The 59,800-nt window shown below is 54.6% G+C and overlaps 1 protein-coding gene and 1 long non-coding RNA gene across 2 annotated transcripts; one reads left to right on the top strand and one right to left on the bottom strand.

Annotated features, from left to right (window-relative positions):
- Positions 1-36,478: 36,478 nt before the first annotated feature.
- Positions 36,479-38,068, bottom strand: LOC112271078. Its single transcript, XR_002963887.1, has 4 exons — positions 37,555-38,068; positions 37,349-37,456; positions 36,921-37,270; positions 36,479-36,838 (listed from the first exon to the last, which is right to left on the bottom strand). It is a non-coding gene; the product is annotated as an uncharacterized LOC112271078 (long non-coding RNA).
- Positions 38,069-39,702: 1,634 nt separating this feature from the next.
- Positions 39,703-44,636, top strand: LOC100832141 (uncharacterized protein At5g19025). Its single transcript, XM_003568479.4, has 2 exons — positions 39,703-40,606; positions 44,323-44,636. The coding sequence occupies exons 1-2, from the start codon at positions 39,876-39,878 to the stop codon at positions 44,360-44,362; spliced, it is 771 nt and encodes a 256-aa protein (XP_003568527.1). The 5' UTR covers positions 39,703-39,875; the 3' UTR covers positions 44,363-44,636.
- Positions 44,637-59,800: the final 15,164 nt, after the last annotated feature.

Below are 59,800 nucleotides of genomic sequence, written 5' to 3'. Positions count from 1 at the left end.
ACGCCCGAGGCAGGGGCACGCGCCCGGGAACCCCCAGTCCCAGCAAGTCGACCCCGGGAAGCACCCGGGCCCAACGCCCCCGGGAACCCCCCCCCCCCAGGAAGCAGCTTCCCCGGAGGTGCCCAGGCGGGAATATTCCTCGAAGCCCCGCTAGCCCCTTTCGGGCTGGTAGTTTGCCGGGGAGCTCATAGACGCTCCCTGGGATGAGACCTTCCCGGGAACCCGGAAAAGGGGCCCGCGCGTCGTGCAGCGATGGTACCCCGGGTGCCACGGGTGCGACACCTTGGGGTTGGCGATCCCGTTGTACGTACCGAGCGCGGGCGCTCGGAACTTACGGGGCCACGTCACCCGTCGCAACTCGCGTGTGAACGCGGTGCAACCGTCCTCGGGGCCCATGGGAGCGTCTTCCTGCTCCTGTGGGCGCTGGCGCTCTACCTCGCGCCTGCGCCGGCACTCCAAGCGCGGGCGCAAATCCTCTTGCTGGCGGGCATTCAAGATGCCGTGCGCATCGGCCCCCGGAACGGTGGGCGACGAGTTCGAGGACCCCTCCGGGCCCCCGTCTCCTTGGCCTCCCTGTGGAGGGGGAGGATTCTCCCCCTGTCGCGAGGCGGGTGGCGCGTCCCCGTGCTCCGGTTTCTGCCCGTCGCCGGAGCCTACCGGGGCGCCCTTGCCTTGCGGCTACTTGGCGGTCAGGGCGAGAAGCGCTTCTAACTCCTCGCCCCATGTCTCGTGCGCCAGCGTGCCTTGCTGCGGTTCGTACCGCACCATGACGCGCGCGGCGATGATGGCTTCCACCGGGGTTCGTGCGCGCGATTGGCCCTGGCACTGGGGGCGGCCGGTCCCCTCGGCCGATTGTCGGCAGACGGCCGAGGAGGCTGGGGAGGCAGCTGTCTTTGCTGCACCCTCGAGGGCTCGGGGTTCTCCTGAGCCCCCAACTCAGGTCGCATGTCATGCGACCGCGTGTGCACCGCTGGGGCATCACGCGGGTCTATACGAGAATCACCAGCCCGCTCGGGGGGCTCGTTGGCGAAGAAGGTGAGGCTGACGTCGATTCAAACGGTGCTGCCGGCAACCACCGGCAGGCTCTCCTCCCGCGCCCTCTACCTGGCGCGCCCGTTGTCGTCACACAGTGCTCCGACACCGGGGGCGTGCGGTCATGGCCCCCTTTTAGGTTCGGTACGGGCGTCGGGGTTCGCCCCGGCAATCGCCGGTGAGGCCGGTGAGGCCCTGCGGGGCCGGCGAAATGATGTACTAAAGGTGCGCGCTAATCAAGGAACAAATACACGCACGTTTTTACCCAAGTTTGGGCCACCCGGAGGTGTAAAACCCTACGTCCTGCTTGTCTGAGCTGATATTGGTAGTGAATCGAGTGTTTACAAGTTGCCGGGTAAGTTCCCGAGTTCTCTCTTCCTCTGGCTAGGTACTCCTTGCTGTTCTCTGCTAATGCTAAGAGCTAACTGTCTACCGTCTACTAGAACCAACTGAAATTCCCATGGAATGAACCCTTTGACCGCTGGCAGGGGTCCTCCTTTTATACTCAAGGGGATGCCACAGGTGCCACGTTGCATGGGCTACAAGTGTCGAGCGGGGAGGCATACAACTCCCCCCCGGTGAGCTGGTGGCGCGCATGGATGCCACCTCCGCCGCTAGGGGTCTAAAACCCTAGAGTAGGATTGGACAACCACTGTTCACCTAATCGGACGGGTAACGCCTCATCGGTCGACTCATTTAATGAGCCGTGCGCCTTACTCCTTGCCCCGGTGGGGCCGCACACCCCACGCACGCCACGCGTCCGCGTGGCGCTATTGATCTGCCTACTGGACCCCACGCTTGCGGCGGGGGCATGCGCCCGGGCACCCCCTGTCCCGGCAAGTCGCTCCCCGAGAAGCGCCCGGGCCCAACGCACCCGGAACCTCCCCGCGGGAAGCGGCTCCCCGGGAGGTGCCAAGCGGGAATATTCCCCGAAGCCCCGCTACCCCTTCCGGGCTGCTCGTAGACGCTGTCCGGGATGAAACCTTCCCGAGAACTCGGGGACAGGGCCCACGCGTCGCGCAGCGGTGGTACCCCGAGTGCCACTGGTGCGACACAGTGGTGCCGGGGTCGGCAGCGCTGCCGGCGTCCGCACGCACCTTCTTGCTCAGCGCGTCGGGCGGGGAGTCGCTCCTCCCCCTCTTGCCAGCGCCTACCGGCTAGTCGGTCCGTGGGTGCCCATGGGGTTGCCGTGACCCGGGGCGTCGCGGGAGTTGGCGACGAGGCGGCCGCAGCGCCGGTGGCTACCCCCGGTGTAGGTGCCGCCGCGGTCCCGGCTGCTGCTGCTAAGGCAGCCGCCGCCGGGCCGCGGGCGGTCACCGCCGTGGCCCCGGAAACCACCGCGGTTGCGGTCGCCGCTGAGCTGCCGGCGGACGTCCCTGGGGCGGTCGCCGCTGGGGTGGATGTCACCGCTGGGGAATATACCGCCGCGGCCGCTGCGTACGCCCTTGATCTCCGTACGATCAGGGGCGCGTCATCACTGTCCTTATCGTCGTCGTCCACAGGGATGACTTCCTGGGACGCCGCAGGCTGGCCCGCCTCGTCGTCCAGAGACTGGAGGGAGGGCCAGCTGATTTCCGACTCGCCCCTGCTCTCCTCAAGCACCTGCTTCCCGCGGGGTGCCGGCAGGGGAGCGCGCGACGCCCGAGTGGGGGTATCATCCATCAATCCCCACTCGTTGCAGGGCGGGAAGGCGGCGACGATGTCGTTGAGCCCCGTGACGCCGGCGTGGAGGGAGATGACCCCCGGCGGGAACCCCGTTGCGGGGAGGTTCTCGCCGGAGATGCCCCTCACCCACACCTTGAGGGATTCCAAGTCCACGCCTTCGCAGTGGAGGCGTGTCCTGTCCTCTACACCCGTGTACATCCACGCGCGTCGGGAGCGCAGTTGGAGCGGCGCGATGCGCCGGGTGATGAAGGTGCGCGCCACGTCCACGTCGAAGAGCCCCGCCAGCCGCAACGCCTTGATCTTCTCCACGATGGGGAGGAGATCGACATCGCGGTGGTACCTGTCCTGCCATCCGCTGTGGGGTTGCGGCAGCTCCGTGGGCGAGAGGATGAACTCCTGGGGGTCTTCTACCCGGACCCAGCACCAGTCTCCCCGCCACTCCTTCTCGATCTTCTTCCCTGACCGAACGATGAACTCGGACTTCATCTGGTCGCGGGCTCGGAACACCACCCCCGACGACATCGCTTTAGCGTTATCGATCCGGGGGTAGAAGTAGTGGCAGAAGAGCGCCATCGACAGCATCACCCCTACGAATGCTTCGCAGAGGAATTGGAAGGGTGCGAGGAGGAAGAGCGACGTGGGGTCGAGCTGCGCCACCCGCAGCTGGTACGACTCCATCAGCGCGTGGAGGAAAAGCGAGAACGGCGGCACCAGCCCGGTGAGGAGCAAGCGCCCGAACACCCGGAAGTCTTTGTCCTGGTGATCGGCGCCCGCGGGGAAGATCAGGGTCTCCCCGTGCTTGTTGAACTTGGAGGCGACGGTGTGCCGGATCTTGTCCAGCGCCTCGCCATTGTAGCCGGGCCTGTAACATCCCAAAATTTCAAATCCTTTCATATGCATTGCATCCATGAGCATCATGCCACAATTGCACATTTGAATTCAAATTTGAATCTCAAAAGGTTTTGAAAAGATTTTATTTCAATTTAAACCCTAGGGTTTACACCCATTTGAGCTTTGGATCTTCAAACCAATAAGGTTTATTTATAAAAGGGGTTTATTGCATAAATAAGCTATCCCATAATTTTTGGACAATTATTTCGAGTTGAAAAACTATTTTATTTAAATAGTTATATAGCCCTAAAGGCATTTATAGGGCAAATGTATTTTTCTATATTTTATTTTGAGGGGAAATTGCTCCAAAAAGATGAGTCATGATAAAACATGAATTTACAAATTTTCTGGAATTTATGTGGACCAATTTGGAGTTCAAAATCAAAAGATATCAAAGAAATAAGAAAAACAGAAAAAGAAAAGGCTAAAAGAAAAAAAAAAGAACGGACCGACCCACTGGGCCGGCCCGCTAAGCCCGACCAACCGAGCCGGTCCGCCGCGCACGCTGAGTCGATGACAGGTGGGGCCCACCTGTCAGGCTCACCTTCCTCGTTTGGAAAGCGCCAGCCGTCACGCGCGTCGTGTCCGCGCCGGACTCCACGCCGCCATCGCTGTTCCCTCTAACTCCGGCCTTCCCGAAGTGCCCCGCCCACGTCGTTATAAAGCTCTCCCCCTCCTTTTCTTTTTCCCTCTTCTCGCCGCCTCAATTACGCGCCCACGCCGCCCCGATTCTTCGCCGAAGAGCTCCGCCGCCCCCGCCGTTCTCACGCCGCGCCCGACCTCGCCGGTGAGCCATTCCGCCCGCGGTTTCAAATTTCCGGAGCCCCTTGCGCTTGCGCATGTTTTGACGTGCTCGCTTTGTTGCTTGGTGCACCGTAGCGCCGCCCCCGACGTCGCCGAAGCTCGTCCCCGTCCTAGGCGTGGCCTTCGACCGCCCCGAGCCGCGCCAACCGCGTCCCCGACCTCGCCGTGCCGCGCCGCGTCGCCCCGCACCTCCCCGCGCCGCCCGCTTCACCGGAGAAGTCGCCCGCCCGTGCCCGCGCCGCCGTCTCCCTCGTCTCCGGCGACCGCCGCCGGTGAAACCCTAGCCCGCCCCGACCGTCCGATCGTGATCAAACGGTCAAGATTAGATCCCTGTTTTCTTTTTAATCGAACAGGTACGCACCTATGAGGGGCTGACATGTGGCACGGTAAAATAAAAATAAAAATCTAATTTTAATCCCCTGGTTTAAATTAAATGGCAGTTTTGCAGAAAAGCCCCTGTAACTTCAAATGATCATATCTTTTAATCTGTTTGGCCAAATTTAATGATCCACACCTTTTTGGAATCCTTAGGAAATGTAGAATCTTTTGGGATTTTCCAGTTTCAAATTTGAATTTTTGAATCACATTCAACTTACAGAATAGGTTTTAATACCATTTAATTCATAACTAATTATTTAGAAGTTCGTTTTAAATGAAACCAATGCCCAAAAATTTGTTTTGTTATCCTCTGTCCATTGGGATAGAGAAATAAATATTTTGAATTAATTTGTTTGGCTGATGCCAATAAAACCTCATTTTAGGGTTTCAACCCCAACCTTTGCTTTTTGTTTAAAACCCAAATTACTTGTGCCTGATTATCAATGCTTTGGACCAGTAGATCACCCAAATAAAATCAACCCACTCATGACACATGTTTTGCATCGCATCATAGCATACATTCTTTTGTCATGTTTGAATTGTGTGTTTATGTGTGTGTGTATTGTTTGTATTTGAATAGTTTTCTCGGAGAGCGAACCTTGTGATTGTGACGAGTGTTTGAACTCCAACTGCTACCAAGGCAAGTTCAATTTGACCATATCCTATTACTGTTTGTTTTTAAAATACTTATGAATTAGAGTTGTTTGTAGAAATGCATTGATAGGACTATTACTCGTACTTATGCTACCTATGATTGACCTACTAGCTATAGGGTTACCTTTGCCATGAATCCTCCACCAATAGCCATCGTGATTAGTATTGCTTAGCCATGCTATGTTAGTAAACGTGGGAGGGAATCTCAATCACTGTGAAATGAAGATGTGGAGTATTTTGGAAACTTGGCAAAAACAACCCTAATGAACCATCCTGGGTGGACTGCTTTGAGTATTCGAGATGTTATGCAACGTCAGGTCCATTTCTATGGGTCCCTCTGAGTCGAGTCTCCGTGGATTCGAAGATGGATCGTCCATGGACGTCTCTTCCGTGGATTCGGGGAGCGCTTGCGTCGCAAATGTGGAATGCCACCCGGGGTATCAGAGACTGGACTAGTTTCCTGTTTAGTAGCTTCCAGTACAACCACATGGTAATATGGGCTCCGCCTGGATGGAGTAAGAAATGTTTACCCAGATCCGAGGGGTTGTACTGAGGTAGTTGTGTAGGTGGGAGCGCGGGTCCCTCAGGTGGTCTGGGTGAACATGTTTTGAAAATTCTTGAAGTCGATGCCGTTGCTACTCCACCTGGAGAACAGCAAGGGATTAACACGTCGAATTCTTGTGGGGAATGTGTACAACCTCTCGAGAGTGTCAAACTAAGTACTTAGCTGTGTCCCCGGTTACGGACAAACATGAGCAACTAGATATTGGGGCTGTAAGGAAAGTCTCACTCATTCCAACTTCTTAAATAAAATGAATGGTTTGAACAGGGTAGGGGCACTTGATGTTTCTACTCAATGTGCTCTAGGTTAATAGGAGCATGGGTGTTTCTACGCCGTGTCCATTAGTTAACAATATTGTAACACTCACTTGTAGTAAGATAAACTATGTGTTGCTACCACGCCATAAAGCCTGAACCCCACTATACCTCAATTGCATATAGTTGCTACGATCTGTTATAACTTCCAGGTGAGCTTGCCAATACATTCAATGTATTGACCACATAGTGGCTGCAATTAATAATGCAGGTGAATCAGATGAAGAGTGAGGTTTCGTCGATGTTCTTTGGGTCATGTGCTTACATTCCAACATGCTCTCTCCTCTGGGCGTAGATGAGGCCCATTTGCTCTACCTTTCCGCTGCAGTTTTATGATACAATTTTATCATGGTTTTGAAACAATATTTGTTTATGCTGGCCTAAGAGGTCATGTGAATTTGTAAGTACAATTAAGTTCTGGATGATACGATGTAATAAAGTACATTTTGACTATTGTATCTTGGTATTACATCTTGAACTATGTGTGCTGGTGAGTCGATCTAGGGACTAGCACAAATAAGCACAAAGATCGAACCCTAGTAAGTGGGCAGTCGCTTCAGATGGTATCAGAGCAATGTGTTGCCTGTAGGAACGTGACCCTAGTTTGGATTAGGATAAGACAGACCACAAGACCAAACCTTAGGATTATTTCTTATCCCTATCTGATCTATATATATATATACATATAATTTATTCCTTATCCCTATTCATCTAAACCTTTGCATTTATACCTCACTTATGCATGACATATTTATTGTTTTGTTCCACACATACACCAAATACTATGCTTTATACCACATATGCATGATTATTATCTTATACCACAGATGCATACTTATTTTTATTACACCATATACCGCTATAATCCTGTTTAAGGGGGAGCTTATGGCGGAAATCACGCACCCACTACTCCGTCTGTAATGGCGGGGTGTTAGGGGCAGCAAAGGGACGCGGGCCCGAGGCGAATCGGGGCCCACGCGTCAGTTGGGGCGCAGCCCGGCAACCGACCTGGGGAAAGCACGTCCAGGAACAGGTGTTGCCGGCCCACGCCCGGGGGCTACTGACGCACCAGTGGCACCCGGGGTACCACCGTTACACGATGCGTGGGCCTTGTCGCCGAGTTCCCGAGAGGATCTCATCTCGGGCGGCAACTACAAGCAGCCCGGTAAGCTACCAGCCTGGAAGGGCTAGCGGGGCTTCTGGGAATATTCCAGCCTGGACACCTCATGGGTGGCCGCTTGCCGGGATGGGAGTTCCTGGGTGCGGTCAGGCGTGGGCGCCTCCCGGGAAGTCACTTGCCGGGAGGAGGGGTTCCCGGGCACAGGCTTCTGCCACGAGGGTGGGGCCGAGCAGGCAGAGCAGCGATGCCACGTGGGCACGCGTTGGGCGCCCAGTGTGCAGTCTCACCAGGGCAAGGAGTGAGCCGCACGGTGCATTAAATGAGCCGACAAGAGGGGAGTTACCCGTCTAGTTAGGTAAACAGTGGCTGTCCAATCCTACTTGTAGGGCTCTAGAGCCCTAGCAGAGGAGTTGGCATTCATGCATGCCCACCAACGCACCGAGGGGGAGTTGCCATATCTCCCTGCTCACCACTTGTAATGCATGCACCGTGGCACCTGTGGTATCCCCTTGGCTATAAAAGGAGGACCCCCGCCGATGGTCAATGGGTTTGAGTCCCGGTTGGCTCCAATAGGCTGTTCGTTGGGTTCGGCTCGATCGACTCAGAGTTAGCCTCTAGCCTTAGCAAAGAAGGGTAAGGAACACTTAGCCAAAAAGGAGAGAGTACTCGGGAACTCACCCGGCAACCTGTAAACACTTGGTTTTGTGGTAATACGAGCTCAGACAAGCAGGACGTAGGGTTTTACACCTCCGGGTGGCCCGAAGCTGGGTAAAAACGTGTGTGCATGTATCCCTAGTTTGCATGCATTCTTGGTGCACCTCTTCGAAGGTTATATACGCCATCGGCCGCGCCGGCGATCGCCGGAGCGATCCCCGACGCCCCTGCCGAACCTAAAAGGGGGTGTGTCAGCACGCCCCCGGTGTCGGAGCCCCGTGCAACCGGCGCCGAATGCACGACCACAATGCCTCCGCAGCAGCCGTCACCCCGGAGCCGCTCGCTAGAGGAGACGTGGCAAGGGCACGGCGGCAATGCACCCGTCGGCGCGGAGCTCGGATGGCATGCACTACCACCGTGTCTCTGCGACGCCCCTCGGAGTGGGCTCGATCCGGCGATGCAGCAAGCGCGCGATGGCAGTGCACCCGTCGGTGCTAGGCGCCGATGGTATGCACCACCATCGCGCCTCCGCGGCACCTCCCGCCTTAACAGCCTCTTCCTTGGCTTCGCTCTGAGCCGTTCCATGGCTAGGGAGCACCTTTTATAGGCGCGGGGGAAGGGCTTGCCATCGTGCGCGACGGATCAGCACAGCACTCGTGGCACCCCTCCCCTTGAAGTGCGGTACAGTCTTCGCCACTCCGCACGCCAAGTTGCTGTGGCACACGTGGCGGTCCCCTCCTGAGTCAAGAGCCTCGGAGTGTGGTGAGTCCCTCGTAGCGGTCGCTCCGCACCACAAGGCGCTGCTGCATGCCGCGACCCGTGGGCGGCCCACGGGTATTACCGTGCGCAAGATTCCACTTTTCCCTGCAGATTAGATTCTTACCAGGCCCGAGGTGCTGCAAATATTTTTCGAAATTCATGAAAAGACAGAAAGCAACACGGGTAATCTCCTGCCTCCCAGCCCTCGGGCATGGAAGGGTTGACACCAAACTTGGATGTGAGCATTTTATTTCCCAGACGCAGCAACTGCGTGGTGCACGTTGCGGGGAGCACAGCAACTACACGCCCTGTGATGCATGTTGCGGGAAACTCGACAACTGCATATCCCGTGATGCACGATGCGGGAAACCCGGCAATGGCATGCCCTGTGATCCATGTTGCGGGAAACCTGGCAAAGGCATGCCCTGTGATGCATGCTGCGGGAAACCCGTCAACTGCATGTCCCGTGCCGGAGCGATCCGGCAACGGGTTTTCGTTTTCGAGGCTCCAGTAGCCCCCTGCTCACAACCAAGTATGGAAAGACACTTCCGTGCACCCAAAGTAGAAGCCAGAAGAAGGGGGAACACGCAAATAAACGAGACAACTTTGAAATCCAGGAAAGAAACACTTATCTTTATTCACAATATTTAGTGGTTTACACACGGGGCCTGCCCGGCTACACTAGTTCGAGAGGTATGCACCGGCGGCATCACCTGAGGGTCGGGCTCCGCCGCTTCTGAACTTGCGCAAGTGCTCAATATTCCAACTATTTTGCACCGGCAAGCCATCTTCAGTTTCCAGCCGGACAGCCCCCGGTCTGGTCACCTGCACTACCAGGAAGGGGCCCTCCCATTTCGGAGTCAACTTGTTCCCGGCCTTCGTACCTTGTATCGAGCCGCTGGGGACGGACTCACCTGTCATGGTAACGACGGAGTCACTGCTGGTAGCGCGCGGCTCGCACAGCAGCCCGGCATCGAAGCTCTTTGATGAAGTTTAGATCGTCCGCCCTTTGCTCGTGTTGGCTGGTGTTGCTGTACGCGTGTACTCGGGGAGATCCGTGCTTGAGCTCGAGGGGCAGCACCGCTTCTACCCCGTAGACAAGGGCGAAAGGAGTTTCGCCCGTTGCCCGACGAGGTGTGGTCCTGATTGACCATAGCACGGGCTGGAGTTCTTCAACCCAGTGTTTCCCTTGGCCTTTGAGCTTGTCAAAGGTTCCCGTCTTGAGCCCCCGCAGCACTTCTGCGTTGGCTCGCTCCGCCTGCCCGTTCCTCCTCGGATGAGTAACGGACACGAAGTGTAACTTGGTGCCCATGTCCTTGCAGTAAGCCTGGAACACTGCGCTCGTGAACTGCATGCCGTTGTCGGTGATGATGTCGTTAGGCACACCAAACCGGCACACAATGCTCTTGAAAAATTTGATGGCCGCCCGGGCGGTTACCTTCCGCACGGGTTCCACTTCCACCCACTTGGAGAACTTGTCTTCACCAGCAGCTCCGCGTCGGCCAGGGCCGTGGGCCAGTAAAAACCATGCTGAAACGCCTTGCCTGCCAGCGCCCGGGAGGCCACATGGTGGGAGCACGTGCCTCGATGTACCTCTTCCAACAGTGCGCGCCCTTCATCTTGCAGCACGCAGATGAGCTTGACCCCATTTGCACTCCTGCGGTAGAGGTTCCCGTCCACCACGGCGTACATCTTGGCTTGCCGGGCCACTCGCTCTGCGGCGACGTCGTCTTCCGGGAGAACCCCCTCCTTCAGGTAGCGGGCGATTTCCACCGGCTAGGGAGGGGTCTCCCTGCCTACGCATGCCGCTATGTCGGCGGCATGGACCCCTGCCATTGCGGGGGTTCCTTCGGTTGCCGGAGGGGCGTCCCCGGCAACCGGCTTGGGGGCGACTGAAGGAGCCGCTTGCTTCTGGCAGAACACCCCAGCCGGGGGCTTCCGGCGCTCTGCTGCCATCTTGGACAGCTCGTCAGCCGCGAAGTTGTCCTTCCGCTTGATGTGCTCGAACCGCAAACCCTTGAACTTGCGTTCTAGCTTGTGGACTTCCTCCACGTACGGCGTTGTCTGCGGGCAGTCGTAGTCCTTGTTTACCTGGTTGATCACGAGCTGGGAGTCCCCGCGAACGACCAGGCGCTTGATGTCGAGTGCAATTGCCGCCCGTAACCCGGCGAGCAAACCCTCGTACTCCGCCGTGTTGTTTGTGGAGTTCGGGAAATCGAGTTGAACAACGAACCTCAGCTGGTCCCCTGTTGGTGACTCGATGACGACCCCGGCGCCAACTCCTTGGAGACTGAACGCGCCGTCGAAGTAGAGGACCAAGTGGCCTTCGTCCAGCTTGCCGGGCAGGATGGTCTCCGGCTCATCCTCCTCCACGCTCGTCGACGTCCATTCTGCAACGAAGTCCGCCAGAGCCGCACTCTTGATGCTCTTGGAGTTAGTGAAGTGCAGATCGAATTCTGACAGCTCCATCCTCCATTCGGCCACCATCCCCCGGTGGCTTCACGGTTGGTGAGGGCTCGCTCAAGGCAAAACCCCGAGACCACCGTGACGCGGTGCGCCTGGAAGTAGTGGCGCAGCTTGCGGGACGCAAGGAGAATCGCCAAGAAGAGCTTCTGCACTTGCGGGTACCTCGTTCGCGCGTCGCGCAGCACCGTGCTGACGACGTACACCGGGTGCTGCACTAGCCGCTTGCGCGGTGCTGGAGCTGCCGGCTCGGGGGTGGTCCCCGGGTCCGAGGCGGTTGCTGGGGGCCGTTCAGCCCCCTGCCCCGCAGCTAGCTGTGGCGGTGGGTGACGAGTCCGAGGACCCCTCCGGGTCCCCATCTCCCGGGGACGCGACAGGGCTCGCGCTGAGGAGCAGCGCGAGTTCGACTGCACTCGCGGCAACAAGCCGGGCTTCCAGGAGCCTCGCGTCGTCGGCTGCATCCATGGGGGAGCCTATGCTCTCCCGTCCCATGCCGTGGTGAAGCGCCTCACCCGGGATGTGCGCGCGCTGTTATCGGACGCGGAGCCGCAGCAGCCACTGCGGTGGTCGCACGTGCCGATCACCTTCAGCGCCAATGATCACCCAGCACAGCAACTAGGTTCTGGGGTCATACCCTTTGTCGTCTGACCGATCATCAGCAACATGACGGTGACCAAGGTGTTGGTGGACAACGGAGCGGGGCTCAACCTCCTGTTCGCCAGGCTGGTGGAGAAACTCCAGCTGCCCGTGGAAAAGATAAGCCCACCGAGCCGTTCCGGGGAGTAAACCCCGGGATCGTGCGCCCCCTGGAGCGCATCACGATGCCCGTGACCTTCGGGTCCCGGGAAGCGTTTCGGACCGAGCACATAGTGTTCGATGTGGCGCACACCCCGTTACCCTACAACGGGATCCTTGGTCGGCCTGCGCTGATCAAGTTCATGGCGACTACGCATTCCGCCTACGGCGTAATGAAGATGCCATTCGTGTATGGAGTTCTCTCCATCAGGTGCGACCTCAAGGACGCTGCCTGGTGCATTGGCGAGGTCGTCAAGGCCGCCGCCGCAGCCGACGTCGGTGACGAAGATGTTGCCGTGGACGAAGGCTCGCCAGGCAACGGCCCGGCAACGAAAAAGGCCCGCGCTGCCACGCAAGAACTTGACGGGGGAAGTGAAGGCTCGAGCTCGTGCCCCGGCAAGGGCCAGAATCTCCGGGAGGAGGCCACCAAGGTGAAGAAGCTGCCCCTCCAAGCCATCAACAGGGAACGCACCGTCACCGTCGGTGCGAACCTTACGGCCGAATAGGAAAGCGCCCTCATCACTTTCCTCCAGGAGAATGCCGACGTGTTCGCTTGGGAGCCGTCGGATCTTCACGGAGTCCCCAGGGAGGTGATTGAGCATCGGCTCGCGGTGCGTCCGGACGCCTGCCCCGTCAAGCAGAAGATTCGGCAGCAAGCACAGGAGTGCAAAGATTTCATCAAGCAAGAGGTGGACAAGCTCAAGGCTGCCGGGGCTGTTAGGGAAGTTCTGTACCCCACTTGGTTAGCTAACCCTGTAGTACTGCCTAAAGCAGGGAATAAGCTTCGAATGTGAGGAGAAAACAACGTTCATCACCCCGGTTGGCTGCTACTGTTACACATGCATGCTCTTCGGGTTGAAGAACGCGGGCTCAACATTCCAACGCGCGCTGCGCGAATGTTTGGGACTCCAGCTAGGCCGAAACGTGGATGCTTACATGGACGACATCGTCATCAAGTTGAAGCGTGGGGACTCGCTGATTGATGACCTGCGGGAGACGTTTGAGAACCTCCGCAGGATCAAGCTCAAGCCGAACCCCGAGAAGTGCACCTTCGGTGTCTTGGTTTCTCACAGGGGGATACAAGCCAACCCAAGCAAAATAGAAGCTATCGAGAAGATGGAGGCTCCCCGCAAGGTGAAGGATGTCCGGCACCTCAACGGCTGTGTTGCCGCGTTGGGCCGCTTCATCTCAAGGCTGGGCGAACGCGCCCTGTCTTTCTTCAAGGTGATGAAGAAGAAGGGTCCGGTTGACTGGACCCCTGAGGCCGAAGCGGCGTTCCGGAAACTCAAACAGTACCTGAGGTCGCCGCCCGTCCTCGTCGCCCCCAAGCCGGGCGAGCCGCTGCTACTCTACCTAGCAGCGACTGACCAGGTGGTCAGCTCGGTGCTGGTTGCCGAGAGGGTGGAAGACGTTCCGGGGACTGAGGCTGCGGGGCAGGGGGCTGAACGGCCCCCAGCAACCGCCTCGGACCCGGGGACCACCCCCGAGCCGGCAGCTCCATCACCGCGCAAGCGGCTAGTGCAACACCCGGTGTACTTCGTCAGCACGGTGCTGCGCGACGCGCGAACGAGGTACCCGCAAGTGCAGAAGCTCCTCTTGGGGATTCTCCTTGCGTCCCGCAAGCTGCGCGACTACTTCCAGGCGCACCGCGTCACGGTGGTCTCGAGGTTTTGCCTTGAGCAAGCCCTCACCAACCGTGAAACCACCAGGGAAGGGTGGCCGAATGGAGGATGGAGCTGTCAGAATTCGATCTGCACTTCACCAACTCCAAGAGCATCAAGAGTGCGGCTCTGGCGGACTTCGTTGCAGAATGGACGTCGACGAGCGTGGAGGAGCTGGCGTCGGGGTCGTCATCGAGTCACCAACAGGGGACCAGCTGAGGTTCGTTGTTCAACTCGATTTCCCGAACTCCACCAACAACACGGCGGAGTACGAGGGTTTGCTTGCCGGGTTACGGGCGGCAATTGCACTGCACATCAAGCGCCTGGTCGTTCGCGGAGACTCCCAGCTCGTGATCAACCAGGTAAACAAGGACTACGACTGCCCGCAGATGGCGCCGTACGTGGAGGAAGTCCGCAAGCTAGAACGCAAGTTCAAGGGTTTGCGGTTCGAGCACGTCAAGCGGAAGGACAATTTCGCGGCTGACGAGCTGTCCAAGATGGCAGCAGAGCGCCGGAAGCCCCCGGCGGGGGTTTTCTGCCAGAAGCAAGCGGCTCCTTCAGTCGCCCCCTAGCCGGTTGCCGGGGACGCCCCTCCGGAACCGAAGGAACCCCCGCAACGGCGGGGGTCCATGCCGCCGACATAGCGGCATGCGTAGGCAGGGAGACCCCTCCCTGGGCGATGGAAATCGCCCGCTACCTGAAGGAGGGGGTTCTCCCGGAAGACGACGTCGCCGCAGAGCGAGTGGCCTGGCAAGCCAAGATGTACGCCGTGGTGGACGGGAACCTCTACCGCAGGCGTGCAAATGGGGTCAACCTCATCTGCGTGCCGCAAGACGAAGGACGCGCACTGTTGGAAGAGGTACATCGAGGCACGTGCTCCCACCATGTGGCCTCCCGGGCGCTGGCAGGCAAGGCGTTTCAGCATGGTTTTTACTGGCCCACGGGCCCTGGCCGACGCGGAGCTGCTGGTGAAGACATGCGGAGCGTGACAGTTCCACTCAAAGAAGAGCGACCAGCCAGCGCAGGCCCTGCATGTCATCCCCTCCTCGTGGCCGTTCGCGGTCTGAGGGCTGGACATTGTCGGCAAGCTACCGAGAGCAGTTGGCGGTTACGAGTATTTGTTCATGGCCATCGACAAATTCTCCAAGTGGGTGGAAGTGGAACCCGTGCGGAAGGTGACCGCCCAAGCGGCCGTAAAGTTTTTCAAGAGCATTGTGTGCCGGTTTGGTGTGCCTAACGGCATCATCACCGGCAATGTCACGCAATTCACGAGCGCGGTGTTCCAGGCCTACTGCGAAGGCATGGGCACCAAATTGCACTTCGCGTCCATTGCTCATCCGAGGAGTAAGGGGCAGGTGGAGTGAACCAACGCAGAAGTGCTGCGGGGGCTCAAGATGAGAACCTTTGACAAGCTCAAAGGCCACGGGAAACACTGGGTTGAAGAACTCCGGCCCGTGATGTGGTCAATCAGGATCACACCTAGTCGGGCAACGGGCGAAACTCCTTTCGCCCTTGTCTATAGGGCAGAAGTGGTGCTGCCCCTCGAGCTCAAGCACGGACCTCCCCGAGTACGCGCGTACGGCAACACCAGCCAACACGAGCAAAGGGTGGACGATCTAAACTTCATCAAAGAGCTTCGATGCCGGGCTGCTGTGCGAGCCGCGCGCTACAACCAGGCACTCCGTCGTTACCACGACAAGCGAGTCCGTCCCCGGGGGCTCGAGAACGAAGACCTTGTCCTGCGCTGGATACAAGGTACGAAGGCCGGGAACAAGTTGACTCCGAAATGGGAGAGCCCCTTCCTGGTAGTGCAGGTGACCAGACCGGGGGCTGTCCGGCTGGAAACCGAAGATGGCTTGCCGATGCAAAATAGTTGGAATATTGAGCACTTGCGCAAGTTCTACCCGTGAAGCGGCGGAGCCTGACCCTCAGGTGATGCCGCCGGTGCATACCTCTCAAACTAGTGTAGCCGGGCAGCCCCCGTGTGTAAACCACTAGTTATTGTGAATAAAGATAAGTGTTTCTTTCCTGGATTTCAAAGTTGCCTCGTTTATTTGCATGTTCCCCCTTCTTCTGTCTCCTGCTTTGGGTGCACGGAAGTGTCTTTCCATACTTGGTTGTGAGCAGGGGGCTGCTGGAGCCTCGAAAACAAAAACCCGTTGCCGGATCGCTCCGGCACGGGACATGCAGTTGCCGGGTTTCCCGCAACATGCATCACAGGGCATGCCGTTGCCGGGTTAAGCCCGGCAACTGCATCTCCCGTGATGCATGCTGCGGGACCCGGCAACGCCAGCCTGCTTGGGAGGCATGGTGGTTGGCTCCGTCGCCGAGGAGGACGAGGCCAATGTTGGTGTAGACGCTACCGCCGGCAGTCACCGGCGAGCTCTCCTCACGCGCCCCCTACCTGGCACGCCAGATGTCGTCGCACGGGGCTCCGACACCGGGGATGCGCGGGCACCCCCTTTTTAGGTTCTGCAGTGGGCTACGGGGATCGCTCCGGCGATCGCCGACGGGGCCAATGCGAGGCGTAGGAACCTACCAAGAACGCATGCACACACACCTTTTACCCAGGTTCAGGCCACCTTGCGGTGTAAAACCCTACGTCCTGCTTGCCTAAGCTTGTATTACTGTGATATCGGCTGTTTTACAGGTTGCCGGGGAGAGCCCCCGGGTGGTCTCTTTTTGGCTAAGTGTTCTTTTCTACTTCGGGTTACCGCTAGTGTTGCACTACGAGTTGGCTCAACAATCGAACCAACGAACCAATCAAGAAAAATCCAACCAGAAAACGAACCCTTTGACCGTTGGTGGGGGTTCTCCTTTTATAGCCAAGGGGATACCACAGGTGCCACGGCGCATGGTTTACAAGTGGCGAGCAAGGAGCTTGGGCAACTCCTCCTCGGTGCGCTGGCATGCATGCATGAGCGCCAACCCCGCGGCTAGGGGTCTAGGGCCTAAAAAATAGGACTGGATAGCCACTGTTCGCCCGACTAGACGGATAACGCCCCTTCTGTCGGCTCATGAAATGCGTCGTGCGCTTCACTCCTTGCCCCGGTGAAACTGCACACTGGGCGCCTGGCACGCGCCCACGTGGCCCCGCAGCTCTGCTCGCTCGGCCCCGCCCTCACGGCGGGAACCTGCGCCCGGGAACACCTCCTCCCGGTAAGTGCCTTCCCGGGAGGTGCCCAGGCAGGATTCTTCCCCGAAGCCCCGCTACCCTGCCGGGCTGGTAGCTTGCCGGCCAGCCTGCACGTTGCTGCCCAAGGTGAGATCCTCCCGGGAACTCAGCGATGCGACCCACGCGTCGTGCAACGGTGGTACCCCGGGTGCCACTGGTGCGACAATGTCGCACTACATCTTCATGAAACTGCTTATCATTGCACTTTGGTATGAACTTGGAAGTTGATGTGTTTATTGAAACCTTTGTCTTAAACTTCTGATTGTTAATCATTGCACTTTGGACATAGGCTTGGCATGGTGTTTTAAATATAGGCTTGACAAGGTTGAATTGACTTGGCATATAAATTCAATGAAAATAAATATTATGCTATTATAAAGTGTTATGTTTTAATGTAATGTGCTGCAAGTGATTTTGTATCCAAGTATTGATGCAGTTGACAGGGGAGACCATGTCTTGCAATAAATCGTAAAAATACTTGATTTTTAGTCATGTGTAGATTACATCATACTTATATACATGTCGAGTACAACTACTTTTTACATGACTTGGATGCACAAATATCATGTTCATAATATTTCATAATGCTCATTACAACAACAACAACAACAACAACAACAACAACAACAACAACAACAAAATAAACAAAAAAATCCCTTCTAGTTTAAAGAATCATTTTTTAAAGTGGGACATATTTTTGTGTGGTTTTGATGAAATTCATTGTCAAAGGGGGAGAGATTTCAACACATATACATACCATATTTTACATTTATTGTTGTTTCTCCAACATTTTGATGTTTTTCATTTTCTTTTCAAAATCTTAAAAATCTGAGAGTTAAGTGAATGTGTATGCCAATCAATATTCAATGTCTAGTATCAAGGACATGTTGCCCATATTTTCATCAATGGGGAGATTGTGAAATCATAGGTGACATGTAACATTGGCAATTGTTTTAGATGAAACATTGATGTGGATACTTTGGATAATATAGATACTTATGTGACGACATGTATCTTGTGTTGGAACTTACCCTGAGTCAAGTCGTGGACTTGTGCTTGTACTGGTTATTTGTGTGTTCGCTTTCAGGTGTTGCCGGAGCTAGAGGAACGTAGTCGATGACGGGATAGAGGGACGAAGCTAGGGAGAAGCTGAGGTCGAGGGATCAAGGTCATGCGGGATATTCGTGCGAAGGAACAATGAAAGTGAAGGTTACGATGATCCGGGAGGGCACCGGTTTGTCGTACGTTGTTTATACCAGACATTTATGGTATTGGAGATATTCGATACGTGATGGTCGAGTTTTGAAGACGTCACAAGAAGAGTTGATGTCATGGAGTGGCATCGACTGGCATCAACGTGAAGACATGTAGGTCCATCCGTGGCTGGATGAGAGCTGTTTAAAGATTAAACAGTAACGTCATCAAGATGGCGTCTGATGGAAAAATGGTCCACATGAAAGTTGTGCGCATCGTCGAGACAAACAACTTTTATTTTGGACTCATCTCAATACAAGGTCGTATGCGGTCCCCACGGGGTGAACTCAGAGCTTTGGATCTAGATCAATCCTTGGAGAGTTCTTCGATGCATGGTTGCATCTTTTGTAATCGATCGACACCGTTGCAATAAAGAGATTTGTTGTCGGTGTCATCTCTGTTCTTCTCGGATCTTCGTGAATTCTTCGTGCTAGATCTTTCTAACACTTGCTGCAGGTTTATCACAAGTTGATAATACTTTGCTGCAGGCTTCTCATGAGATCAAGGAAAGATCGCGATTACTTCATCTTTCTTGTTATTCCTCGAAATCGATTATAGATTAATTCTCGTAAATTTCTGTCAGCTGTTACAGTTTTAATCATATCTTTTGATTGGTAAGTCCAATTGAGCTGATTCTTGTTCTGTTGGTTAGATAATTGCAATACCTTTCTTTTGCATACTCATACGTATTTTGTGGTTCATCCAATCAAAAGTTATGACTGTTTTATTATCACGGTCAAAAAGGTGATTTTGGATTTGAACTTTCGGGAAAAGTTTTAATTTGCCTCCGCGCAATCATTCACCCCCCCCCCTCTCTGATTGCCTATCTCGATCTCACAATTATTCCCTCTTATTAACATTTAAATAAATGTTGGAAATCATTTCTAATCGATTCAAATATTCGAACGATGCTCTCAAATGGTCATGACACCCAAATTGGAATCTTAGCCTGTTACTAAATACTTCAAAAACAAAAGTAGGATTTACAAAGATAAAAAGAATAATCTAGATAAAATCATACTTTGGACTTATATAAATCTCCCAACCATGTTGTATAATTTGGATAGTCATATTAATCCACTCTTTTGTTGAATATTCAAACATGGTGTGGAAAATTTTAAATAAGTCCTAAAATTTTGAAATCCTTCACATCCAAAAAATTTCCAAGGCCAATATTTTATTTAAAATAATTATTTTATTTAACATTCCAAAATGGGAAAATTCTGGGATGTTACACTTGCCTTTAGGGCTTTATAATAAATCAATTAAAGTAGTTTTTCAACTCCAACTTAAATGCCAAAAATTATGGGGTAGCTCATTTATGCAATAAACCCCTTTTATGATCAAAACTCTATTGGGTTGAAAATCAGATTTGAAATAAGGAAGGCTTTGAAAAGGGATTCGAACATTCAAAACAAAGTTTTTAAAATGGCAAAAAATGCATAGGTGGCATGATGCTTATGAATGCAAATGCATGATGAAAGGTTTGTAAAATTTGGGATGTTACAGACCTAACCCCCTTAAGATGAATCTCGTCCTTGAGATTCTGGTTGGCTAGTAAAGAGGTGCGGGTGGTCTTCTCAGAGATCTTCCTCACGTTCCCAGGTAGCTTCCTCTTAGGTGTGGTGATCCCACTCAACCTTGCAGAATTTGATAGTCTTGGAACGGGTGGGCCTCTCTGCTGTATTAAGGATTCTGATCGGTTTCTCCTCGTAGTGAGGTCACTCTGAATCTGGACTTCTTCCAGCGAAACCGTATCCCTCAACGGTGTGTCGGCCATCTCAGGGTGGCATTTCTTTAGTTGCGAAACATGGAACACGTTGTGCACGCTTTCCAAGGCTTCCGGCAACTCCAACTTGTAGGCTACTTCTCCTTGGCGAGACAAGATCTTGAAAGGTCCAATGAAGCGGGGTGCCAGTTTTCCTTTTATTCCAAATCTCTTAATTCCGCGTATCGGTGAGACTCTGAGATATGCTCTATCCTCAGCCTCGTACGTAACTTCCCTACGTTTGGAATCTGCATAGCTCTTTTGTCTTGACTGAGCTACCTTTAGTCTTTCCCGAATCAGTCTAACCTTTCCCTTGGCATCCTTTATTAGGTCAGGACCGAACAAGCTGTGGTCCCCTACTCCATCCCATAGCAATGGTGTTCTGCATTTCTTACCGTATAGTGCTTCAAACGGTGACATTCCAATGCTGGCTTTGAAACTGTTGTTCTATGAGAATTCTGCATAAGGTAGGTTGTCGTCCCAACTAGAACCATAATTTAGAGCGCAAGCTCTCAACATATCCTCAAGGATCTGATTTACTCTTTCAGTCTGTCCATCCATCTGCGGATGAAATGCCGTGCTGAATTCTAACCTCGTTCCCAGAGACTCATGTAATTGCCCCCAAAATCTTGAGGTAAATTGGGTACCTCTATCTGAAACTATCTCCTTGGGCACTCCGTGCAAACACACAATTATTGACATATAACATTTCACTAACTGAGCACTTGTATAACTGGTCTTTACCGGTATGAAATTGGCAACCTTGGTCAAATGGTCAACCACTACCCATATCGAGTTGTAACTTGATCTGGTTCTCGGTAAACCGGTGATGAAGTCCATGCCTATCTTGTCCCATTTCTAGTCTGGTATAGGCAATGGTTGTAACAGTCCAGCTGGCTTCCGGTGTTCAGCTTTAACTTTGTTGCATACATCGCAACAAGCAATATATTCAGCGATGTCACGTTTTAATCCAAACCACCAGAATGTTTCCTTCAAATCCATGTCCATCTTTGTGTTCCCCGGATGGATCGAGTATGGCGAGTCGTGAGCTTCTTGAAAACTCAATTTTCTGATCTCCGGATCCTGGGGTACACATATACGTTTCTCAAACCATATAATTCCCTGGTCATCCTCACAAAAGCCTTTTGCCTTCCCGGCAATCATGTTCTGTCATAGCACGGGGCTCAGACACCGGGGATGCGTGAGCACCCCCTTTTAGGTTCGGCAGTGGGCGACGGGGATCGCTCCGGCGATCGCCGGCGGGGCCGATGTAAAGCGTAGGGACACGATGAACACGAGAACGCTTTTACCCAGATTCGGGCCACCCTGAGGTGTAAAACCCTACGTACTGCTTCCGAGTTTGTTATTAGCCAGTGAACTAGGGTTTACGGGTTGCCGGGGAGAGTCCCCGGGTGCTCTCTCTTTCTGGCTAAGTGCTACTTGCCACTTCTGGCTATTACTAGTAGTGAACTGAAGACCCAATCCTACAACTGAACTGGACCGAACCCTTTGACCGTTGGCGGGGGTCCTCCTTTTATACCGAAGGGGATACCACAGGTGCCTCAGTGCATGGGTGACAAATGGCAAACAAAGAGCTAGGGCAGCTCGGCCCCGCTGCGCTGGCTTGCATGCAGGTTGGGTAGCCCTGCAACTAGGGCCCTAGGTGTCTAAAATTTACACCAGGCCAGTCACTGTAGGCTGACTGGACGGGGAATCCCCTTTCTGTTGGGGCATTTAATGCTTGAGTGTGCTTCACTCCTTGTCCTAACGAATCCTGCGCACGGGGAGCCCGCCGTGCGGCCACGTGGCGTCGATGTCCTGCCCACTTGGTCCCGCTCCTGTTGCGGGCGCCCGGGTGTGAGCCTGCAACGCCTGTTCCTGGGTGGACTCTTCCTTGGTCGGTTGCCGGGCTACTCCCTTAACCGACGCGTGGGTCTCGAGCCGCTTCGGGTCCCCGTCTATGCGCTGCTTCAAAGATTCTGCCGTTACTGGCAGAGTAGTGGGCGCGAGATTTCGGCCCTAACCTCCCCCTTAAACACGGATGGTTAAGGCCACGCCCTACGCTATCCTCTTGAAGTGTAGTTATCCCCAACACACCCGTAGGGTGCGGATGCGACCGTTGCTTAGCACCGGGGTGCTATAAGACCCTGCCGCTGCGCTGAGGAGCAAACACATAGCCCCCCAGCCTTTCTTCTCCATCCTCACGCTCCCTAGCGCCCCTGAATCCAGCCAGCTTCCGCCCACGTTTCCCATGGCGCCCCCTGCTCCCAGGAAAGGGCAAGGCTCCAAGAAGCCCGCGGCCGGCAAGAGCGAGGCGGCCCCCAAGAAGCCTGCCTCGGAGAAGGACCAGAAGAGGCGGGCGCTGAGGGCCAAATACGCCTTCTTCCGGCCCGGCTACAACATCGAGGCGCTGGACAAGGTCCGGCACGCCTTCGCCTCACGGTTCAATGAGTACGGGGAGACTCTCATCTTCCCCGCTGGCGCCGACCACCAGGAGAACAACTTCCGGGTGTTCGCGCGCCTCCGTACTCTCTGTTCCTCCATGCGCTCATGGAGGCGTACCAGCTCCAAGTGGCGCCGCTCCACCCCACCTCCCTCTTCCTCCTCGCCGTCTTCCAGTTCCTCTGCGAGGGGTTCGTTGGAGTGATGCCGTCAGTGGCATTATTCCAGCACTACTTCTACCCGCGCGTCGAGCAGGCGGGGGTGATGTCATTGGGGGTGGTCTTCCGCGCCCGCGCCCGGATGAAATCGGAGTTCATCGTCCGGTCGGAGAAGAAGATCGAGAAGGAGTGGCGCGCGGACTGGTGCTGGGTTCACATGGAGGAACCCGACGAGTTCATCTTCATGCCCACTGAGCTGCTGGTGCCCAACGACATCTAGCGGAACCGCTACAGCCGCGACACCGAACTCCTCCCCATCGTCGAGCGGATCAAGGCCCTGCGGCTAGCGGGGCTCACCGACCTCGACGTGGTGCGCACCTACATAAGCCGGCGTATCGCGCCGCTGCAACTGTGCTCCCGCCCCACGTGGATGTACACGGGGCCCGGGGACACCACCCGCCTTCAGCACGGGGGCATGGCCCCGGAAGCAATCCAGGCGTGGGTGAAGGGGATCACCAGCGAAGACGCGTTCGTCACGGAGCTGCCGTCGGGGGCTCCCTCCCTCCATGCCGGTGTCCTGGGGCTACACAAGATCATCAGCGGCTACCCGCACTGCGACGAGTGGGGGTTGATGTCCGACTCCCCCGCTCGGGCCCCGCGTCCCCCTCCACCCGCAACCCGAGGGAAGCGGGCAGCAGAGGACAGCGGTGGAGAGTCGGAGCTCAGCTGGCCCGACCTCGAGTCCTCCGGCGACGAGGCAGGTCAAGTTGCTGGGACCCAAGCGGTCCTCCCCACAATGGAGGAGGAGGAGGACGAGGACGACACGCCCTTGATCCTGCAAAGATCAAGAGTGCCCGCAGCGGTGGCCACCTCCGCAGTGGCCACTAGCGCCATGGCAGCTTCCGTGGCGACTAGGGGCACGGCGACCCCACGGGCGCCCACGGCCCCGCCCAAGCGGAGGCTCTTTCGGGGTTTCGAGTTCGAGCTCAACCCCCCGAAGGACGGCACCCCGATGGGAGCCGGCAAGAGGGGGAGAGCCGCCTCGCCACCTGTCACGCCGAGCAAGAGGCCGCGCACCCGGGACGGTGCCAGCACGGACCCGGCCGGCGCGAGGGCCGGTGGCACCGCCACTGCACCTGCCTCCGACCCAATCCCAGCGAAGGAGGAGCCGGCAACAGGTACTGACCCCTCCCCTGGCTCCATTGTTCGTGCTTCTCCTGCCTGTTGATTCGCAACCGCGCTACTTTCTTAATTCGCAGGCGAAGTCCGGCCCACGGCGGGCGCTCCGACAATAGAGGCTGGGAGGGAGGGGGAGGAGGCTCCTCCCGCAAGCTCGGGGGTCCCGCAGGGTACTCGTTCGGAGCTTCCCTGCATTCACCACCGGGTAACTTAGTTTACCTTTAGATTCTAACTCCTTTCTTTGTCGTAGTCCCGGCTGCGCCCGCGACGGGAGCGGGCGACGCGGTGGTCGATCTCGGCTCTGACGTCGAGGACGCGGAGATGAGAGTGGGGCCGGAGGCGGCTCCCGGGCCAAGCTCCACCGCGCTGGTCACAACGGTGGCGGCGCCCGCCGTCGCTACTGAGGTGGAGCTCGGCGGTGCGCCTCCGGCCACGCAGGCTGACGACGCAGATCTCGCAGCCACCCGGCGGGAGGCGTCTCCTGCTGGGGGTGCAGCAACTCCATCAATCCCTAAAACCATGGCCGCGGGTGCGGGGGAGGTCGCGGCGGGGGAGCAGCGGGAGGCTCCGCCACAAGTGGACGATGCCCTGCCAGGCCAAACAGTGGCGGCAGGGGCCTCGTCGTCTTCTGCCGCTACCTTCGGCCCGGACCTCGGCATCCTTGCCGGGGTGACTTGGGACCCAATCACCTGGGACCCAAGCATGTACGACCGCGGGCACCAGTTCCTTGACGCCATCAAGGAACAACAACTGGCATTCGTCACATCCTTCAACCAGGTGAAGGAGCGCCACGAGCTCGCGAAGGGCCGTTGAGAGGGAGCGGCAGGAGCTCTCCCGGCTACGAGAGGAGACGCACCTAGCCCGGCAGGCCAGGGATGAAGCCGCAGTGCCGGTCGTCCCCGAGGCGGAGCTCCACCGGCAGCTGGAGGCCCAGCGCGCCGAGCACCAACGAGCCCTGGACTCACTGGCCACAGCGCAGGAGAAGACCAAGAAGGAGCACGAGGAGGTGCTCGCTACGGCCCAAGCTCACCTCAACGAGAAGAGCGAGCTGGTCTTTTGCTACCTCTCCCAGCTCCAAGGGCTGCGCACCAAGCTGGAGGAGCAGACCAAGGCCGCGGAGGATGCGGCAGCAGCATCGGCGCAGCAGGAGAAGGAGCTCAACTCCGCCAAGGAGAAGAGCGCCCAACTCGAGTCCGAATTGGCCTCTGCCCGGGGTGAGCTCGTCAAGATGGGCGAGGACAACGTGGCCAAAGCCACGGAGATCTCACGGCGAGGTGAACTCCTCCAGCATGCCAAGAAGGCGGTGGTGTTGGCATGCGGCAACCACGATAAGTTGTCGGAGCAGCGGCGGAGGGAGACCAGAAAGCTCCACGAGATTGCCCGGGCCGTGCACGACCTGCTGCCAAGGTTCAAGATCCAGGCTGCGAAGGTGGACGGTACGGACGTCAGCACATTGATCCCCTTCTTCTCCGACATGGTGGGAAAGCTCGGGGCGCTCGACGTGTGGATCTCCAAGTTCGCAACGTGTGGATCTCCAAGTTCTTCGACGAAGAGATAGCCTCGTGCGCCAGGGACATCGCTGAGACGATCCTCCCCCGGGTGCACCTCCACCACCCGAACTTCCCTTTCATGACGCTGCTGGACGCCTGGTCGGACAGCGAGGACGGCCCTCCTTAGCGATCCCTCAGCTTGGAAGTTATCCTCTTCGCTTCGCTCTGAGTTGCTCCATGGCCACCACGCCCATTTATAGGCGCGGCGAAGAACCTTGCCACCATGCGCGTCGAGACACCGCGGCACCCGTGGTGCCACACCCCTTGAAGTGCGGCCAAGGCCTTGCCACCTTGCACGCCAAGTCGTCGCGGCACACGTGGCAGCTCCCTCCCGCAGCAGGAGCCTCGAAGTGCGGTGAAATTCTTTGACCCAGTGCTTCCTGTGGCCTTTCAGCTTGTCATAGGTTCTTGTCTTGAGCCCGCGCAGCACCTCTGTGTTGGCTCGCTCCGCCTGTCCATTGCTCCTTGGGTGAGCAACAGAAGCGAAGTGGATCTTGGTGCCCATGTCCTCGCAGTAGGCTTGGAACACGGCGCTCGTAAATTGTGTGCCATTGTCGGTGATGATGCCGTTAGACACACCGAACCGGCACACAATGCCCTTGAAGAATTTGATGGCTGCTTGAACGGTCACCTTCCGCACTGGCTCCACTTCCACCCACTTGGAGAACTTGTCGATGGCCATGAGCAAGTACTCGTCGCCGCCAACCGCTCTTGGCAACTTCCGACGATGTCCAGCCCCCAGACCGCGAACGGCCAGGAGGATGGAATGACTTGCAGGGCCTGTGCCGTCTGGCTACTCTTCTTTGCGTGGAACTGGCACGCCTCGCACGTCTTGACCAGCTGCTCAGCATCGACTAGCGCCGTAGCCTAGTAGAAGCCGTGCCGGAAAGCCTTGCCGGCCAGATCCCGGGAGGCCACATGGTGGGAACATGTGCCTCGGTGTATATCTTCCAGGAGTGAGCGCCCTTCGTCTTGGGGCAAGCAGAGGAGCTTCACTCCATTTGCATGCCTCCGGTAGAGGTTCCTGTCCACCAGGGCGTACATCTTGGCTTGCTGGGCTACGCATTCCGCGGCAGCGTCATCTTCCGGGTGGGCTTCCCCCTCCAGGTAGCGGGTGATATCCACCGCCCAAGGCGGGGTTTCCCTACTCATGCATGCCGCTACGTCAGCGGCATGGACCTCCGCTGTTGTGGGGTTTCCTTCGGTTGCCAGGGGGGCTTCCCCGGCAGCCGGCTTGGGGGCAACCGAAGGCGCAGTCTGCCTGTGCCAGAACACCCCCACCGGAACCTTCCGGTGCTCTGCTGCCAATTTGGACAGCTCGTCAGCCGCGAAGTTATCCCTGCGCTTGACGTGCTCGAATCGCAGGCCCTTGAACTTGCATTCTAGCTTGCGGACCTCATCCACGTACGCTGCCATCAGCGGACAGTCGTAGTCCTTGTTAACCTGGTTGATCATGAGTTGGGAATCCCCGCGAACAACCAGGCGCTTGATATCGAGGACGATCGCCGCCTGCAACCCGGTGAGCAACCCTTCGTACTCGGCCGTGTTGTTGGTGGAGCTGGGGAAGTCGAGCTCGATGGCGAACTTGAGCTGGTCTCCTATGGATGACGTGATGACGACTCCGGTGCCTGCTCCCTGTAGGCTGAATGCGCTGTCAAATTACAGGATCCAGTGGCCTTCGTCCAGCCTGCCGGGCAGGCTAGTCTCTGGCTCTTCTTCTTCTATGCCCGTTGAAGTCCCCTCCGCAACGAAATCGGCCAGAGCCGCACTCTTGATGCTCTTGGTGTTGGTGAAGTGTAGGTCGAACTCCAACAACTCCATCCTCCACTCGGCCACCCTTCCAGTGGCTTCACGGTTGGTGAGGGCCTGCTCGAGGCAGAATCCGGACACCACCGTGACGCGGTGCGCCTGGAAGTAATGGCGCAGCTTGCGTGATGCAAGATGAATCCCCAGCAAGAGCTTCTGCACTTGCGGGTATCACGTGCAGGCGTCGCGCAGCACCGTGCTGACGAAGTACACCGAGTGTTGCACGAGCCGCTTGCGCGGTGCTGGCGCCGCCGACTCGATGGCGGTTCCCGGGTCCTGGGCGGTTGCCGTGGCTGGCTCAACCCCCGGCCCCACGGGCCCACCCCGGGAGGTCTTCTTCTCTTTCGGCAACTAGTACCGAGCTAACCACTTGGTCAGTCGCCACTAGGTAGAGTAGCAGCGGCTCGCCCGGCTTGGGGGCGACAAGGACGGGCGGCGACTTTAGGTACTTCTTGAGATCCTGGAACGCCGCCTCAGCCTCGGGGGTCCAATCGATCGGGTGTGGGGTAGTTCCCTTCATGGTTCTTTAGTTGTCGCGAAGCGTACGCTACAACTCTTCCTCCTTGCATCAAAACTTCTCCCAAACCTTGACGTGAGGCGTCACAGTAAACTTGGAAATCTTCTTGCAGATTGGGTAAAACAAGGATGGGTGCGGACACTAATCTCTTCTTCAATTCCTGGAAACTCTCATCACATTTCTCAGTCCAGTTGAATTTCTTCTCCTTTAAGAGTTCGGTCATGGGTTTTGCTATCTTGGAGAAATTCTGAATGAACCTCCGGTAGTATCCAGCGAGTCCTAGGAAACTGCGGATATCTCCGACATTCTTAGGTGACTCCCACTCTGTAACCGCTGCTACCTTATCTGGGTCAACAGCTACTCCGGCTCCCGACACTATGTGTCCTAGGAAACTGACTTCTGACAACCAAAAGTCACACTTGTTGAACTTGGCGTATAACTTGTGCGCCCTCAACTTCTCGATGAACAGCACGACAAACTTGTCCAAATATTCCATGAATACCTTTCTCATCATGTTCATGAAGTATGCAGGTGCATTGGTCAAACCAAAAGGCATCACAGTATACTCATATAGACCGTACCTAGTGGTGAAAGTTGTTTTGGGTATATCTGCTTTTCGGATCTTCAGCTGAAAATACCCTGATCGCAGATCGATCTTTGAGAACACACAGGCTCCTTCCAACTAATCGAAAAGATCGTTGATTATAGGTAAGCGGTACTTATTCTTTATCGTCACCTCATTCAGTGAAGGATAGTCAATGCACATCCGTTGGCTCTTGTCCTTCTTCTCCACAAACAGGACAGGTGCTCCATATGGTGATGAGCTGGGGCGAATGAAACCTTTTGACAATTGCTTGGTCAATTGCTTCTTCAATTCCTTTAACTCATCCACGGCCATCTTGTTTGGTCTCTTGGCTATGGGTCCACTTCCAGGCATTATCTCAATGAGGAACACCACATCACGGTCCGGTGGCATGCCTGGTAATTCCTCTAGGAAAACATCCGGGTACTCTTTCACTATGAGTACCTCTTCCAAGCTAAGCCCCTTAAGAGAATTGACCTTAGGTCTCTTAAGTTCATAGGTAGACTTGAAGCGGATTCTCCTATTCTCTGGGGTGGTGAGTGTGATGGTTCTCCTGACACAATCTATAAGACCATTATATCTGGCTAACCAATGCATCCCTAGGATCACGTCCAGTCCTTGTGTTTCAAGCACCACAAGGTCAGTGGGGAAAACATGACCCCCAATGTCTACGAACAAAAGGCAGCATCCATAAGCCGCTATCAAGGCACCACCAGGCGATTTCACCCTCATAGGGTCGGCTAAAGTGCTAGTGGGCAGCTTATGTTTGTTGGCAAATAACCTCGATATGAAGGAATGCGATGCACCGGTATCGAATAACATGAGTGTTTCAAAAGTATTTACGTGGAAAGTACCAATGATGATACCTGGTTCTTCAGTGACGTCCTCCACATCCACATGATTCACGTGCCCCTTCTGGAAGTTGTTGGGCTTGTGAACATTCCCGTCAATACCTCATGGGCAGTCGTTAGAGTAGTGCCCCATCTTGTGGCATTTGAAGAACTCCACTTGGCTGAGGCCACGCTTGGGGCGATTGTCATTCCGATTCTGTCCTGCGTTGCCTCCGTTGCGATTGTGGTTCCCCTTCCCATTTCCATTGCCGTTGTGATGGTTTGGGTGCGGGTGCTGATGTTGATGCTGAGGTTGCGACCTGTTCCCACTTCCACCCTGGTAGCCGTGTCCATGTCCTCCATGGCGATTGTGGCCATTTCCACCATGGCGTTGACCATTGTGGCCTCCAGTCCTGATCACTGTCGAACTGCCACTGCCATCTTGGGAGGTGCGCTGCCTCTGATGTGCCCCGGTGTGAGAGCTTCCCTGATGGAGTCTCCTCTTGCGGCTCTCCATCTGGTTCAGCTTGTTCTCCAGGACAATGGCCTTATCTATCAGGGACTGATAGGTAGGGGTGTAGGCGACTGCCAGTTGAACTGAGAGCTCATCGTTCAGGGCATCCAAGAACTTCTCACGGCGCTTGGCATCTGTGTTCACATCGTCGGGTGCATATCGGGATAAGCTGTTGAACACGTCGATGAACTCGACCATAGTGCGGCTTCCTTGCCTCAGCCTTTGAAATTCCTTCTTCTTCAGGCTAAGCACTCCCGTAGAGATGTGGGCTGTGCGGAAGGCTTCCTGGAACATGTCCCAAGTGACATCCTCGATGGGGGTGGTGATCTGGAAGTTCTCCCACCATGAAGCAGCCGGTCCTTCAAGCAAATGGGCTGCGAACCTCACTTTCTCCGCATCCGTGCAGTTGACAGTCACCATGTTCTTGTTGATGGAACAGAGCCAGTCGTCTGCCACTATGGGTTCAGGTGAGCTGGAGAAGGTGGGTGGACGTAGCCGCAGGAAACGGGTCAGCATGTCCACTTGAGGTGGGGGGTGTTGCTGATTGTTGTTGAGGTTCTGCTGGTTGTTCTGGTTGTTATTGGCCATTTGCTATGTGATCATTTGGAAGAATTGAGCCTGGGCTGCCAACAATTGCTGCATAGTGACTGCGTTTCCATCCGCATTGGCATTGTTGGCATCAGCGTTGTTGTTGTTGGGCTAGCGTCTTGGAGGCATCTGTTTAGGATAGCATAGATGAGAAAAAAGATAGACAAGGACTAAGGATATCTAAGCCCCACAAGAAAACATTAACTCAAGCATATCACAATCACACAATCAATCATTCATTAAAACCTTTGGAAATTCAGCAAACCATAACTAGTTCTCGATGGGACACTGCCCATAATAAAATGTTCGGAAAAAAAGCAAACGATCTACGTAGCCATACACAAAGTCTGTATGGTCAATGACTAACTCGCAAAATGATAAATAGGATAAATTATAAACTCTGGTAGTCACCAACTAGGACTAGGGAAGTCCACCTCCTGAGCCTCTTGAGGCTCCTCCTCAGTCGGCACCCCCTCCTGAGGCTCCATCTCCTCATCCTGAGGCGGAGGTGGGGTCTGAACAGGTGCCGGTGTGGTGGCTGGCGTAGGAGCTGGTGCGGCTGCGGCTGCGGCGATTAGGAACGCCTTGAGCTGTTCGTAGTGATACCGGACCTGGTCCCTCTCATGTTGTAGCTGCTCTATGGCGTTGCCCATGTTGAGGACGGTGTCCTGCAGCACCGTCTTGTCCTCCTGCAGTTGGGCCTTGTCTCCCAACAGTTGGCCGACAAACTCCTCTGCTAAGTCAGCCCTGACCATCTCATCGCCGAGACAGGTCTCCAAATCCACCATGTTCACTTCCATGTTTTCAAATTTGGCGGCCACTCTGGACAGTTCCTCGCCGGGGGCTGCTCCACGGCTGAGCACGCATGGTTCCGCTTTCCAAATAGGAGGAAGGGGGAGTCCTCGGGGAGCTCGTCCCGGTAATCCCGACACACCTGTGCGAAGGCGCACTGTATTGCAAACTAGAGGCCCTTCTCATAGGTGGGGTAGCGGGCGATGAAGGTGATATCGGCTGTTGGTTGAGCGATCTCGCGTCCGTGGATCTTCGCTTCTATGTCCCACCGGGGCGGCCATCCTCCGGGCATGGCGGGCTCGGTGCGGCCTTGGAAACGGGGAGGTGCCAGCTCGAGGATCGCACACAATGCCACCAAGGGGGCACTGAATAGTCGCTCGTCGTCGGCGGAGGGGTAGTAGACGCGCGTGAATGGTGGGACGTTGCCAAAGGGAGGTGGGCTTTCCATCTATAGGAAAAGAGAAAGGTAGAGGAGTATCAGTGACATGATCAAGTGGTTGAATGCATGAAAACTAAATGATAATGACAGTATGGTGGAGAAAAATGCCGAAGATATGTTTAAGGGTGGGATTGCAAAATGAACAAAATTGCATGATAATATGAGTGTAGTATGAGAACATGATTTAGAGGTGGATGACAAAATAAACAAGGAAGAATAATATGCATTAGTGGTCTAATGTCATGGTATTTGGTGTAAAATAATAAAATAAATATGACATGCAAGAGTAAGAAGTAAAAGTAATGAATAAGACAGGTAGGGATAAGAAGTAAAAATAATAAATAAGTCAGGTAGGGATAAGAAGTAAGAATGTTCAATCCTAAGGTTTGGTCTTATCCTAATCCAAGCTAGAGTCACGTTCCTATGGCAACACAGTGCTCAGATACCATCTGAAGCGACCGCCCTCGAGTAGGGTTCGATCTCTGTGCTTACAGTGTTAGTCCCTGGATCGACTTACTAGCACACATAGTTTCATGATGAAATACCAGATACAAAGGTCAAGTAAATTTATTACATCGTCTCATATTCAGAACTCATAGTACTTACAACTTGCATAACCCCTCGGGTTAGCTCAAAACAAATAACTTAAAGTCTGGCAGCGGAAAGCAAATGGAAGAACGAGAGCCACATCAACACCACAGCGAGAGCATGTTGGAATGTAAGCTCGTAACCCCAAAACAACAACGAACCTCACTCGTCGTCTGATCCACCTGCATTATTTAATTCCATCCACTACGTGGTCAATACATTGAATGTATTGGCAAATTCACCTGGTAATTATAACAGACCTAATAATGTACATGCAGTATATGGCAAGGTGGAGTTCAGGCTTTTTACGTGGAACCAGAACATAAATTTACCCTACTACAATTGAATGATACAATAATATTAAACTATTGGACACCGGGTAGACACACCGGTGCTCCTATTAATCTATGGACATTGAGTAGACACATCAATGCTCCTATCCCAAGTTTAAACCATTCATTTTATTAAGAAATTAGAAAGAGTGAGACCTTTCTTACAGCTCCCAAATCTAGTTGCTCAATAATTGTCCGTAACCGGGGACACGGATAAGTACTTAGTTTCACACTCTCGAGAGGTTGTACACTTTACCCACAAGAAACCGACGGGTTAATCCCTTGCTGTTCTCAGGGTAGAGTAGCAACAGCGTCGATTACGAGAATTTTCAGAAGTAATCACCCAGACCCATACCAAGATATGAATTAAATGGCAAAACACAATTTTCAGAGTTGGTTGCATGCAAAAAGAATTTTTAAAACAAAAGATATGAATTAAATGGCATTAAAAGCCTTTCTGTAATTTGATTGGGTTTAGATTATTCAAATTTACAATTAAACTATTCCAAAAGATTCTACAGGCTGAGAGCTTTCTAAAAAGGTGTAGAACACTAAATTTGGCCAAAAGGATTAAAAGATATGAGCATTTGAAGTTTCAGTGGATTTTCTGCAAAGTTACAAATTAATTTGGCCTTGGAATTGAGTTTAATCCTAAACAGGGGACGCGTGGCTTGCTGTGATTGGTCGGTACCGGTTCGGGGTCAAAATAAAGCACGGGCCGTCGGATCTAACCTAAAAGAAATGGATGGCTCAGATCAAAAGATACCCCTTCGGGTAAGTCATCTAATCTACACCATAGATTGAGATCGGATGGGCTAGGCTTCGGCTTTACCTCCGGCGGGCTAGGGTTCCGGCGAGGTCGGCGGCGGCTCGGGAGAACGGCGGCGAGGGGTTTCGGCGGGTTCTCGAGCTTGGGGAAGATGGATACGGCTCCTTCTCGTCGCGAGGAAGAAGATGGCAGCGGCGGCTTCGCTCGGGGCAGACGGTGTCGTCGTCTAGGACGAAGGGAAGGCGGCGGCGGCGAAGCTTCGGGACGACGTCGGCGGGGTGCTATGACGAGTAAAACAAGAAAAGGACCGTGTCAAAAGATGCGCAAGAGATAGAGGAAAGAAGGTGGCTCGGCTTACGGGTAGATGCCTCACCGTGTCGTCGGCGGCGACCAAAAACGAGCGGCGGCGGCGAGCTTGCTCTGCCGACGAATTAGGGCAGCGTGGGCGCGGAATGAGCGAAATCGGAAAGGGGAAAATGCAGAGGAGGCTGCTGGCTTTATAGGGACGCGCAAGGAAAGTGGAGGGAGGCACAGAGGCGATGGCGCGGCGAGGTCAGTGGCCGGGGATGGCGCGTGGGCGTCGCACGCATGACTGGCGTGGCTTTCCTTTGGGAACGAAAGCCCTGACAGGTGGGTCCCACCTGTCAGTGGCAGCTCGGGCGCGCACGGGCTGGCGGGGCTGCGGTCGGGCTAGGCCGGTGGGGCGCGCAGGTAAGTCTGGCCGGTTCGGCCCATTTGGCCGGGCCGGGCCGTTTCCTTCTTTCTTTTTTTCCTTTTTTTTCTTCTGTTTTCTTTTGTAACTTCTGATTTAGAACTCCAGATCAATCCAAATAAACACCAGAAAATTTGTAAAATCAAATCCTCAAATGCTTTAACCTCTGGGACTTGATTTATTCCAATATAAAATATTTTAAAATAATTTTGCTTGTATACTTGCCTTTAGGGCTTTATAATAAATAAAGTAAAATAGTTTTTCAACTCCAACTTAAATGCCAAAAATTATGGGGTAGCTCATTTATGCAATAAACCCCTTTTGTGATCAAAACCCTATTGGGTTGAAAATCCAGTTTGCAAAAGGAAGGTGAAAATCAGATTTGAAATAAAGAAGGCTTTTAAAAGGGATTCAAGAATTCAAAGCAATGTTTTTAAAATGGCCAAAAATGCATAGGTGGCATGATGCTTATGAATGCAAATGCATGATGAAAGGTTTGTAAAATTTGGGATGTTACAAAAAATCCTCAATGACATCTCCGTTTCACTCTCTCTCCCAAGCAAGGCAGCTCAAGTGAAATTGCCGGTCTTCACCGCAATCTGCTGCTTGCAGTCTTCAAAGGCGAGAAGAAGGATTTTGGAGATTACATTCTTCAGACTATAACTCATGCCTCTGTCGACCATGTGCGTGCACTGCCTTACGCACCTCAGATCATGAAGATCATTTTGCAGTTGTCTGAGAAACGCTTTGAGTTGGAACATCAGCACAAGTATTTCTCGTTCAAGCCTCAAGATCCAGAGCCGTCTGTGCTTCCTCCTACTTCAATGTCTGATCGCCCGTCCAAGGAGTCCTCACAGCCAATTCCGTCGCAACCGCAGCTGAAGCAATCACTTCGTCCATCTGATTCTCAGTACGAGACCAGCTCTGGCACGGATGGTTCTTTGAAGAACCTGGTAGTGAAGCTCTCTCGGAAGATCGACAATCAACAAGAATTGCTCGAGAAGCAGGCAGCTCTTATGAAGAATCAAAAGGTGCTGATAAAGAAGTTGATTTCCCGCGAAGACAAGACCAGTGGCATGCTTTAAGATTTCCTCGCCAAGTACTTCCCAGACGTCCTGAAGCCTGAAGACAGCGAAGCTACTCCAAGCCAATAGTCTTGACGCCAAAACGGGAGAAGGAGTCAGGGGGAGGGTTTCGTGTTTATTTGACTCAGGGGGAGTTTGCTTTTTATCTGGTTCTTCGTTCTTTGTTGTTTGAAAACTTTAAGTCCTATCCGTCCGTGGTTTGAAACATTTGGTTGTGTTGAAGTACACTTAATATTACCACTTGCATGAGGATTCTGCAATGCCTGTAATAAATTTAATCTTCATGCATTTTCGTTCCTCATGCATGCATGTTTACTTCAATACTTGTTGGTGCTGCATCTGTTTACTTCAATTTATGAGCATGTATGAATTTTTATTATTGCTGCACTAACCTTGTACACAATGCAGACCCTTGTTTCTTAAGAATATGAAGATTTCCTCACACTCCTAAAGCTATTTGCACTTGCATTCAAAAGCAATCTTAAATATGCATATCTTCAGGGGAGTTTTCATATAACTCAGAAGCTAAAACCTTCACACTTATTATTCCCATCTTTGAAGTTTTAACCAGTGTTGTCATCAAACACCAAAAAGGGAGAGATTGAAAGGGAAACCTTGCCCCTGTATGGGTTTTGATGAATGATGACAACATGGTTGAGAAACTAATGAGTTACACGGAGTGTTTCAGGTTTTAGTTCCTCAGAAGAGTTGGTTTAACCAGCATCGACGACCCCTAAAAATTGAAGTACTGGTACTGGCTTGAAGTATGAAGAACTCAGTGAAGAACGGAGAAGAATGTGAAGCGTAGCTTTCTTCATAGGTCTCTCCGTAGCTTTTTTTTCACTTGAGTATAGGAACGCCGTACTATTAAAAGGGGTCTGAAGTGTGGAGCTGGTTTAGGTGAAACATATTCTTCATGTTCAGCTTAGGCGAAAACCATTTTATGTGTGAGTGTTTTTCGTCGAAGTGAAGAATGAAGCATTTCAGGCTTCACAGAAACTTCCGCGTGAAGTCTTCACTCTGATTTCAAATGTGTTTGAAAAACTTTGTCGCTTTACGTTTTGACCACGTAATCTAACCGTTGTGAGACAAAGAGATAAAGTGTGAGTTGGAGTCTCAGGGATCACTTTATCCAACGGGTCACAACGGCTAGATCGACCGTGGCCAAGGCTATATAAGACGACTCACCCCGAACGGTTTTGGTGGGATCCCCAAGGAGATGTTTTGAAGTACACCTGAGAAAACCCTTAGAGCTGAACTGAGCGTGAAGAATGGGATCCCCTCTCTAGCCGAACACTTGAAGCTTGTTACTCTTGGTGATTGGCATCACCTAGACGGTTAGGAGTCAATGTTGAAGAGCAATCGAAGCTTGTGATTCACCATCAACCAGTCTGTGAAGCTCCGGGGATCACCTCAAGATCTACCACGAGTAACTGGGCGAGATTTTGGTCTTAGCTCAGGAGGATTGGGTGGACTTGTGTGTCCGCGTCTTGTGTGACTCAGCCCCCTCAACGGAGACGTAGGATTGTGTCAACAATATGAACTTCGAAAAACAAATTCCCGTGTCTTCATGTGCTGGTGATATGGTTCCTGAATCTCATACTTTCTGTTGAAATACAACTGTTCTTACTATTCTTGTCTTCACTGCTACTGCTTAACTTGTTCATCTTTCTTCATTCCGCTGCAACTCTAAAATTTGCTAAGTAAAATCTATGTTGTTGAAGTACTGTGACTGTTTTCAGTCTTTATTTTGAAGAAAACTTAAAACTGGTCACGTTCATCCCTCCGTGACGTACTCGATATTTCAATGAAGTCTCACCGGCTCAGGCTGTGGCCCGCTCCAGGGGACGTTCGCCCTCACCCGCCTGGTTACATGGCTCTGGCGTGTCCTTCTTTGGCTCCGACGCCTGACCGTCGCGCCTGGATTGGGACCCATTCGGGTCGATATCCTGCCCTTTCAGGCTCGGCTCCGGGGTCGCGGCCCGAGAAATTCCAATCCTGGCGCCTTCATCGACGGAAGGAAGTAGTGGTTGATTCAGAAAGAGCATTTGCAAAACAGAAGCCAAAAGTGAATCTGTGAAACTTACCTGTCGGAGCTGAGTTCCTCTACGGCTGCGAGACGAAATCGGCCCTTCGCCTTGTTCGTCTTCTTCACCGGGGGAACCGGAAGCGATGGCGACTGGCGCGCGAAGCCTTCTGCGGGAGTTGCAGCTGCGAAGTCGAATGCTCGAGCCGACTCGTCACGAGACTCCATAATCAGGGGGTCGTCGTGCGTGTCCTCGGAATCGACTGGCCGGCTGCGCTTCAACGGCTACTCTTCTTCCTCTTGTTCAGCGTCAGAGAGGACAACGTGTTTCGATGACTCGGACACTGGGTCATCCTCCAGAATGTCGAGATCGGTGCGGGAACATTGGAGACTCTCGAAGTCCTCATGTCCCTGCAACTGAAGGAGTTAAGGATGGTGAACTTATCGATCAAGGAATGTAGCAGATGAAGGAGGAGTATGAAAGTTTACCTCTTCGTGCGGCCTGTCGGGTCCGCAGGGAGTAGGGAGCCAACGGTGGCTCTAAATCGCACGTGTCCGTCGCCTTCAGAGCGGTATGGAGTTAGGATTCCGGAGTTCCTGAAGGAACCAAGTAAATAAGAGGCGGTTTATGAAAAACTAAGAAAGAATTGCCAAAACCGAAGTCGAGTGCAGCATCCAAGTTCGCTAAAACTAACCTCATATAGCTGATACTCAACCGTGAAGGGAGGGAGGCCGCCAATATTGTTGTAGTCTTTGATCATGTCTTCCACCAATTGCTTCATACGACTGATGAAGTGGCCATGGGTCCACCCCCAAGTCGGGCCTTGATCCGTGTTGCTACAATGGCAGAGTAGGCCGACTCGCGGCTGAAGTGGTTGCATTCGTAACGGTACCCAGCTACTCACCAGGTTACTCGGTCGGAGCCCGTGCTTCATGAGGACCTCGATCTTCGTCTTCAGGTCTTTCACCGTTTCCAAATCGATCTTGGCGGCTCGAGCTTGCAGATTCGGGCTCAAAGTTGCCGAGTCAATGTTGAAGGGAGCAAGGCCGATTTCTCCTTCAGGCGGCGTTGCTTGGCAGTAGAAGAACGACCTTTGCTAGTCCTTTACCTTGTTTGGCAGCTTCAACCGAGGGTATTCGATTCCCTTGCGAATTTGGAAGTTGACGACGCCGTAATAAGCAGGGAGCCGACCGCCTCCACTTTCCCTATGCCTGCACATGAAGAGTTCGAGCCATAGGGCGAGAGATGGTTCGATGCAGACTTCTAGAGCCGTAATAACCCAGTAGAAGAGCTGGGTTATGATTGGGTGGTGGGAAACAGCAAATCTGTTAGATTCTGGAAAGATCAATGGTTTGGAACTTCTAGCCTGGCCACCCAATTTTGGAGACTTTACTGCATCTGTAATGAACAAAACGTCTGTATTGCTGATGTGTGGGATGGTGTTGATCTGAAGCTCGCCTTTAGGAGAGGATTTGATCACAATATGATACAAAGGTGGTTTGATCTAAAATCTATTGTTAGTGAAGTAACTCTGTCTGAAGAACAAAACCATTTGGTCTGGGGCCTTCATAGCTCAGGCATTTATAATGTACAGTCTTATATGCTGTGATTAACAATAGGGGGATTACCCCACTTTATATCCCGACACTCTGGAAACTCTATATTACCCTAGGGTGCACTTCTTCCTGTGGCTTTTATCTCATAATAAACTGCTTACTAGAGATGACCTAAAAAAAAGACAACACCTGGACGATGTATCTTGCTTGATGTGTTGTGAGGAGGAATCTATTGAACATCTTTTCTTCTCCTGTGATATTGTGCAACTAATCTGTACTGAACTATCATCAATGATGCACTTGCCTGTGATTGCTTGTTATGAAGATGTGGCTGTTAAGTGGATTTGTAATACAAAACATGCAGTGACTAACATGATTTCTTCTGCATTTATGTGGATGATGTGGAAATTCCGAAATGATCTTCACTTTGGCTGTGTCTCTTGGTCTGGACTTCAGGTTATTTAGCACAGACTGCTTCACCTCCTGAGACGATGGAGAATCTTATGCTCTCAAAGGAACTTATCTCTGCTCGACAGATACTTGCTGGTGCTGGAACTCAAGACAATGGAGGCTCCCCGAATCCTGGCATGTTGAAGAAACGCCGCGTGACAATCGTTGGACCTGGGACTCCTCAAGCTTTCGGAGCTCGGCGTGCTCTCATTACCGGATAGATTTGTTGTCCTTGTTGCGCCATAACTGTGTTCTTAGCTTTACTACGGCTGTCGTTGTTTTTCTCTTTTGCCCTTTAGGGCCAGATTACCTCACTGGGCTATCTTGTAAAACTGGATTGTGTGTTTCATTTCAATGAAATGAAACTGGACGGGACCTTTGGCTCTAAAAAAAAATGTTCAATGCAGAGGTAACTAACCTTCACATAGAGCGGTGAAGCAGGAAAAGTGAAGGATGGAATTTGGTCCGGTGTCGTGAATGTGAAGTTCGTAAAATTGCAGACTTCCACATGGGAGCCAAAGAAGACAAACTCCCCGTCCGTGGGCTTGGGCACCAGCTCGTCTCCGGGCGCGATCTTGCCGGGAGCTGACCGCGCTGAATGAGCTTGCTTAGGGCCTCCTCGGTGATGTTCGAACCAGACCACTTGCCATATGCACGCTGGATCGTCTTTTTGAGGACCACACTCACGGGATTTATTGTAGAAAGTGGAATACTCGGAACTTTTTTCGGAGGAACAGAGTGTGGCGGCGCTGGAAGGAGGACGAAGGGTCGAACAAAGCCCTCCGTAGTTAAGCCCTGAGATATATGTAAAACAAATATCCTTTTTTAACTTAATACGAAAACAAAATCGCAATTAGAAAAATTGAGGGGAGAAAGGAAAGTCCAAGACCAAAACCCCAACCCGAAGGCAGAGAAAGCCATAAACAAGGCAAGCAAAGTATCCGATCCCGACTAATCAATCACCCAAATCCATCCATTAATTCCCCACCCGATCCCCGGCGGCCGCGTCATGCTCCGGCCATTCCCCTCCTCCTCCCACCGCCCCGCCGCTAGTCCACCCCCTACGTCCGCGGCCGCAGCCGCCGCAGCCATGGCACCATCCTCCTCCCGCTCCCCGGCCGGCGGCGGCCACATCTCTTTCTCCCTGTCCCCCTCCTCGTGCAGGCACACGCCGTCGTCGGCCACGCTCGATCTCCTCATCCTTTTGCTCGTGCTCTTCTCGCTCGCCTTCCTCCTTGCCTCCTCGCTCGCCCACGTCTCGCGCTCGCTCTCCCCGCTCCTCGCATCGCCGCCTGCCGCCGCGGCGCTAGCCTCCGCCGCCGCTGCTCTACCTTACCTCGCTGCTGGTCTTCCCTACCTCGCCGCGGGGGCGGTGCTCGCCGGCGCGGCCTTCCTGTCCTGTCGCCGCCTCCCGCGCCGCAGGTGCCGCAACCCACGCTGCCGCGGGCTCCGGAAGGCGCTCGAGTTCGACGTCCAGCTCCAGACCGAGGACGCCGTGCGGGCCGGCGCAGGGAGCACCGTTGGTGGCGCGGATGCTGCCATGTGGCGCGAGATCGAGGCCTTGCCGTGGAAAGGCGGGCAGAGTGGGAACAATCCGGACTACGAGTGCCTTCGTGCAGAGCTCCGCCGGATGGCGCCGCCCAACGGCCGTGCTGTGCTGCTCTTCCGCAACAGATGTGGCTGCCCTGTGGCTAAGCTCGAGGGCTGGGGCACCCCGAAAAGCAAGCGGCGGAACAAGAAGTGAGAGCTCATTGACCATTTCTCCTTTCTTTGCAACTTCGTGAAATAAGTTCAATTTCATTATCTGAACTCTTAGAGTGTAGCGATTTATGCGGAGTGATGCGGATATAGAGATTTCATTCATGTTCAATACAAGCGCTTAATCTTTGATCTGTTTCTTTGGGGTTCAACGAGAGTTATACACTGTTCTTGTGAAGTTGTGGTCATCTCATTCCATGTGATTTAGGAAGCATACTGGGAGGTTGTTCTATCTAATAGTATGCTGGTTAAAAGATTTTCATGTAGTCACCATTTTTTCCCAAATTATAATTAAGCTATGCCTGTTTTGTGTCATTTTTGTGGTACTTATGACATTTGGACACAACTGTAAGGCCGTGAGCAGCGTAGAGGTGCTACAAATATGACGCATCTGCAGATGCTAGAAATCAAAAAAAATTCTCCAGCGTAGAGTTGCCATTAGCACCAGCTTTAAGGCCCACCGGTCAGACTACTTTTTTCCTCCACCTGCACTTTTTACACTAATTCTGATGCTGCCTAGGCACGGACCAATCATCCTGGGTTACCTTTTATTCTGCTAGAATCGGGTGCATGTACATGAATCGGTTCCATAGATTTTTCCTTAGCACCTCAATGCTCCAATGGCAAGAACCGGTTCTAAATCTGCATAGTACCAGCTTTTCATGTATGCTGCACACGCCCTAAATACCTAAATACAATTCATTCTCAAATAGAAGGGGATGGAAATTTTCATTACCGCTTTTGTTTTCTATTTGTTGCTTTAGCTGGTGATTCTTTCTCATGAAGGTTTCTTACCAACTGTAACCTTCTCATTTCTTCTGTGCAAATGGGTTTGGACGGGTTATAGAATTTTTTGGAGAAAACATCCTTTGTTAATTTAACTTGGATGATCTTTAGTGACATCTAAATTACCATTTTTCAGGATGATGTTACATGTTATTTATTAACTTCCATAACCTATTTTGTTTTGGGGATTACAAGGAATACACACACAATTACACACGCACACCCACACGATCACGTCCCCTACTCAGTACTCACATGCCAGACTTAACGTAGAATGGGATAAATCTGTGAATCCCGCTAACTGAATGCGACCTTTGGTGACATCTATATTAAAGTTTTTGTTCATCGCTGTTAACATGAGATTAAATGGGTGCTGAAGACTACATTTTTCTGGGAGGTACTTACGTCTATCTGTAACTAGATAAACTTAAGCTCAATTGAAGAGCTTGTGCAACCTAAGGGTTTTATGCTTTTCGTTTAGCATGTCAAAAGAAGTTGGTTAACCAGGTTATTTATGTTGATACGATATACTCGAGTGTTGAGCGGGTGTAGTTTTGGTGTCACACTCATGAACTTATTGAGTCAGGAGTGCATCTTGGGAGGCAGGAACTGGTTCTACTTGGCCCAAGAAGTTCCAGTACTGCATGACATGATAGTATTGTATGGCATTCACCATTTGGCTATGAGTAATACCCATGACTACCAAATTGTGTATATCCTTTGCCAGGCAGAATTGACTTAGTTCTCTCAACTAGTTCTGTTGAGTGTTTCATAGTGGCACATGTAGCATGTTCTTATCACCACTTTTACTTCAATACCTGTGTTTCCTCACTTTTTACATTGGACACGCAACCTTAATATAAGTGGAAACATTAGAGATCTCTTCTCACATGTCCTCCAGGATCTTCTTAGAAAAAGCATGTTCTATAGGATACCAAATAGGAGAAATTACCACTCTTTAGGTGCCCCTTTTCCACCTCAAAATGTGTTCTTTTGCTTAAAATTGATTGGGACAGTCAGAACTACATGATGTCCCACCGTCTCAAATCTTGACAGTGGAAGTGGTGATATTATCTGTCATTGTCATTTTTTTCTCTTTTATAGTAACATGGTGGTGGTAGGGGCACTTGACAGTGGAAGACGTGAGATTATTTGCCATTGACATTTTTCTTTCATAGTACTCCCTCCATCCTAGTTTAGAAGGCATCCACGCATTTCAAGGTTCAACTTTGACCATCAACTTGACCAATAAAATGTGGGTTATGTGCCACAAAAATTGTACATCATTAAATTTGTATTCGCAATAAGTTTCCAGTGGTGTAAATTTTGCAGCTCATAACCCACATTTTATTGGTCAAACTGATGGTCAAAGTTAAACCTCAAAATGTGTGAATGCCTTCTAAACTAAGACGGAGGGAGTAGCATGGTGGGGCGGGGGCACTATATCACACCGTTGTTGAGATGGTTTATGTTTGATGTATAGTTTTGTTGGCTGTATGGACCTAGATTGTTTCTCTTTTTCTGGTTATAGCTCGAATGTCTTGAGTGTTTTTAGCTAGGTTACCTGAATACGCTGACTCCATGACACGCCATTTTTCCTAAAACACCATCACTGTTCATAGATATAGAAAATACAAAAGATGGTTTCATATGTAGAAATAGGATACACCTTCACAGCTTACAACATTTTGCCTCGCATTTACTAAATCCTTGTATCCTTATACACCTTCACAAATCCATGTCTTTACAAGGATTTAAACCTATAAATTACTTGGGCAGTCTTCTTTCTTGCTGTAGAGAAATCATAGCAATTATGATTTCATTTATAGTTAAGTGATAATTAGTTTCTGTAACTTCTATTTTTATCTCTTAATTCAGTGAGTATACCCTTTAAATTTTTTGATTGCAACTATATTACTTAGCAAACAAGGTCAATACCTTGTCTTTTTTGTCATTCTTGCAATAGGCTCTGGGTCTTTGCCTCACAGGTATTTTTTATTGAGGAAGGAATATTTTTGAAGTCATGTGAGTATCTTTTAGTAAGCTTGAGGCAAAATGTTGTATGCTGTAACACTTTTTTTAGTTATTTTTAAAGTCATGTCAGCACCTTTTAGTAAGTGACCGGCAAAGAGTTGTAAGGTGTAACACCTTTTTGTAGTTCTAAAGCAAGCTGATTATAAGCACATACCTGAAAGAAGTGGATACCAGAAGCATGATATCAAATCCTAATAAACCCAACAATAACCTGTGTCCTTGAAGTGCATGCGGTATGATTTACATTCGTGCAATTTTCATCACGGGAACCGGGTTGCTTTACCAATTTAACTATCTGCAAATAGTGTAACACTTAATTTCGTAGAACTGCTCACCTTCTATATTAATTTCAATTAGCATACACCTTCTCTATGTAGCCCATAGCAAACCATATGATACAGTTTAACATCTGATCACCAGCAAGAACCTTGCAAGAAAAAAATGCATTTCATTTCACTGTATCGCAGCTTTTCAGTTCAGTTTAAAACTTGTCAGTGTTCAGTTAGGTCATAGACTTCTAGTCCCTGCTTCCTTTGACTTGTTTTAATTGGATTAACCTGGAAGTGCTGCATGATGTTGATTGGTAAAAGCTAAAAATTGATGCGTTGATTGGTAAAAATTGATATGTTCATTGCGAAAGATTGAGAGATTGAGAAAGATCATGCTGTTTCATTCCTAATTTCTGACCTATGACTGCATTTTTGGATCATACCGTTTTTGTTAATTAGTTGTTAAGCGGAGCCTATTCTGTGGTTGAATTATTTAGGGTCACTTTGCCAGGTATCTAGTTAGTTTAGGATTTCCTACTGATTCTAGTAAATTTGTGCCCCAGAAGACTAACCTCTATCCTGTTTTACGTTGAACTTTAATGAACTCAGGGGTACGCAAGGTTCTTCCCTGGACGGAGGGGTGCGATAAAAACATTGCTGCTTTAGGCTGCCAAGGAATACTTGTCAGAAAATACTTGCGATGAAAGATACATGTATTACAAGTGGTTGCACCATAATTGTATTGCTAGCCGGGGTTCTTCTGGATCTCAACAGAAATACTGATACAAGTCAAATAATAATGATAGACTGTTAAAGAAAGAAAACAAAAAACATTGGAGATGTATCAGTGTTGTCAACCTGTCATGCTATTATTATGTCACATTGCTTTTTTGCCTCTTTACCTTGAATACATTTTTGCCACCCATGTATGTGTCAGTAGAAATTTGGTCATGGTGCTGGCAGCGGTGTGTTTCTCAAGCCTCATAGGTGGTCAAAAATCAAGATTTCGATCCCTACCTATGTCAAAGAGTGTAGATTATATTTTTCCATTCCTTTTATAAATTGTTTTAGGTTTCCTCTAAGTCAAATGTTCTGCTCCGTAAGTCAAATATGTTGCGGTAAAGTTTAACCAGTTTTATACGACTTCCATCCCATATTAAGTGTTTCAAATTTGTCCAAATATGAATGTATCTATGCTTAAAAAGCGTCTAGATACATGTAATATTTCGACACTTAATATGGGACGGAGGGAGTAAAAAAATCTATCAAAACCTACAACTTTATGTCGCACCAGTGGCACTCAGGATATCACCGTTGCCCAACGTGTTGGTCGCCTCACTTGCTCCCCACAAGGACGGCACCCCGGGCAGCATGGTGCAATCTGCCCAGGAAGCCACCAGCCTGGCAGGACAAGCCGGGCTGCGGGGGTTGCTTCGGGTGGCTGCGTGGAGGTTCCCGTCAGGGTGCCCCCCGGGAAGGTCACTTGCCGGGGAGGGTGTTCCCTGGCGCAGGCGCTTACAACAGGACCGGCGCCCAATGCAAACAGAGTATTGGCGTCACGTGGCCGCCCGACAGGTTCCTCTTGTGCAGGGCTAGTCAGAGCGTGGAGTATGGCACAAGCAAACATTAAATGCTCCTACAGAAGGGTGGTTCCATGTTTAGTCAGCCACAGTGAGTGAGTGAATCTAAAGCTCGTACTGCCCCAGCTACAGCACTTTGCACCATGCATGCATGCCAGCGCAGCGAGCGCAAGCTACCTAGGGTCTTTGCTCGACACTTGTCCCCCATGCACCGAGGCACCTGTGGTATCCCCTTGAGTATAACAGGAGGACCAGCGCCATCGGTCGGGCGGGTTCTTTTCTAGGTTACACTCTAGTGGAGTTTGACGGAAAGTCTTTAGCCCAGAAGTAGCAAGTAGCCACTTAGCGGAAAAGGGAAGAGAGCGCCCGGGGGCTCCCCCGGCAACCTGTAAACACCTGTTCATTGTCTAAGATAAATTCAGAAGCATGACGTAGGGTTTTACACCCCCGGGTTGTCCGAACCTGGGTAAACGAGCTTGTGTATTGTACGCTCGTCATTGGCCTCACCGGCGATCGCCAAAGCGATCCCCAACGCCCACTGCCGAACCGAAAAGGGGGTGCCTCGCATCCCCGGTGTCTAAGCCCCGGGCTACGACATCTGGCGCGCCAGGTAGGGGGCGCGTGCGGAGAGCTCGCCGGTGACTGCCGGCGCCGACGTCTGCAGCTACCTCAGCTTCATCTCCTCCGATGACAGAACCCGTCGCTATGCTTCCCAAGCGGGCTGGCGACCCTCGGATCGACCCGCTTGGTGCCCAAGTGGCGCAAACGCGATCACACGACGTGCAGCCCACGTCGCAGGGCCAGGAGAACCCTGAGCCCTCCCGGGCGCAGCAGCAATCGTAGCTGCCACCTCCGCCTCCTCGGCCGTCGGCAGACAACCGGCTGAGGGGGCCATCGGCTCCCAGCATCGGAGCCAGTCGTGCGAGCGGCCCCGACGCCGCCCGCCGGCCAGCGAAACCACTCGCAGGCCGAAGACGCGCAGCAGCAGTGGCGCAACGAGCACACCGCGTCGCGTGCGACTGTCGTCGCATGGTGCTCTGACATCGGGGGCGTGCGGTCATGGCCCCCTTTTAGGTTCGTCAAGGGCGTTGGGGTTCGCCCGGCGATCGCCGGCACGGCCGATGGGCCTTGTGGGGCCGGCAAAATGATGTACCAGGGGTGCGTGCTAGTCAAAGAACACATGCACACACGTTTTTACCCAGGGTTCGGGCCACCCGGAGGTGTAAAACCCTACGTCCTGCTTGTCTGAGCTAGTATTGATTGTGGATCAAGTGTTTACATCTTGCCGGGGGAAGGTCCCCGGACTCTCTCTCTTTCCTTGCGAACGCTACTTGCTACCCTCGGACTAGGGCTAGTTGTGAGCTATCCAACTGACCAACCTTTGGAAACTTGGAACCTTCGAACCCCCAACCGGAACTCCAACTGGAACTGGAACCAGAACTGGAAGAAGGACTAGAACCCGAAGTAGAACCCCTTGACCGCCGGCGAGGGTCCTCCTTTTATACTCAAGGGGATGCCATAGGTGCCACGGTGCATGGGCTACAAGTGTCGAGCGAGGAGGCATAAAACTCCTCCTCGGTGAGCTGGTGGCGTGCATGGACGCCACCTCCGCCGCTAGGGGTCTAAAACCCTAGAGTAGGATTGGACAGCCACTGTTTACTTGATCAGACGGGTAAAGCCCCGCCTGTCGGCTCATTTAATGAGCCGTGCGCCTTACTCCTTGCCCCGGTGGGGCCGCGCACCCCACGCCCGCCACGTGCCAGCGTGGCGCTGTTGATCTGCTCACTGGGCCCCACCCTTGAGGCGGGAGCCTGCGCCCGGGAACCCCCTATCCCGGCAAGTCGCTCTCCGGGAAGCGCCCAGGCCCAACGCACCCGGGAACCTCCTCCCGGGAAGCGGCTTCCCGGGAGGTGCCCAGGCGGGAATATTCCCCGAAGCCCCGCTAGCTCTTCCGGGCTAGTAGCTTGCCGGGCTGCTCGTGGCCGCTGCCCGGGATGGAACCTTCCCGGGAACTCAGGGACGGGGCCCACGCGTCGCGCAGCGGTGGTATCCCGGGTGCCACGGGGGCGACAGCGACGCCGAAGGAATCTCGCCCTACTCACCCGGGGGCACCGGGGGGCAGGGTAGAGGGCAACCGGTCGGAGAATCGGCAGCCTCCCGCCCAAACCCCGGCTATCATAGCCGCGCGTGTCATGGTGCGCTACAAGCCACCGCAAGGCACGCCGGCGCATGAGGCGTGGAGAGTGGAGCTGGACGAGCTCCTTGCACTCGCCGCCCAGCAGCCGCAAGGCGAGGGCGCCCCTGCTGGTTCAGGCAGAGGGCAGAACTCAGGACGCGGAGACGCACCCCGCGTTTCGGGGCAAGGAGAAAACCCTCCCCCGCAGGGAGGGCAAGGAGGCGAGGATCCCGAGGGGTCCACGGATTCGTCACTGACCGTTACCCGGGGTGATGCGTGGGGCATCCTGAACGCCCATCGGCAAGAAGACCTCCGCTAGCGCCTGGAGCGTCGGTGCCGGCGTGAGGCAGAACGCCAACGCCCAGAGGAGTAGGAGGATGCTCCCATGGGCGCCGAGGACGGTTGCACCGCGTTCACCCGCGAGCTGTGCCGGGTGACATGGCCCCGCAAGTTCCGAGCACCGACACTTGGAACGTACAACGGGACCGTGAATCCCAAGGATTTCCTCCTGACTTACACGCTAGGGATGTATGCCATCAGCGCCGACGACAAGGTCAGGGCCAACTGGTTTCCGATGGTCCTCAAAGGATCAGCGAGGACCTGTTGCTTAACCTGCTCGCTGGGTCCATAGCCTCTTGGGCTGACTTGCGTGAGCAGTTTGTGAGCGCGTTCCAGGGCGGCTACAAGTGCCCGGGAACCATGGCGGAGCTGCACACCGTGGTGCAGAAGACAGGGGAGACATTGTGGAGCTTTGTCAACCGCTTCTCCAGTCTCTCCTACTCCATTCCAGAGGGGGAGGCTGCCGCCATCATCAACACCTTCGCCATCAACGTCCGCGACCCCAAGATGCGTGAGAAGCTGAGCACGCACCGGATCCGGACGATGCAAGAGCTCTACACCTTGGCGCACAAGTGCGCCATGGCCGAGGAAGGGCGTTTGGTGCCTGAACTTGCAGCCAAGGTTACCACGAGTCCCGCTGAGGGCTCGTGGAAGAAGGGCTCTCGGAAGCACAGCGGGAAGCAAGTCCTTGCCACGGAACCAGGGGCTACCTTGAGGCCGGCGAAAAAGGCCTCGCCCGCGAGCAAGCCGGGCGACGCGCCCCGCTGCCCCATCCACGCCAACGCCACCCATGACGCGCAGGATTGCCGGATCCTGCAGGACATCAAGCAGAGGTGCGAGCAGCGCCACGAGGATCGCCGAGCAGCCGGCACCTGCTTCAACTGCGGGGACATCGGGCATCTCTCCCGCGACTGCCCGAATGACCCCAGAGCTGGAGCGAAGCCGGCCGGTCAAGCAGAAGATCCGCCGGCAAGCACAAGAGCGCAAGGACTTCATCAAGCAAGAAGTGGACAAGCTGAAGGCTGTGGGGGCTATCAGGGAAGTACTGTACCCCACTTGGTTAGCGAATCCAGTTGTAGTACCCAAGGGGAAAAATAAATTACGCATGTGTGTAGACTTTACTGATCTTAATCGTGCATGTCCCAAAGACCCTTTCCCTGTACCCCGCATTGATCAGATAGTAGATTCCACTACCGGTTGCGATTTGTCGTGTTTTTTGGATGCTTTTTCCGACTACCATCAAATCAAGATGGCAGTCAAGGACGAGGAGAAAACGGCGTTCATCACCCCGGTTGGCTGCTACTGCTACACGTGCATGCCTTTCTGGTTAACCGTTCCAGCGTGCATTGCGCGAGTGTTTGGGACCCCAGCTAGGCCAAACATTGAGGCCTACATGGATGATATTGTTATCAATTCAAAGTGCGGGGACTCGCTTATTGATGACTTGCGGGAGACGTTTGATAACCTCCGTAAGATCAAGCTCAAGTTGAACCCTGAGAAATGCATTTTTGGTGTATACTCGGGGCAGCGTCTAGGCTTCTTGGTTTCCCACAGGGAGATTCAGGCCAACCCAAAGAAGATAGAAGCTATCAAGAAGATGGAGACTCCCCTCAGGGTGAAGGACGTCCAGCGCCTCAACGGCTGTGTAGCCGCGCTGGGGCGCTTCATTTCAAGGGGGCGAACGCGCCTTGCCTTTCTTCAGGGTAATAAAGAAGAAGGGCCTGATTGATTGGACCCCCGAGGCTAAGGCGGCGTTCCGGGACCTGAAGCGGTACCTGATGTCGCCGCCATTCCTCGTCGCCCCCAAGCCGGACGAGCCGCTGCTGCTCTACCTAGCGGCGACTGACCAAGTGGTCAGCTCGATGCTTGTTGCCGAGAGAGAAGAAGATCTCCCGAGAGCTGAGCCTGTGGGGCCGGGGGCTAAGTCAGCCCCGGCAACCGCCTCGGACCCGGGAACCGCCATCGAGCCAGCGGCGTCGATGCCACGCAAGCGACTCGTGCAGCACCCTGTGAACTTCGTCAGCACGGTGCTCTGCGACGCCCGCGTACGGTACCCGCAAGTGAAGAAACTCTTGCTGGGGATCCTGCTTGCATCACGGAAGCTGCGCCATTACTTCCAGGCACACCGCATCACGGTGGTGTCGGGATTCTGCCTCGAGCGGGCCCTCACCAACCGCGAAGCCACTGAGAGAGTGGCCGAGTGGAGGATGGAGTTGTCGGAGTTTGATCTGCACTTCACGAACACCAAGAGTATCAAGAGTGCCGCTCTGGCTGATTTCGTTGCAGAATGGACCTCGACAGGCATAGAAGAAGAGGAGCCGGAGACCACCCTGCCCGGCAAGCTGGACGAAGGCCACTGGATCATGTACTTCGACGACTCGTTCAGCCTGCAGGGGGCTAGCGCCGGAGTCGTCATCGAGTCACCTACGGGCGACCAGTTGAAATTCGCCATCCAACTCGACTTCCCCAACTCCACCAACAGCACGGCTGAGTACGAGGGGTTGCTCGCCGGGTTGCGGGCGGCCATCGCCCTCGATATTAAACGCCTGGTTGTTCGCGGGGATTCCCAACTCGTGATCAACCAGGTTAACAAGAACTACGACTGCCCATAGATGGCAGTGTACGTGGCTGAAGTCGGCAAGGTGGAATGCAAGTTCAAGGGTTTGCGATTCGAGCACATCAAGCGCAAGGATAACTTCGTGGCTGATGAAATCTCCAAGTGGGCAGCGGAGCGCCGGAAAGCCCCGGCGGGAGTGTTCTGGCACAGCAAATTGCGCCTTCAGTCACTCCCAAGCCGGCTGCCGGGGAAGCTCCCCCGGCATTCGAAGGAAACCCCGCAACAGCGAAGGTCCATGCCGCCGACGTGGCGGCATGCATGAGTAGGGAAACACCTCCTTGGGCAGTGGACATCGCCCGCTACCTCAAGGAGGGAGCCCTCCCTGAAGACGACGTTGCCGCGGAGCGCGTAGCCCGGCAAACCAAGATGTACGCTCTGGTAGACGGGAATCTCTACCGGAGATGTGCAAATGGAGTAAATCTCCTCTACGTGCCCCAAGACGAAGGGAGCGCACTTCTGGAAGACATACACCGAGGCACATGCTCGCACCATGTGGCCTCCCGGGTTTTGGCCGACAAGGCTTTTCGGCACGGCTTCTACTGGCCTACAGCATTAGCCGATGCCGAGCAACTGGTCAAGGCATGCGAGGCGTGCTAGTTCCATGCAAAGAAGAGTAATCAGCCGGCACAAGCCCTGCAAGTTATTCCATCCTCCTGGCCGTTCGCGGTCTGGCGGTTGGACATCGCCGGCAAGTTGCCGAGAGCGGTTGGTGGCTATGAGTATTTGCTCGTCGCCATCGACAAGTTCTTCAAGTGGGTGGAAGTGGAACCAGTGCTGAAGGTGACTGCTCAGGCGGCCATCAAGTTCTTCAAGGGCATTGTGTGCCGGTTTGGTGTGCCTAACGGCATCATCACCTATAATGGCACACAATTTACGAGCGCCGTGTTCCAAGCTTACTGCGAGAACATGGGCACCAAGATCCACTTCGCCTCTGTTGCTCACCCGAGGAGCAACGGACAGGCGGAGCGAGTCAACGCAGAGGTGCAGTGGGGGCTCAAGAGGAGAACCTTTGAAAAGCTCAAAGGCCACGGGAAGCACTGGGTCGAAGAACTCCATCCCGTGCTTTGGTCGATCAGGACCACACCTAGCCGGGAAACGGGTGAAACTCCTTTCGCCCTTGTCTATGGGGCAGAAGCGGTGCTGCCACTCGAGCTCAAGCATGGATCCCCTCGAGTACACGTGTACAAAGAGCACAGCCAACATGAGCAGAGGGTTGACGATCTTAACTTCATCGAAGAAATTCGATGCCGGGCTGCTGTGCGAGCTGCGCGCTATCAGCAGGGACTCCGCCGTTATCATGACAGGCGGGTTCATCCCCGGGAGCTCGAGGTCGGAGACCTTGTCCTGCGCCGGATACAAGGAACAAAGTCCGGGAACAAGTTGGCTCCGAAATGGGAGGGCCCCTCCCGGGAAGTGCAGGTGACCAGGCCGGGGGCTGTCAGGCTGGAAACCGAAGAAGGCTTGCTGGTGCAAAACGTTTGGAATTTTGAGCACTTGCGCAAGTTCTACCCATGAAGCGGCGGAGCCTGACCCATGGGTGATGCTGCTGCAGCATGCCTCTTGAACTAGTGTAGCCGGGCAACCCCCGATTGTAATCCGCTAGTTTCTATGAATAAAGATAAGTGTTTTCCTCTGAATTTCAAGCTGATTCGATTATTGCATGTGCTTTCTTCTGTCTCCTGCTCTAGGTGCACAGAAATCTCTTTCCATCCTTGGCTGTGAGCAGGGGGCTGCCGAAGCCTCAAAAACAGAAATCCCGTTGCCGGATCACTCCGACACGGGGTTGTGTCGTTGCCGGGTCCCCCGCAACGCACACAACGCGGCAGCAGCGTCCTGGGAACGAAAGAGTGCTCACACCCAAGTTTGGTATCGACCCTTCTGTGCCCGGGGGCTGGGAGGCAGGAGGGTTGTCTCTGCTGTACCGTTTTTTCGTACATTTCGAAAAAAATTGCAGCATCTCGGGCTTGGTAAGAATCTGACATGTAGGATAAGGATAGGGATCGGGCACACGGTGATGCTCGTGGAGTACTCACGGGCCGTGTCGTCTAGCGGGGAGCCACTGGTGCATTGCGACCGCTTCAAGGTTCTTACCGCAGGAGGGTGTCGCCACGGGTGCCGTGGTGGCTCGACGCGCGCGGTGGCAGGATTCTTCGCCGTGCCTACAAAAGGGCATGGTGGCCACGGAGCAACTCAGGGCAAAGCTAAGGAGATGGCTACAAAGGCGAGGGAGGCCACAGAGACACGGTGGGGGTGCGTGCCATCTGCGCTCAGTGCCGATGGATGCACGGCCACTGTGCCATTGCCGCATCCCTCCAGCAGGCGGTTCCAATGCGAGGATTGCCGCGGAGACGCTGTGGTGGTACATGCCATCAGTGCTCAGCGCCGATGGGTGCATTGCCAGAGCATCCTTGCCGCACCCCTCCAATAGTCGTTCCAAGTGCAGAATTGATACGTTCAACATGAGAACAGATAGCTAAGTGCATTATCGTAGGCGCCTAGCTTTCTAATACTCAATGCTGGCTCGTTGGTGTGGGTCGGGTCTGGCGTGTGGCTGGAGTGTTAGAAGGACGTTTGCGGGGGGAGTGCGATCCTCATGTGGCTTGCAGGTCCGTCCCGTGGGCGCGTGCTTGGGAGTAGCTAACCTGCAAGCGGAGTGGCTTGCCGCTGCTGCTTGACCCCAGGTTGGCACCGCGGGTCCGTCCTGGGTCCTTGGTCTGGTTAAGAGGGTAGCGTGCGAGTCCCCGGCAACACAAAGCGCAACACACGAGGACAGAAAGATCCACCCCACGAGTCAATTCCGGGAGCAAGTGCCAAGTAGAACCAGAAACCAAGATTTCTAAAAGTAGCAAATGATTACATGGACTAATAAAACCATAATTGTTCAACAGCGCCAAGCGCCACTTGCAGGAAACAAAAGGAAAAACAAAAGCTTGCAGCGGACTATGACGGCTGGTTGCCAGGGTCTTCCGCAGGGGGCTCCGGCTCCGACTCCGGCTTCCTCTGCATCCACTCCACCACTTTGTCGACGAACCTTCCCACTGCCCTGGTGTGGGAGGGACCGTCCTCGCTGTCCGACCACGCGTCCAGCAGCGTCTCGAAGGGGAAGTCGGGGTGGTGGTAGTGCACCCGGGGGAGGATCGTCTCGGCGATCTCCCTGCCGCACGAAGCTATCTCCTCGTCGCAGAAGTTGGAGATCCACACGTCCAGCACCCCGACCTTCCCCACCATGTCGGAGAAGAATGGGATCAGGGTGCTGACGTCTGTGCCGTCCACCTTTGCGGCCTGCAGCTCGAACCTTGGCAGCAGCTCGCATACGGCTTGGGCGATCTCGTGCAACCTCTCGGTCTCCCTCCTCCGCTACTCTGCCAACTTGTCGTGGTTGCCGCGCGCCAGCGCCACCGCATGCTTGGCCTTGCGGAGGAGTTCCGTGACCCGCACAATCTCCTTGGCCTTTCCCACATTGTCCTCGCCCATCTTGACGAGTTCGCCCTGGGCGGTGGCCAATTCGGACTAGAGATGGGCGCTCCTTTCCTTGGCGGAATTGACCTCCTTCTCCCGCTGTGCCAACGCCACTGCCGTGTCCTCCGTGGCCTTGGCCTGCTCCGCCAGCTTCGTGCGCAACGCCTGGAGCTGGGAGGAGTAGCTGCTGACCAGCTCGCTCTTCTCGTTGAGGCGAGCTTGGGCTGTTACGAGCACCTCCTCGTGCTCCTTGTTGGCCTTCTCCCGCGTCGTGGCCAGCGAGTCCAGTACTTGCTAGTGCTCGGTGCGTTGGGCCTCCAGCTGCTGGTGGAGCTCTGCCTCGGGGATGACCGGCGTTGCGGCCTCGTCCCTGGCATGCCGAGCCAGGCGGGTCTCCTCCCTCAGCCGGGAGAGCTCCTGCCGCTCCCTCTCGACATCCCGCCGCACTTCGCCCAGCTGACCCTTCACGAGCTTGTGGTGCTCCCTCGCGTTGTTGAACGAGGTGACAAACGCCAGTTGCTGCTCCTTGATGGCGTCGAGAAACTGGTGCCCCTGATCGTAGATACTTGGCTCCCAGGTGATTGGGTCCCAAGTCGCCCCGGCAAGGACGCCGGGGTCCAGGCTGGAAGTACCGGCGGACGAGGGTGAGACCCCTGCTGCCCTGGTCTGGCCGGGGAGAGCATCGACCCCTTGCAGGGGACCCGCCTGCTGGTCCCCAGCCACGTCTTCCTCCACACCCGCGCCGGCGGGTTGTGGGTCTGGTGGGCGGGGGGGCCCATGCCCCCGGCAGGAATCGCCTCCTGCTAAGCGGCCGCGGGGTCCGCGCCTTCGGCCTACGTGGCCGGGGACGCGCCGTCAAGCCCCACTCCGGTAGCGGCGGTGGGTGCCACCACCGTCGTATCTGGGGCGGCGAGGCTTGGCGCGGGAGCCGCCTCCGGCTCGTCCCTCAGCTTCGCGTCCTCGACGTCAGAGGTGAGGTCGATCACCGTATCATCCGCCCCTGTGGCGGGCGCATTGGGACCTGCGACAAGTGCAAGATAAGTAATCCAAACCAAATTGAGGTACCCAGCGACGAGCACAAGGGAGTTTCGGGCAAGTACCTTGCGGGGCCGCCACGCTTGCGGGGGTAGATTTGTCCCCCTCTGTCTCGGCTTCTGCTGCCGGGCTGTCCGTTGCAGGCCAGGTTTCGCCTGCAAGCCAAGGTAATCACACTGTCACGGGTCAACGTGCAGGAGGAGCGTGTACAATGGAATCAGGAGAGGGGTCTGTACCTGTTGCGGGCTCCTCCTCCTCTGGGACCGGGTCGGCGGCTGGCGTAGTGGTGGCGCCGCTGGCCCGCGTGTTGGCCTGGCTGGCACCAACACTGGCCCGGGTGCGCGGCTTCTTGCTAGGCGCGGCGGGTGCGGCGTCGGTTCTCCCCCTCTTGCCGGCTCCGGCCGAAGCGCTGTCCCTGCAAGGCGTCAATGAAGAGGCGATGGAATCAAGGCAAGCACGAATTTGAAAGTAAAGGGGGAGGAAAGACGTCAGCTTACCTTGGGGGTTGAGCTTCAGAGAGTAGCTGTCATCGCTCAGTGCTCCGACACCGGGGGCGTGCGGCCACGTCCCCCTTTTAGGTTCGGTAGGGGCGTCTGGGGCAGAGACCCGGCGATCGCCGGCACGGCCGATGAGGCCCTACGGGGCCGGCGAGACGAAGTGCTAGGGGTACGCGCTAGTCCAAGAACAGATGCACGCACGTTTTTTACCCAGGTTCGGGCCACCCGGAGGTGTAAAACCCTACGTCCTGCCTGTCTGAGCTGATATTGATTACGGATCAAATGTTTACAGGTTGTCGGGTAAGCTCCCGGGCTTTCTCTCAGTGGCTAGGCACTCCTCACCGCTCTCTACTGGCTGCCTACTGGAGCAACTAAGCATCTATCGAGTGAGCTTCGTCCGAACCAACTAACTAACCAACTGACTAAAAAAACCCCTTGGCCGTTGGCATGGGTCCTCATTTTATACACAAGGGGATGCCACATGTGCCACGGTGCATGGGCTACATGGGGTGTCCAACGGGGAGGCATGCAACTCCCTCCCGTGAGCTGGTGGCGTGCATGGGTGCCACCTCCGCTGCTAGGGGCCTAAGACCTTAGGGTAGGATTAGACAACCACTGTTCCTTGGATCGGACGGGTAACTACCCGTCGGTCGGCTCGTTTACTGAGCCGTGCGCCTTACTCCTTGCCTTGGTGGGACCGCGCGTCCCGCGCCCGCCACGCGCCCGCGTGGCGCTATCCACTGGGCCCCACACTCGAGGCGGGGGCACGTGCCCGGGAACCCCCCGTCCCAGCAAGTCGACCCCGGGAAGCACCCGGGCCCAACGCACCCAGGAACCCCTTCCCGGGAAGCAGCTTCTTGGGAGGCGCCCAGGCGGGAATATTCCCCGAAGCCCCGCTAGCCCCTTTCGGGCTGGTAGCTTGCCGGGGAGCTCGTAGACGTTCCCCGGGATGAGACCTTCCCGGGAACCCGGAAACGGGGCCCACGCGTCACGCAGCGGTGGTACCCCGGGTGCCACTGGTGCGACAGTAGCCGGTGAAGATTTCCCGCTTGGGCGGGACCGCAGACCCCTCGCGGAGTTGCCACAGGCCCAGTTGCTGCAGAAGCTACCGAGGCGCCTGCGGCCGTTGCAGAGGTGGCCGCTGCCGCTGGTGCTCTTGGTCGTTGCACAAGCGGCGACGTTTTCTTCGTCCTCACCCTCCGCCTCGGAGAGGACTGTCCGGGCTCCGGCAACGCCGCTAGCCTCATCGTCGGGCCAGCTGGAACCCGATCCCCCCTCGCTTTCCTCGGCCACTTGCTTCCCACGGGCTGCGGGTGGCGGAGGCTTCGGGGCTGGAACCGGGGGATCGGAGATCAGCCCCCACTCGTTGCAGGGTGGGTAGTTGCCGATGATGTTGTGAAGGTCCGCGACGCCGGTGTGAAGGGATGGAGCCCCCGGGGACAGCTCCGTGAATGGAACGTCCTCGCCGGTGATTCACTTCACCCACTCTTGGATCACCTCCGGCGTCACACCCACGCTTTGCAGGCGCGTGGTGTCGCCGGGCCCCGTGTACATCCACGCAGGGAGGGACCGCGGCTGCAGCGGCGCGATGCGCCGGCTGATGTAGGTGCGTGCCACATCCAGATCAGTGAGCCCCACTAGCCGCAGGGCCTTGATCTTCTGGATGATGGGAAGGAGTTCCGCGTCACGGCTGTAGCGGTCCCGCCCGCTGCCGTTACTCGCCGGCAGCTTGGTGGGCGCATGAATGAACTCGTTGGGCTCCTCCACCCGAACCCAGCACCAGCTCCCGCGCCACTCCTTCTCGATCTTCTTCTCGCTCCACACGATGATGTCGCACCTGTGGCACCCGGGGTACCACCACTGCCTAACGCGTGGGTCGTTCCATGTGCTTCCCGCAAGGACAGCACCTTGGGTAACACCGCTCGAGCTGCCCGGGAAGTCACCGGCCCGGCGGGACTAGCCGGGCTGCGGGGGTTACCCCGGAAGGCGACAAGGGAATCTTGGTCAGGACGCCCCCCGGGAAGGCCACTTGCGGGGAGGGTGTTCCCAGGCGCTGGCGCCTACTACAGGGCCGGTGCCCAGCAGGCAGAGCATCTGCGCCACATGGCCGCCCCGGCAGGCTACCTATGTGCGGGACTCGTCAATGCAAGGAGTGTGGCACAAGCAAGCATTAAATGCTCCGACAGAAGGGTGGTTCCTTGTCAAGTCAGCCCACAGTGAGTGGCTCTCACTGAATCCAAGGCACGTACCGCCCTGAGTACATTGCTTTGTACCGTGCATGCATGCCAGCGCAGCGAGGGCAAGCTGCCTAAGGTCTAAGCTCGAAACTTGTCACCCATGCATCAAGGCACCTGTGGTATCACCTTGAGTATAAAAGGAGGACCATCGCCAACGGTCAAGGGGTTCAGTTTGGTTGGGTTCTTGCTAGTTTTATCCCGGAAAGTATCACTTAGCAGGAAAGGAGAGAGCGCCCGGGGACTCCCCCGGCAACCTGTATACCCTAGTTCATCGGCTAATACAAGCTCAGAAGCTGGACGTAGGGTTTTACACCTCAGGGTGGCCCGAACCCGGGTAAAACAATCTGGTGCATCTTTACACTTGACATTGGCCTCGCCGGCGATCGCCGGGCGATCCCCAACGCCCACTGCCGAACCAAAAAGGGGGTGCCTCGCATCCTCGGTGTCTAAGCTCCGGGCTACGACATCTGGCGCGCCAGGTAGGGGAGCGTGTGGAGAGCTCGCCAGAGACCGCCGGTGCCATTGTCTACAGCTACGTCCGCTACGTCTTCTCCGACGACAGAACCCGTCGCTATGCCTCCCAAGCAGGTTGGCGACTCCCGGATCGACCCGCGTGGTGCCCCAGCGGTGCACACGCGATCACACGACGTGCAGCCCACGTCGCAGGGCCAGGAGAACCCAGAGCCGTCTCGGGCGCAGTAGCAGTCGCAGCTGCCACCTCCGCCTCCTCGGCCGTCGGCAGACAACCGGCTGAGGATCAGCGAGGACCTGGCTCAACCTGCCTGCTGGGTCCATAGCCTCCTGGGCTGACCTGCGTGAGCAGCCTTTGAGCGCGTTCCAGGGCGGCTACAAGCGCCCGGAAACCATGGCGGAGCGGCACACCGTTGTGCAGAAACCAGGGGAGATGTTGCGGAGCGTCGTCAACCGCTTCTCCAGTCTCTCCTACTCCATTCCTGAGGCGGAGGCTGCCCCCATCATCAATACCTTCGCCATCAATGTTCGTGACCCCAAGATGCATGAGAAGCTGAGCACGCACCGGATCCGAACGATGCAAGAGCTCTACACGTTGGCACACAAGTCTGCCATGGCTGAGGAAGGGCGCTTGGCACCCAAACTTGCAGCCAAGGCTGTCGCGAGTCCTGCTGAGGGCTCGCAGAAGAAGGCGCGAACAGCGCCACGAGGAGCGCCGAGCAGCCGGCGCCTGCTTCAACTGCGGGGACATCGGGCATCTCTCCCGCGACTGCCCGAATGACCCCAAAGCTAGAGCGAAGCCTGCCGGTGGGGACGCCGGCAGAGAAGGAGACCAAGGGGGTCGATCCCAAGCCCGCGTCGGCAGGGAGCGGCCTCCCCGGGGATGAGACAACGCTCGCGCTGAGGAGCAGCGGGGGTCTGACTACAGTGAGAGTGACGAGCCAGGCTTCCAGGAGCCCTGCGGCGTCGCCTGCATCCATGGGGGGGCTTAAGCTCTCTCATCTCATAGCGCGGTCAAGCGCCTCACCTAGGGGGTGTGTGCGCTATTGCCGGACATGGAGCCGCAGCAGCCGCAGAAGTGGTCGCACGTGCCGATCACTTTCAGCCCCGACGATCACCCAGCCCGGCAGCTGGGGCCAGGGGTTTTGCCCTTCGTGGTCTCACCGATCATCAACAACATGACAGTGACCAAGGTGCTGGTGGACAACGGAGCGGGGTTAAACCTCCTGTCTGCCAAGTGTGTGGAGAAGCTTCAGCTGCCGCTGGAGCAGATGAAGCCTACCGACCCGTTCCGGGGGGTGAACCCCGGGATCGTGCGCCCCCTGTGGCGCATCACGCTGCCAGTTACCTTCGGGTCCCGGGAGGCGTTCAGAACTGAGCACATCGTGTTCGATGTGGCTCACACCCCATTGCCGTACAACGGGATCCTTGGTCGACCGGCGCTGATCAAGTTCATGGCGGCAACCCATTGCGCCTACGGCATGATGACGATGCTGTCCACTTACGGAGTCCTCTCCATCAAGTGCGATCTCAAGGACGCGGCTTGGTGTGTCGGTGGGGTCGTCAGGGCCGCCGCCGTAGCCGATTCCGGTGATGAAGGCGTCACCGAAAGCGAAGGCTCGCTGTCGGGCGACTACCCCGCAGCGAAGAAGGCTTGTGTTACCCCGCAGCAGCTT

Source organism: Brachypodium distachyon, chromosome 2 (genome assembly GCF_000005505.3).
Source record: "Brachypodium distachyon strain Bd21 chromosome 2, Brachypodium_distachyon_v3.0, whole genome shotgun sequence".
Classification (NCBI taxonomy): Eukaryota; Viridiplantae; Streptophyta; class Magnoliopsida; order Poales; family Poaceae; genus Brachypodium; species Brachypodium distachyon.
This window is presented reverse-complemented; position numbering and strand designations above follow the sequence as displayed.

Coding starts and splice junctions, on each gene's coding strand:
- LOC100832141 (XM_003568479.4), top strand. CDS start 39,876: ATGCTCCGGCCATTCCCCTCCTCCTCCCACCGCCCCGCCGCTAGTCCA. Junction 40,607..44,322: donor AGCAAGCGGCGGAACAAGAA/GTGAGAGCTCAT, acceptor TAATGAACTCAG/GGGTACGCAAGGTTCTTCCC.